The 72,089-nt window shown below is 37.2% G+C and overlaps 1 protein-coding gene across 1 annotated transcript; it reads right to left on the bottom strand.

The window, feature by feature from the left end:
- Window positions 1–21,894: 21,894 nt before the first annotated feature.
- Window positions 21,895–66,944, bottom strand: EMC2 (ER membrane protein complex subunit 2). The gene is made up of 11 exons (XM_062570552.1): window positions 66,863–66,944; window positions 59,504–59,617; window positions 56,597–56,661; window positions 51,391–51,476; window positions 48,535–48,592; window positions 35,624–35,709; window positions 35,402–35,461; window positions 32,821–32,902; window positions 31,554–31,664; window positions 29,489–29,593; window positions 21,895–23,174 (listed from the first exon to the last, which is right to left on the bottom strand). Exons 1-11 carry the CDS (start codon window positions 66,900–66,902, stop codon window positions 23,088–23,090), a joined length of 894 nt encoding a protein of 297 aa, XP_062426536.1. The 5' UTR covers window positions 66,903–66,944; the 3' UTR covers window positions 21,895–23,087.
- Window positions 66,945–72,089: the final 5,145 nt, after the last annotated feature.

Genomic DNA, 72,089 nt, shown 5'->3' with positions numbered 1-72,089 from the left:
AAATGAGAGGAGAATGCCAAATGATAAACCAATATTTATAGGGGATTGTTTCCAAGAATTTATTACATTGTTTTTCCATTTAATTACATTGAACTAGTCCTATAGAAATACTATAAAGAATACAGATGTGCTCTTCTTTTAACCAAATAGCAGATTCCTGTTTAAAGTGAGCTAATTAGTCTTACTAAATACATTTGAGATTTTCTGTGAAATCCCAAGGCTTAGTCTGCTTTCAGAATAATCACCTTAGCTGACATCTCTCAGTGGAAAACTCCAACCTTTATGGGGCACTGGGAAAGACGATCTCATATATTATTCCAACATTCACAAATCTCTAAGGCAGCTGAATCCATTTTTAGAATAAAAATAATACATATTGTATGATTTGTGTTTCATTAGTAGCACTGAAGAAATTTATTGTGCTTTTGTAAAAGGAAGAAAGCAGCAAGAAAACTATTTACCATAAATTTTTTTTTTAAGTGATCTTTTTCTCAAAGAAACCTTTAGAAGCAACCTGGTTTTGGTTTCTGTTTTTTTTTTTTTTTTTTTTTTTTTTTTTTTCTTCCTAGCAGTGTTCAGAATTAAATAGGGACAAATATGTCCCTTTACCTCTCAGGTATATCCTTGAACCAGATCTGTTCTGATTTTCTTTAACTTACAAAATGCATTTTAGGAAATTGCTGGGAGCAACCGTTTCTTTGTAATCAAAAAGAGTAGTCAAGAATTTTAAATAGGCCAGGCCAATAGAAGTGTAACAGTAGGTATGAAAAAAGACCAACACTGTGAGGCAGCAGAAGATAGGGTATATTTCTTACAGAAAGAAATAGTCTCAGGCATTTTTCCAAGTGCCATTATTTTTTAAAAACAATTTGCATTACAACAACACCTAAGAGTTTTACTCCTAGATCAGAGTCTCATTTCAAACAAAAATATGGTCCCTCCTTCAAAAGAAATTAAACACGAATTCACAAGAAATATTGAAATACATAGGTCCTATTAAAAGTCAGAGGAGCAGAAGCTGGAACGTATTTGGGAACCTCAGCTTTTCAATCAGACTTAAAAGACAGCAGCTAGATGTAGATATGCCGGACAGTATAAACAAATAGTGAGGTAGCAGTAGTCAGAGGCAAGCAGTGGTCTCAGTGCTCTGTATTTGTCTCATTTTCTATAGGCAGCAGATAAAGCAAAGGTTTTAGCATGACTATGAGGAATGGGGATATGGGCAGGGATTCCTCTGCCACCGGTGGGACAGCAAGGGAGGACAACTTCTGTCTCAAAACCTAAAAAGCCTTAACGGAAGCTGGAGTCAATCCTGTCGCGCTGAATGATAGGCAAGATGCCAATAAATTTTTGACAGGTTTTAACAATGGAGAGAAAGGACCTTGTTTCTGAAGCGACCAAGGGAGCCAGAGAAGGATCGCAAAGAGAAGCATCGTGGTCAGAGGAACAAGGCAGAAGAACGAGCTACGCAGCAATGTGCTCAATCGCAGTGAGCAGGGCAGGATGGCTTTTTACTAGAAACTAGAAAAACTAGGAGAAAAGACTAAAATTAGACCAAAACTAGAAAAAGCGTGTAAAGGAAATCAAGACATGAGCCATGGAAAGCCAGAAGGAGAGCTTTAGCTGTGCGCGTAGGTGGGAAGGGCTGTGTCTTAGGCAGACTTGAACCCCTTTTTCTCCCTGCACTCTCACTCCTTTTTCCCAGTGTGAAAACCTTGAAAGAGATGCAAGTAGAGGATCTGCAGTTTTATGAGGAGTGATAGATGCATGCTGCAGCTATCTGCAATAAGGAAGGCAAAGGGGAGGGTTTGGAGAGGTTGGGAGTCTGGTAGACCATTTTTTCTAGCGTAAAGGGAACAAGGTATTTTGGCTGTTATACAGAGTTTGAGCAAATAGAACCAGCCTACAATTAGAGACTAATTTTTTGTCTGACCTTCACCAGACACACCTGGCTGTGTCTATTTTAGTAAATAAAATGGGCCAGACTGTTTTCTGACTTTGCACAGCATGTCCACACAACCACAGCCTCCCTCTCCCTCCTCCGAGGGCCTCGTCTGCGCTGGCAGACGGGAGAGTCCCTCGCTGGCCCCATTCCCCAAACTGCTGGGGAAGCTCTTCCACGTGCTGTCTGGAGAAACACTAGTTGTCCCAGACAAAACCATGTCAGAAGGTCTGGTATCATAAACAGTATCACTGACTGCCCGGCTATGCCATGCCTTGTTTAGTTTACTAGACAAAGTCAAGACTAATTTAGCTTGCTAGGCTACCGTGACTTTAGTAGACCCAGCCTGAAATTATCCCAGTTACTGGGAGGAGAGAGAGTGGGAAATGGGTAGAGGTAAAAATTAGCAGTCAAACCCCAACCTTAACTAACTCATACAACATCTAGAAACAACATTACCAAAAGCCTTCCCACAGCATATTTACTACCAGTCAGAAAAAAAATTTTAAGGGGCAATTTTCTGAATTAAGCTGGGGACTTGGCCTTCCAACCAGTGCTGGTTATGGGGCCAATCAGATCAATTTTAGCTGCTATATAGCACGCCGTACATATTAATCAATAATTCTAGCACTGGGGAGATGCAAACAAGCACACTGCTCCTGTTTACAGAGAAAATCAGGGCCAGATTGTTTTATGAAGCTGTATGCCATTGCAAAATCACACCTTAAAACTCTCCTGATTATTACTATTTATCACCTGCACTGCAGCAGAGCCTGTGCACCCTGAGCCTCAGCTGTACGAGGTGCAATATATAAAACCAGAACAAAAAGATGTTCCCATGCTCCAATGAGCTTTACTCTGATCTGGCTGCTTAGCAATATTGAAATGTTTTGTTGAATATTAAGATTGAATAAACAGACAAGGCATGTGGCTTGTACTCAAATATTTTTTAATGAAAATTTCTGACCCAAATGACCCTTGAAAGGTAGAAGCTGTCATTCTGAGAAATGCGTAGGGGCAGGCATCATCTTTTACGATGCAGAATCTGACACGCTTTTAAAGCACTGGCACCAAAAGCAAGACAGACCTGGGGACAACTTTTTGGCATAAATGTTAAGGAAAACTGTCTTACAAACACTGGAAGAAACTGAAAAGCTTACATCTTTTTGTAAGTTTAAACTACCCCCTATAGGTCTTCCGGTTATTTTCCTTTAGAATGAATATTCTGTCTTAAACATACGATTCATACAGCAGAGATACCATTTTTGATATAGAAAAAGAGCCTTTATGATACGAACTCTGCTCACTGCACTTGTGTGAACATTCTTCATATTGAATCCAATAGGCCAACTTACGAAAAGTAAAGAGAAGAAAATTCGGTCCATTATGTGGCTATCAGATTTAATTTACACCAATAACTAAGATGCATGGGGTATCAGTGACAGGAGTACTGGACCTAGAGTGTATGATTACTCAATTACTCCAATGTCTGTTGGATGCTTAAAGGCTAAAACAATTTTGGGTTCCTTCCAGTCAGTGCATATCACTGTCAGCCCTTCAGATAGTTCACCTTTCCCAAGAAGCTTTTGCTTACCTTATCACCTTCCCCGATCTGCTGCCTGCATTCTCCAATTACTGCATTTAACTGCAAACCACGTTACATATACTTTACACTTCATCTTTATCTGTTCCATTTTGGTGATGTGATATTATGCAAACATCTTAAACTTACAGCACTGGGCTCTAAGTCACAGACATCTTAGATTTATTTCCCCCAAAGCTTTCAGTTTTAGCAGGAGCTCAAATGGAGCATTGAGAAAGCGGTGCAGGGAGCTTTCGTGCTTGTGCACGAGTATGAAGAGACTATTGGCAAAGGCAATAAATGCAAGGTAGAAAGGAGCAAAATCTGTAATACTCTGTGCAGCTCTGAGCAGATTCACAGATATCACGAACTGAAAAGATGAAACAGAAGAAAATCTAAATCAAAAAGGAAAAAACATGTGAACCAAGGGGCCTAATTAACTGAGGTTAAAAGAGACTTTAAAAGAACGTATTGGCTGGAAATATTTCTTATTGTTATTTCTACTAAAAATAGCTTAGCAAAGAAAATCAGCTTGTCATAGAGTGAGCCGTAAATAGGTGTTTCCTCCATTAAATGCTTTTATCAGACCAGGGTTTATCCCTCAGCACCACCACTTGAAGTTTAATAGATCATTCAGGGAAATAACAACCAACCTGTAGATTGCTCATAAAAGAAATGTGGTTACTATTTAATATCCCAAATCAAATTTGTTAATAAGTTCTAATTTTTCACATGAGCCCTAATCTTGTTTCTATTCCCTAATAAAATGAAACCATAACCAAGTGGTTTCTAAGTCCATTGATTACACATTGAGCTACGGTCATCACTTGGTACAAACACTCACTAGTATTTTTCTCAATTTACTATTTTTCTGGACAACTTCTGCTCGAAAACTAAAGGAACAGTTAAGTAACAAATACAAAATTTCAAAGACAAGTGAGACAAATTTATCATAGCTATTATATACAGAAAACTCATAAAGAATATTTGGAAGACAATCAACAAGGGCTATAAAATAACCAAACTATAAAAAGCTGCTTTTCTAATACTAAATTTTATTTTAAAATACTGTTGTAATATGAGAAAGTAATGGGTACATTGAAAATATTGGCTAAAGAAAGTGAGGCTTTCAGCAGAACCCTATAATATTTCTAACGTGTGTGCTTTCAGGGTAAGAGCTCAGGTCCACAAAGCTATTCAAGAGGAGCTAGAAAACCTAAATACTTCTTCAGATCTAGGCTCACGTTCAGAACAAGGTCTCTGAAAGAGACTTTTAGAGACACTGAATGCACTGATTTAAATCTCTCTTTGAATTAGCAACATGACTTCAGAGGAATATCCGTCTTCAGGGAAGTATCTAAGCATGGGCCCAGCTCTAAGCAAATGCTTAACCCCTGCTGACCAAAATACTATGCTTAGGTACTTTCTTGAGAGGCGTCCACGGGAACGGTGGGTTGCTTAGCAGCTCTGCGAATCATACGATTACTGCAGGTGAACCTATTTAAGCATATAGACATGAAATTTTAAAATATCAGGGCCAAGTCACACATATTTATCTCACCCATCTATACAAAAAGCTAAATCACATAAATTCATGGAGTGATTTGCTCAATAAGTTACAAAGGCCATCTAAATGCACTCTATTATCCACAATTAAAAAAAGTACATTCTCTAGATAGTTCTATTAATCACTGATTGGAACTTTGCAGACTTTAGAACTAGTAATCTAAAACCTGTCTCAAATTAGAAAAAAATTGATGTGGTAGTAGTTAACGTTAAGGTGGAATTCTTCTGATTGAACTATTTATCTGGTAGTGTTTCAGATAATTAAAGTGAGCTCTGAGTAATATGAAAGGGTATGTTATGGTCAGTTTTTATCTCCTCGCACTGCAGGGCTGTTGGGACTTGAAAATTATATGCAGGCAAGCTTGGAATGGGTCCAAGGTAGACCACACCGGAATAAGTAACATCTGGTGAATAGGGCTTAGATTTTTTTAGTGTGTCTTGACAGCTGTAAAATAGAAATGACATACATCTCTGACTAAAGGCTACATGTAAAGTTAGCAGCAAGATAATTGTATATTATTTCAAAATGCACTAATTTGATTTCAAAGCCAGGTACAACAATTCTAGAATATATTCAAAGAATTCCAATTACACTGTGAAGAATTTATTTTATATCAAGTGAATGAGAAATATATGTAAAAGCCTCATCCTTGATTAGCTTCTCTTCTGCCTTCCCTTCATGTTTAATGAGTTGAAAACCCAAAACTGTTCTAATGCTTTGGTTCGGCCCTGGGAAGTTACAGACATAGACAACGTATAGATGACTTTACAAACTGCTAATGCGGTAAGAAGTGCTGAAATACCTCAATCTAATCACTGCTGAACAGGAGCACTTATATTCGATTACTGAAATTTTTCAAATAAGGCTCTTGAATAAATTATATTGTACATGGAACTTCTCAGAAATTGTTTCCATCTCCTCTTCCACACTAGTGTTACCTGTGAATCTATAAAATCTCCTTGCAGTCTCTCCACGAGTCAACTGGAGCACAGGCAAGGGAAAGAAAAAAAAAAGAGATCATCTTCCAGTCACCCCCCGGAGCCCCTCAAAGCATCTCCCCCGCGACTGCTGCTGCGCGGGGCCCAGCGCGGCGGCTGGCCGGCGGCAGCCTCCCGGCGTCCCCGGGAGCCGCCACAGCCGCAGAGCCTGCGGGCAGCCGGGCGAAGGCAAGAGGTGCTACAGAACATCCCAGCCAGGCAGACTGCCGAAACGCATCTTTGCTCGCTTTCCGAAGACAGAAGAGCTCCCAAGTGATCATAAGCCCTCTTGGAAATACCAGCCCCTTTGGGTTTTTCTCACCGCTTTCCCCTCTCGCCTCCCTCCACACACTCGTTGGGTTTGCCTGTTGCACGCTACCTTAAATAGAAATGCCTCTGGGACGCGTAGCGTGTCATGATGTACACGTACAGAGCCCCTTGGCAATCCAGCGCTTCTGTATTTTACTGCAATGAAAATACGTAGGCGAGAAAGAACATCTTTCCTGGCATACGGAAAATTCCATAAAAGGGCTTGTGTGCAATTGAAAAGAGATGGGGGAGGAAAAAAAGAGAGATGCATCTAAAAAATTAAAGAATAAATGTATTTGACTGTAAGTCAGAACTGGAAATGAAGAAAAATTCACATTTTAATGTAAAAATATTAGCTTTTCATGACTTCAACAAAAGCATGAAAAAAATATTTTCTATTATTTGAAACACAAATTTCTGGTGAAAAAAATTTGGTGGAAAAAAGCTTTTGGCAGAAAAGTAATTGATTTTTTCCTCAAAAAGAAGCAGAAAAGCAATTTTGTCATTAAAACCATAGGCTGTCTTAAAAATGTTATTTACTTGGGTCATTTCAGATACGTGTATGGTCAGTCAGCCTCACTATTCCACAGGGACAGTCATTCATTCAAATTTTCCAGTTGTTCTCAGGAGTCACTACAAAACATACATGGTGGTAAGGAATAGCCAAGAGCTCAGTTACCTCAGGAATTACCATCTTTTCAAGATAACTGCCCCATAGCAGTTACATGTGCTGAAACCTCAGAGAGGACTACTCAGTGGCAGTTTTGTTTTGATAGAGACAGTTGAGATGACTATTAATCAAAATAAAGTCAAAACTGCCTTGTCTGCACGAGGACTGGGATCCTGATCATTCTGGAGTCAAAGAAAAACCATCAGTGGACTCTAAAGATGAAATTCTCACCCCACTTCAGTGCTTAGGCATTTCACCAGATGTGCACAATGTTGCCCCTCAAAGAGTGGGCACAGTTGAACTCGAACTTTCAGGAAGGTGGAAGAAGGTTAATTCAGCTCAGAACATAAGGGCTGTGACTTTTCATTTGAAAAAAAGTAGAAAGAGAAGGAAAAAGCTTCCTTTTAACTGGAATCATCATGGGAATGACACATTTTCTTTTTTAATGAAACTCAGACTTGACTCAAATGGATATCCTAAATGTCTAAGAAATGGTAAGGACAATTACTGATTATTGTAATTTTGGCACCAGTAGTACCTTTGTGCTGACTGAATTATTTAAAACAACTTCTCCTTTGATACTACTAGATTACTCTATCCGCTTACTATGTAATGTTCTCCCTTTCCATCACCTGAAAGGCCCATGGGGTCCTGCTGAGAGCAACCCTCCCCGGGCTACGCGTTGGCCTGGGTGCCCAGCAAGTTCCAGCTCTGGTAATTAAGTGCAGTTAGTTCTTCAGTTAAGATCAGCCTGTGCACATTTAACATGCTGAGTCCTTTGTCCCTGGGGCTGTAGAATCCTTTTTCTTTGGCTTTGCAAGAAATACAACTGTTAATTTTTTTTCAAGAAAATCACTGCATGCTGTCACTTACTGCAGTCACCAGCCGGCAAGGCAAAGAGCTGAGCTGGACAGTCTGGGTGACATCCAAGAGAGGGCAGCTGTACACCTGCACACCAGCAACCACAGCTGCCCACTTAAGCACCAGTGGTGGCTGTCTGGAAGCCAGTTTATGAAGGTCTGTGACCTGCTGTTTTCACAAATAGTCAAATTGTAAAATTGCGAGAGACACCTCAGGACAAAGCACCTGCAAAATACACTTACTCTAGAAATACTTTTTTCATTTAACAGCATCTGAAACCATTAAGTCAGCAAATAGTAGTGTTCCTGAAAGTGGAAAAAAATAAGCCAAACCATTTTACTTCCAAAGCCTGAAACATAATTCCTAGGCTGCAAACATCGCCAATTTTTATCCCGCAATTACATTTTTACTGGTTTTAAATCTAAATATATTGGAAACTGCAAGCTAGCTTTTGCCGTGTATCAACACCGTATTTAAAACTCAGTCACAAATTCCAGTATAGAAGATTTCTTACAATATGCAAAATGGATCTTTGACATCTTATATTATAAAACAGTTAAGGAATTCTTTGAAATAGGAATTCCCATTGCAACGTTCACATAGGAAGAAGTTAAAATGCCGGAGGTAGAAACACTACGATTTCTTTTCACTGCACAGAGCTGCCTGTGCAAATACTCTATTGCTCAGCAAAACTTTGGAAGTGTCCAGGATATATGATGAACCAGACCTTCACGATCAAGAAATGAGACTTTGCAACAGATGGAGCAGATTCTGAAATGCCAGCCAAGAGGCACCACTTTCTGCCTACAGTCTACCATAAAGAAAAACCAAAGAGATAGATATAAGTGAAAGGCTGAAAGTCCAGGCACACAAAACTTAGTGTACAGCAGTGCCACTTCAGGTTTTCTCTTCAATATTCTACCTCATTTACTTTAAGCAACATTCCTGCTTTATGAAATTGTTACAGCTATTTCAGGGTAGAAGATGTATTAACATCAGGCCATGTAGAAACATGAGCATGCTGAGCAGCAGATTGTTAACATTACGCTCTTGCTTCACCATCTTTCACTGCACACTTACCAGGATACTCTAAATTCAGTCCCTCAAATCAAAATCCTCTTTGCCTTTAGGCAAAACTAGCTACATAAAACTGTCTCAGAGCTGCCACATGTGTGTTTCTGCACTGTTAGTGCCATAAGCTGCTTCCCTCGAAGCTCCCTTTGTGCTAGGATCTTACCTGGGGGGAGATAAAACCCCCTCCTTCGAGCTCCCCAATATATGCCATCTTTTAGAAAGTCGGGCTTTAAAATACTAACAGCTTATTACTTTCACTACTTTTTCACCTCTACATGGAAAATACTATTACTTGCAAAGTATTTGCAGATTTTCTTCTCCATATGAAAATATTATTCCTGATTTGAATTATAGAGAGCGTGGAAAAGAAGGCCTGCTTACCACCTACAGACCAGCTCCTAAGTAATACCACAACCAGGGGTAGTCTTATACTGATCTGTAATTCAAAAAAAGTTTCATCAAATTTTCATAAGGTGCAAATCCTACATGAATGCAAGAAGGGAGACAGGGCATATTTAGAGGATCAAAAAAAGGGGGCAAACATACTTTCTGTAATAAATTTTTGAAAGGAATAAAAATAATGATGCAAAACCACATCACTGATTGACCTATAAGTGGATTCACTTGGGAGGTTACAGCTCCCAAGATACACGCCTGTAACACTGAACTGAGATAAGGGTAACCTCTAGAAAAGAGCTACAGGAGGCCTATTTCTACAGAGCGTTTCCAAGGCAGGCTTGAATCCGGTCACAAATCTAGGCTTGCCTCCCCTCCATGCTAGTAGACATGAGCAAGCCCATCCTCAAAGACTTGTAGCGATTCTCTTCTCAGAATGAATGTTAGGAGAGAAAATGGGGGTTTTCAGTAGCATGGATCAGTCCATACGTCAGTATGTACCAGCTGCACATGAACACAGCATTATGAACTGACAATTTTTAAGCGTTTTCGGGATCATTCCTTATCAATAGTTAAGGATATTTCAGAGCATGTCTATAACCAGCTCACATGGAGTAAATGTTCCCATGTCTTGGTATCACTTTGAGCCATTGTTCTGACACTATTTTCCATCCCAGTGCCTCTACTGCCTTCTTCCGCCACGTTGCTGCACAAAGCACAATGTCAAATCCAGTCCTTCTGGCTCACTACATGGCCAAAGCAGTGGCAGCTCTCTTAGGACAACGTACCAGTCCCCCCCACAGTGGTGGAGCGCTGCCGCTCACTCAGGGGACTGAGGCTCTGCTGCAGAAGTTAAGGCAGGATGATTTTAGTCCTACTATAACCACATTGGTGGGGCAGAGGGAGCACTAGAGGTCATGCTGTGAGGCATTTGCTCCTTCCTGAAAGACAGGAGTTGCTTATTGCTGCTTTATATAGGAAGATTTGTAAATTATGTTCATATGTAAGAACTCAAGCCATTTCTGAACCAATAACCAATCCAATGCATATCTCAATCACACTTGCTCTGTTTTCTTAACCAAAGCCTGTTTCAAGTCAATGAAAACAAAACCGAAATCCACACAATAGTTTACCCAGTGTAATTACAGTGGATTAGGTTTAATTTCCCATTTAGTTTACACTGGTGAAAATTCAGCCATGCCAGCATAATCTCCATCCATGAATGAAGCACTCACTAGTAGTTCTTTGCCCAGCACAGTTGTTCTTGTGCAGAGCTGGAGTCAGTGATTTCCTTGGCCAAACCGGTTACTACACAAACAATTTTACCATGTTATCAGGATAAGCTAATTTCATTTCCATCTTTCTCAACATCTGTATAAATGGTTGTTAATAAATATAATTAAAGACCAGCATATGAGTTTTCAAAAAGTTTTACTCTATGCAAACTTGAATGCTGTATTTTCAAACTAGTCACATGGGAAAACCACACAGCAGGTGACACAAGGACCCAGTAATGTCTTGGAATGGCTTTTGCAAAAAGATTCTCCTTAGCCCTGAATCCTGCTATTCATTTCATGCTAAATCAATATGCCCAGTAAAAAATCACCAGGGAGGAGGAGGAAGGTAATACAGCACCAGAAATAATGCAGAAGTATGCAGTTGCAGCCAGAATTGTACAACCTTCATGTCAAGTAGGTGATGATGCTTTCTGCTACACCTACGCCGGGCCCCTACCAGTACTTAGTCAGTTCTCAAGATACCATGAAAACGCACAGAGGAGGAAACCTCTTCAGCCCAGCATGCAGTTTACGGGCCACTTTGTGTCCCATGTCCTCTGCTGGGCAGCTCTGGGGCACGTCCTCATCGACTAGCCTTTGAATGTGGCAGAAAGCTGGCATTCAAAAACATTCAAACCCTGGGGTCTCACAGCTTTATAAGCTCAAGTGAGATTTGCCCCCAAGACAGAGATCGAGACAAGGCTGTTGCAGTACCGCCACAATGAACAAGGTCGGCAAGTTCTGATGTGCTGTACTTCATCAAGTAGATGTTTATCAGGACTTAAACCTCACCATACCTCATAAATGTCCCTTAAAAGAGCCACTCAAACTGGAAACAACACATCCTGCATGGGGAAAGTGTGGCCTACAGTTAACTTACTTATTCGCATCTAACACACTACAGACGTCCTGATTTTTACAGCATTATATGTTTTGAACCTTTTCAGTTAAGTGGAGGTTTCTCATTTCAGCCTAACTGCTGTTAATCTGTTCCAAATGTTAACATTGCAAATAAGGTCTGGTTACCGTCTCTGCCCCAAGTCGATAATAGGAACAGAGTTGATCGGCATCTGGTTTAGTTCAGAGTACAACTTGCTGCCTAATACTGCAGAATTTGGGCTGGAAGATTGTTGTATTTCATGAACACCGCAAAAAAAAATTAAACTAACAACATTCATATACAGTCATGTGTCATTATTTATTGCTCTATAGGCTTGCTAAAGATGCAATATCACATTACTAATTTTGGCAAATTCCAGCACACATAAACAGGCCAAAATCTCTTAACATAAATTATACCAGAGCGGCCTAATGATAATTAAAAAAATTCAGCTGCTTACTTTCCAGACTTAAGATGGAAAAAATGGTTTAAAAATAAGAAATTTTTAAATCAGTTTCTTATTTTGTCATGCACTGTAATACTTGAATTGTTACGTATCTGATTCATGGTAAGGTACCTGGCAATACTGCACTTTCAGTATAGGGAACTATGGCTATAATTGAAGATAGTCTAAAATATAAAATAAAAAATAGTATTTTAAGGGAATCGAATCATTGCCCTAGAGCTCATAACATTCAGTTCCCCTTTAGATCAGAATGAAAACTCATACTGAGTTGAATCAGAGCTGAACCAGACTCAGCATATACAGAACAACCTATGTAGGGTTAGCTGTGACCCCTCTAATATTCAGAAAAGTATCTCCTTTTTTCCTTCAAGCATTTTTTTTATATTTTACTCCAAAATCCTTTACTGTGTAATCATGTTGTAGCTGACTGTATAAAAACTTTGCATACAACATATTTCAACCACATTTCTTTTGTTAAAGTAGATGGCAGAGTGTCCTTTATAAACTCAATTAAGACTGCAGGATCAGAAGTTCTTGACACATATAGGAAATAAACAGTGAATAATTAATGGAAGTTCTGGGTTAGTAAGACATGCTAACTTAAACCATCAACTATTCATAATAAAGTAGAGTTTGAGCAAAAATATTAATAACCACCTCAAATATTAAAAGATCATTTTTCATCAAATCCATAGAATATTTAAAACATCTGGAGTCTGCATAAAATGTACATGAATTCTGCCAAATTTACCCTACATTTTCCTGTCACTCCAAGTACTGACTGCAGTGACCCACATGACATAAATTTCTTGTTACCTGTGAGAAATGGCTGAACACAGAAATTACTTCTTTCCCCAGACCGATGTATCTGGTTGGTCAGTCAACCAGTAATATAATATTCATGATAGTAAGCAAAATAAAATAAATAAGTGCTGTATTAATTTCATGGCAACACCTACAAGCAGCAACTGTGTGTGCACAACAGATTCTATTAATTCTATTTCACACTGGAGATATCTGAAGCAGAAAAAGCCTAAATACTAAATTGCTTTTAATTGCAGAGCTAAGTCAACTACACAACTCGCAAAGCAACAGGCTTCTTCCATGCTAATTGCAAAACTATATTGTCTCCCACATGTTAGCAGGATTTCTCTCATCCTAACAGGATGAATAACTTCCCTTCTGCAAGGCGGAAAAAAACAATTAACTGACAATTATTTCTAGCAAATTTACCTGCATACAAATATCAAAGAGATTTTAAACTACTTCGGGGGAAAAAGGTCACTATCCTGCAGGCTGAATGGCTCCAGAGATGATGCATTTTAATAACACAAAATTTTGCATTTATAAATGTCTTTTTCAGAAAGATCAGCATAACAGAGAAACCAACCTACCCTACTCAGTTAAAATCATATATATAAAAAAGAAAAGATTGATTTCAAGCAGGTAAGAAAAATAATTTAGTTTTTTTAAGAGGTGTCATTGATGACACCGTGTGCATCTTCCTTATCAGCACCAGCTTCCTACCTTTGCCCTCTCAGCCAAGTGAGTATATAAAAAGATAAAAGCAACCTGTTTCCAGGCTTCCATTGCTTTGCAATGCCCTGTACCTGACCTGAAGCCTACCCTGCAAGCATCTACATGCATATTGACTTTTTTGGGTGACCATCAGTGGATTAAAGCTAGGATCTGGGCTCTGCAGAGATGGCAGCAGAGATGGCAGGAGTTTCATGAGCAGGTTTGCCTGCACTTGTGGAAGCCTGGCTGAAGCTGATCACTGCAAGGAGATCAGCCAGAAGGTGCTTCACTCATGTCTCCACCTCTCTTCCATCACCTGACACTGGGACCAGCTGTACAAGAGCTCCCTCTCCCCTGACCAAGAGCCACTGTGTTCAGAGCAGCCACCTGCCTCTACCTCACATCTATTTAGAGAAAAGTAGGAATGTTGCTCCTCAACCCTCCAGAGAGCAGCCTGAACCCGGAGAGCTGCTCCCAAGCTGCTGGAAAAAGCTGCCCCTGAAGCACGTGAGAGCTCCCCAATCCCACATGCAAATCCTGATCCTTCCTTTGCTACCAGTGCAGGTAGAAATGCATGCACAGAGGCTGCTCAGGATAAAACAGCTCATCGTTGTCTTCTCAGGCAAGGTCTGCAAAATGTTCTGCGCTGGGCAGCTGCTTGCTCTCCCCGCTGATCTGAGCTGCCTCTCAGTTCAGTGGGACCAGACACATGCATGCAGCACAAAGTGCATGAGCAAGCACAGATAGATTTCTCAGTTTTCCTTTCTCTATAAATTTGATTTGTTAGCAGAAAAAGAAGCAAGTTATGGGATCATTTTTTAATGCCTCAGAGCCTCTGTATATTTAATAAATGGAAAACTCAACATCCTGATTGTGAAAGATCACAATTAATATTAAAGTCGTTACAACTCATGAAATCCAGATGCTTTTCATAGAAATGCATCTATTTCACTGGAGCTTTCTCAGAGTTTATTTTAGGGAAGGTACTAACCCAACCTACAAGAGTTAACAGGCCAATCTCTCCTATTCAGTTCTCCCATTTTTCCAAGTTTCAGTGGGCCAGAGACTGACTCAGCAACATGCTGGTTAGGTCACTTGCTGGGAATAAGAGAAGTTCAAGTTCAAAGTCTCTCTCTCAATCAGGTAGACAGCTAACTTAAATTTGGATTGCCTACAACCCAGGGAAATGACTCAGTCATTAGGTTACTGGTAATCCAATGTGGATTTAAACCTTGTGGATATGATTTTTTTTTTTTTTTTAAGCACTGAAAAGGTTTCTGTTTTGTTCTAATATGGAACAAAAACAGAAGTCAAACCTTAGTTTTACTGTATAACAAAATTCTTGCTTTCTAGCCAGTCCTCTGTAATATCATTTCCCATTTAAATAGTGTTCTTCATTCAGAGATTTCAAAGTGAGACTATCATCCCCTCCGTTGCCCCCGTTACAAAACGGAGAGTTGGTTCCGCAACTTCCTTTGGGTTGCGGGAACCTGAGAGCAGAGGAGCATCCTCCCGACACCGGCTACCCCTCCACTTCGTTTACTCGAGGTGATCAGAAATAGGTGAAGACAGCCCACATCAGGCAACCATCCGATATTTTTTGTTCACTGCTAAAGAACACACCTGCAATTCTCACCCTCCGTTGAAAAGGAAACAGGGCAAAGCTACCAAAAAGCTGTCTCTCCACAGTGGCTACATGTCACCTCTCTGCTCTCACCTTTGTCGTGCACGGCCACAGCACAAGGACAGAAACTCTGCCCCAAAGAGCCGCAGCACAAGCTGGTAACAGGGAAAAGGGTGCAGGAATGGAAGGGGCATGAAGAAAAAAATATCCAGCACCCAGCAGAGCTCAGGACTTGTTTTATTTTCTCTATTTTATGTAGACCTCTTACCTCCCTTACTTCTGTTTCCCGAACTCTGCAGCATTAATTTGGTTCAAAGTGTTGTTCTGACCGCATTAGCCACCAATCACAGCTGTTGCTTTCTTCCTATGTTCAACACAAGGATAACCATATATGAAAAGGCATTTTTCAGTTGCTTACTTGCTTACAAATACATAACCAAGAGTGATTTGGAAAACTATTCTTCTTCTCTAAAAGAGAAGAGAAAGTTTGTGCCTAAAGTTAAGAACTAAATCTGAATATAAGCATTTTAATATGTGGTCTGATATTCAAAAAAAGGCGGGGGGGGGGGGGGAGTATTTAAGAACTGCCAGCAATGCCAAAGGAGAACTGATGGATTCAGAACGATTTGGAGCATATAACCCCTTATTTTGGTGTCTAAATAGTAATTCAAGAACACAACCTAAGAGCTCATTAAAAAAAAAAAAAAAAAACTTGTATGTATACTGGCTAGAGCTGAGAGCATAAATCAGATCATTGACCCCCCCCCCCCCCCCGAAATGGCAAAAACCTTGAATTTAAAAAAACACTTATTGTATTATAATGGCATTTGGAAGTTTGAATACTACGGAGTTTGGCACTGAAATGACATGAAGGAAGTTGTTCCTGTCCTAAAGATGCGTGCTACAGCAGTGATAGGTCCTGTGACTTTGGTACAGAAGGTCCATATCACTCTCATCCTGAAACCCAGGTAAAAAACTGTTCCTTGCACTAACATCAGTCTCTCATCAGCCTGTAAGACTGATACTCGTCAAAATTCACTTTCTGTTAAGTAATTAAATAGCTGAAACACAGATGTAAGCTGACCTAAATGGACTTTCTTTGCAAAGGGCTTTTTATTCAGTATACGTTACAGAAAGGGGGCCCAAGGAAGAAAAAACATAAATCTCTTACTAGGCTTCTTCATCCAATCCTCTCCAAAAGCAATGGTATCATGTATCTATTTGCTCTCAAGTTTTGTTCCCAAACGACTGCATCTCCATCTCTGCTTTATTGAGGAGATGGTTTATACGTGGAAAAGCTCCTGATGCTCCTTCAGACTACTCTGATAATAGGTGTAGCTGTTCTTTCCATATGGCTAATCAGGCTTAAAATTACCTGAAAATGGGAGCTTCCCAAGAGGAGCAGAATACCTACATTAGCAAACAGCTTCTTCCTCGATCTGGGCAGTGCCTATACTTAACTAAATCAAAGTTTATTTAAAAGCTTATTACAGCTTTTGGCTCCATACAGACATCACATTTCTGGGAAGTTTTGATCAAAAAGCTTGGCATGGCTACAATTACAATATTGTTACACAGTTCACTAAATGTTATTGATATGTTTAAAACAAAAATTCTATGTTCATTTTATATACAATATATCTTGATCTCAGTCAGCAAGACCAAGGTGTTTATAGGTTTTTCAGAATTTTCATTCTCCCTTTAAATCTTCCAAATGTATTTCCAGCTTACAATAAAACTAGCTAAACAAATAATTCTCATGCAACTCAAATAATAAACTGTTCAGTGGGGAAAAAAAGTAGAGGAATAGCAATGTTGATTACAGAATTAATTAAAAGGACACTGCAGCGATTGACTTTCAATAGATCTATTAATAATTTTTCATGGTTTTCATTCTTGATTCTAAGTTAAACAGAACAAACTGTAACAGCTGTCCAGGGAAAGGAGATACTGTTCTACTGGGTAGTTTTCATATGCTGCTGCCCACATTTTGATTTATCCACATTTACATGATTTCCAAAGTCTAAACTGAAACAAACATTCTCAGACTGCCAGTGACAGCTTTGAGTGTCGTATCTGTATTTAATGGAACAAAAAACACAAACCAACTTGTCAGGCACACCACTGTGTCAAGCTCAATTACCTAAATAAACAGAAGCAATGGTTAATTTTGCTTGCTGCTCCCTTTTTCTAAAACAGCCTCAGTGTTGATTTTTGCAGTCTTTTCCCTGGAGGACTACATCTGCTTGGTTTAAAGTTTCAGTTCCAAACAAAACATCCAAAACCTAAAAGCTTGCTATAGAAAACTTGTATAAATTTGGGATTTTTTTTTTTTTTTTTTTTTGGGGGGGGGGTGGTGGAAATTAGCCTCAATCCTAAGAGGAACCTTATTCAAGGAAGTAATGTCTACGGGGCAAGCAAACCTTCTGATGCCCATGCAGAAGGGTCAGTGCCGTGACACCAGGAGTCGTTGTTCCAGTACGGCGCTCGCTGCTGCTAGCTCTGAGGCAGACGCCTACATGTTACCCGAATTGCATGACAAACCCTAACATCAGCAAGGTCACACTGAGAACTGTTAAAATACGTAGGGATGAGGAGAAAAGCGTTTTTGCACTGTAGTTGCTGGGGTTTTTTTTCTGTTTTTCTTCTGTTTGTTTTATACATAACCTTATGTCTCTCATTATTTACACAATGCAAAAACACAGCATACTCGGTCATCTATAGGGAAGAGAATGGCTGGACCTTCGCTGACCCACCCAGGCTGAAAACACAGCTCTTCTGTAGCTATCCCTCTAAGCCTGGGTAACGGGCTTCCCATTTGCAAATTTTTTCCCTATGTTTTTTTTCACTCCGAGCCCCTTGAATATTTATAACGTTTTAATAAAAAAATCATTCCACAAACATCAACATGCACAAAGAAAGTCCCAGTAGATGACAGACCTAAACACAGCCACTGTGATACCATGAATAACAGATCCTTCCACCTCTGCAGGTCGTTCAGCATGGATAAAATCCACCTGCTCACATTCCCTGTCAAGCGCCCACGAACGCAGCAGCCCTCAGATATGCAATAGGGCAGGTCTGTGGGCTAATGACCTTTCAGTCTAAGGCCAACGCTCATTCCCTGACCTTTAGATGTGCACTAGTAATTGAGTGAAGTTAAGAAGGCGCAAAGCCTTCACAGATGCAGAAGCAATCCAGCAGACCAATCTCTAGGCACTCTTACCCCTGCACGCAGCCCCCTGAACCAGCAGGGCTCTGCACAGGCACGGATCTGCCTGCAAGAATCCCACCGCGGATGCCAGAGGCGAAGGAAAACATGGCACAGGCTGGGGCAGGCAAAGAGCCCCTGAAGGCAGGCCCATGCCTATGCAGAACCTGCCAAACACCTGCTGCAGGCTCTGGGCAGTACCAGCTGGGTCTTATTCAGCCCTTCTATGGTGGAAACATGGGCTGCACAGCAGCAATGCTCACTCAAGGGAGCCTTTTTTTTTTTTTTTTTTTTTTTTGGACTTACTATAGAAAGGCCTTCTACAATGGCGTATGGGTTGAACAGGTGATTTCCACTGCTCTCCAGCCTTTCTTCATACTGGAGGGGCATGAAAACCCTTGTACTGCTTTTTACAGGACAGGATTTCCTCAGAACAGAACAAACTTACCTACAAAGTGCACTGATAAAGGTTTCACATTTCACATCCAGCACCTGAAAAACAATTTTCTCTATCAGATCTTTTTTTGTGCTCTAAGAGGCAGGTAGATTAATGACCATTAATTTCTGAAAATTAGTCTCTGGGTTAAATCCAACTTCCAGCTGGTGCCTATCAAGGGAATACAGATCTTAAAGGGTGCAGAGTCATTCCAGATAAGACTAACCACTAATTCCAAGCACTTCACTCTCCATGTAGCTTCAAATATCTGTAGTGAAACAACAGTTGGTCCTAAAATTCTCTTCAGGCACTGGATAATACAAGTAATAAGCAGTGTTTCCAGGTGTCTTAAGCAAAATCAGTTTTCTAGATAAAAATAAATCAGTATCACGGAACCATTCTAACACTCCTCCACTTTGATACCAATCTGAGTGAGGGTAGGAGAACTGCCCTTTCCTCGTATACCAGGGTAAGTACACATTGCATAGCACTGTTTAACTGGAATCTATACGTTTATATTTTAATAGAGTGTTCGTTTTACAACTGAATATATAGAAGTTCTTGAGTTACAAGAAGAGTTATTATTGCAAACCTGACTGCAGCTCTAGTTGGTGTTCTTGGAAGATGAGGGTGCAAGTAACAAGAAGCTAACAAATTCATGCCAGTAAGTCAAGTTTAATTTGCTTTCCTTTTCCCCTCCCTTCTAAAGCTGGCGGACGTACAAGTTCCACTGTAAGTGCAGTGACTAGCAAACACGGATGCCATCACAAATAGAGCACTGCCAAGAGGAAGTCCTCCGTTGACTAATAACAGAGTTTCCAATAGCAACTGCAAGATATTCTGGGCACTGAACTGAAGAGATTTAGGGATATATTCTAACCAAGATGTGCTTTTTGCAACTAGAAAATATGAATTGTGTAACTTCTGGACAAAAGATTTTTGAAAAGTCATCAGTAGCTTGTTTTATAAAAGCAGAATCAGAGATTTTACTGGCTTTTCAATGATCTTCACTTCAACAGATGACACCAAACGCTCCCTAACAAGCCTGTTATCAAGAGACAGCTGCCCAAAACAGGCATAAGTCATTGCTACAGTTTGGCATTGCAAAGGTCTCAGATCTTTGCTATCAGTGTAACAATCTGAAATGACAGTCTTTTATTATTCAAAGAGGAGACTGCATGCTTGATAACAATATTTTTATGTAGCATTTGTCACTACTGGAGCACAATGCAGAATGTAATCCAGTTTGTTAACTAAATAACCCTCTTCGAAGCCTGTTCTTTAATCCAAGACATCAGCAATACATTACAAATCATTTATTAAAATTAAAAAATCCATTTTATAAAAATCATGTTGCATCTCAGCTTCTCTTCTGTTCCCTTTGCTTTCTGAAATTGCAAGGCATTTCACACAGTCATTTCCCCTGCAGATGCAGGATTTCAAGTTTTTTTTCATTTGAATATAGGGAAAACAACCCTCAGTTCCCACTGAGGAAGTCAATAGTTTATTCAAAAACTGCCCATGCACTGTCATAGAAGTAATTCATTTTACCCTTCAAGTAAATATGAATTTATCAGAAATATTTGCTAGGCCAGCTCAATATAAGCTCGATAGTGCTAAATAGTAGGTTTCAAAAAAAAAAAAAAAAAAAGTTAAGCAGTTAAAAAAAAAGTAGGAGGTTCTAAGTGGTCAATGAGATGAAATTTGTCATTAGATCTCTGCAATCAATAGAACAGATTACAGAGAAACAGATACACTGCATGTATAAGCCTGACCTTTAAATTCCTTGTCCTGTCAAAAGTTGCCTCTGAATAAAACATCACATGTGACACTTTCAAGAAGCAGAGCTGCCTGCTGTACAAGCATACGGCACTGCTGATTTGTGAATGCCTTGGAGGTAAAACATTACACAGCTCAGCTGCATAATTGAAGTTCATTATATAACTGATTAAATATAGTGTAGGGGAGTTTTCATTATTACAAACTACACACAGTAAAATGTTTAAGCAGTGTGAATAGCTGTCTATAAATCAACCTGATAAATTTATGATATTGAAGTAAAGAGAATAAAGTAACTCAGCAAGGTGAAATTTTACAATATGCATCTTCTACCCTACTACAACTCAGAAGCTAACCTACTTTGGTCTCTTTGGGCTTGCTATAGTATCTTTTAACTAGGCTACTTCTTCCAGTAAAACACACAGCAGCTATACTCTTCCTAAAGGTAAATCTATGAGGCAAAGAAAATATTCTACTGTACAGAATGAAGTTGGATTACTGAACTGCTCTTTAATCTGAGTAATTTTAGTCTACAGTAGAGCTTTCCACTATTTTGTTTTCAGAATAAGACCAAGCTTTTTGAGGTGCAGGTAAAATAAAAGACTAATGAAGATTTAAAACTCTAGATGGCACACTCATACAATGAAAGACTGTAAATCTGAACAGAAATAAATAGGTTCAACTATGAGATTAACTTGTCTTCCCACCTGAAACATAAATCATCTATCCGCAAATAGTGTTTTGAGGCCAGTTTGTGAATTAGTTAATATAATAAAAGATCTGCAGTATTTATGATCTCCAGAGGTCCCTTCCAACCTTACTGATTCTATGATTTTATGATTGGGTGATTCAACACAATATTTTATTTTATATATATACACATATATATATATAAAATATAGTTAGATAAATGTATTTATATATATTATATATATAAAAACTTTTAACAGTTTTCCATTTCAGCAATATTCAATTAATATTCTACATACAATTCATTCTCATACCATAGCATCCATCCTCTCATGGCATCACACTTTCTGCTTGTGACAACCTATTTCACAGACAAGGGGAATGAGATCCTATGTTTCTTCAAGGTATTGTTTCATGCAACCACCAGTTATACACAATTTCAAGCTTTAAACTCATGGGGAAGTTTTTGTTGCTGCTTTGGTTTTAGCAAGAGTGCAGCTCTGTTTTGTTATATCAGGTCTGGGGTCATAAAAAGGATATCTTAAAACATAGCCTTTAGCTTGTCCCTTTACACAGAGTAGGAAGTATAAAATTTGAAACTCAATTATTCTGGATAGTAATAACAATCATCAAAATCACAGTGCAATATTTTATTATAACCTGTCAAGTATGTTTTGTTGTTGTTAAGGGCTCTAACTGGAGCTCCAATAAAAAGCTATACCTGCACAACCGAATTGTCAGCGTATACATACGAACAAATGTCAAAGCAATCAGAACTGCAAAATCCATGAATTAGGGTGTCTGACTAATTATCCAGATACATAAACAGGTTCCTAAAAGACAAGTATGGTAGGGGTTTACAATTTGCTAGATACATCATGCCAATGGCTGCATGCACACTTTGATCCTCCAGTAAGTACAAGGTTGTAGAATGAACTGCCTCAAACTTATCCCTCAATAACACTGTTACTGTGAAGAAACTAATATACCATAGCTTACCCCACAGCGAGGAGGTAGCCAGACTTCAGGCAAAAAATTAGCACAGACCAACTTGCAGCCATGTTTTCAAAAGGTCTTCAAACCCTCGATGTGAAGCATATGAACAACAAAGGACGGACAGAAGGAATTAAAAGTGCATATATGTATACCAATTGGAGAACTAAGTGGGCATGCAGGCATTTGCCTACAGAAGCCACAGAAAGGAATGTCTTTGGCCTTAAGCCAGTACAAAAGCCCCACTGGAGCCAAGTATACAAATAGGTTTTCTCAATTTCTGTAATATCAGGTAACAATACCTTATTGAAACTATTAACCTTTTTCTCTAATAAAGTATATTCATGCACAACAATCACATCATGTTGCATGATAATACTGGCCAGAAAGTATACACTTGTAGCACACTAACTCTTAAATATACAAGTAAGATAAAGTTCCATCATACAGTATTCATCTACGTATATAAATTTGTAACTTTGACTAGCAGACTCAAGAAATCACTATTTTTTAAATCATTTAACAGGTTTATTTCTACAAATTATGGCTTAAAATTAGGTACTGTATATACAAAGTCTAAAGAGACTAATGTGCAACATATTTAATTTCTTTAAGCTGTCTTCCTGGGATAAGTTATTCATTTCAGTGGGTATTTACCATATTTCTCATAGCAGCAATAAATAGGCATTTTACTTTTCATAAAAACATTATTTCAGACAGCCATATTAATCAATACAAAATTAATTTTAAACAGCACTACAGAAACTTAAATCATAGGTCATTAAAGGTTGATCACTGAACTGAAAAATTTAATCTTGGATCTCTTTGTGCCAATCTAAGATTGAGTGATTTGCAGGGTCTCCAACATGTCTTCCACTGCCTTCAGGGAGTATTTAGTCTCCTTCTTACTGCGGCCTGCAAACTTAAAAAAAAAAAAAAAAGTCATTTGTTGTATATCAGAAATTCTACAGCAGAAAGACTCTAAAAGGCATTAACTCTACTACAAACTCGAAAGCAGTCTCTTTTATGTTTCACTAAGATTTATCATTTTTACTAGAATACAAGCTATACCAGTCTTCTTCTAATAAGTTATGAAAAAAATCAGCAAAACAGAATTCCTTAATTTCACTCATTTGCTCTGAACTTGAAGATTAACAAATATACTACTTTGAAATTTAACATTTATCTAAACATAGAAAAAAATCTTAGTGCTGCTTTGTTCTGAGACTTATAATACGGATTTTATTGCAGACCTGAGTTTTTTGATGTGATTTAAATTAGATTATATTCATAACTTAAATAGTGGCAAGTCTTGGACCTGATATAAAAGCTAATCAGATTATATTTTTATTATAGCAAGAGAGAGAAGAACAAGCTACTTATCAAAACATCTATAATGCAGTCATCATATAATTACATTTCATGATTCAAAGTAACCGTGAGTAATGACCTTTTACTTGACTGTAATCTATTACAACTGCAATTTCAGAGTACTTGAGATAAAGCCTTTGTTGATAACAGAGGAAAATATAGCTTGATAAATACTACTTTTCAATAGCATAGCTTTAGATTTGCTGTATTACACGCAGCCAAGATTGGGAGAGGAGGGAGGAGACATCTAGGAGTTGCTGAATACCACATGCTGATCTCAAGAGGAGTTTAACTAAAATGACAATTCCATCACTCATCAGCCATATTTAACAAAGATTTATGGACTAGGCTGGTGCTTCAGTCAAATGAAACTCTCAATCATTTTTAATATACCTGCAGTAAAACGGTTTTGCATTTTGGGCTGGAGAGGTTGGTAAAGAAAATCCAGAAGCAGTGAATATAATTTGCCATTAATAAAACAGCCTATTCTCTATCTATATATTAACATCTAAACACGCAATACTTTTTGAATTTAATGGTTTTTATTTCAAATACCACTGCTGTCTTGCACAGTTAGTCCTTGAATTATAGTGTGCCCCTTCTCTCTTGCAATTAACTTAATTTAGCAAACTCTTCATGACCTGTTAGGAAAGATTAAGTGATCAGACCCAGGTAATATCACCCCACCTAAAAGCTGCAGGACCTGTTAACCTGTTAAAAATCTAACACTGGGATTCTCAATCAGTACCTAGTCCTTAAAGAAACAGTTTTGGTAGCAAATGAATGCCATTTTAGATAAAATACTTATGAAAATAAAATCTTGTTATGATGACAAGGCTTTATATAGTTAAAGGAGATAGTGAAAACACCTTATTTACTTATTTCTTATTTCTAGAATATGACTGACTGTCCCATGGTTTGATTCTAGTAGTAATTATAAATCTATTCTTTAAGTTGTAGAGATTTCAGAATGATCTGCAATGATCAACTTCAGAAAAAAATCAGAGAATTCTGAATACTAACCTAGCTGACAAAAGGAACTTTTGCTAGGGTTGAACTTAATATAGTATTCTTTTTCTTCACACTGAGCAAGAATATTCCTAAGCATATAGTTTGGGAGATCCAAATCTTTTGATGAAAACAAACAGATAATTTCACCTCCCCCCCCCCCGAAAAACCCCCAAAATTCTTGATTGAAAAAATTGTTTCAAACGAGCATTTCCGAGACTTTCGATAAAAAGCACAGAAGCCTGAATACACTGCGGTCATAAAGCTGTGTGGCAAGACACCCAGCAAGCCTGCAGAGGAATGTTTCAAAGTAAAAAGAATTGTACTTGTTTTTACTTCTCCCTCAGGACCCCGAAAGCAAAGCTGACCTAAGACACGTGTTTAAGAATGTTATTTGTTAGCTTCAAGAGTGGTCGCCTTAACGGTACCGACGTGTACTTCAGGCTGAACAAATAAAACCAAACTCTGCGTCATAACAAACAGCAGTGAACTTGGAAATCTAATCACTTCAAATTTGCCTTGACGAACAATTATTTTGTCTATTCTGCCATTACGCTGCAATTTGACTGATTGAACCGGAATCCATTTCTTAAAATCATGATTTAATTTTCTTTTTCCCAAATGGTTTGTAACAAAATCACCTCTCCAGCCATAAATAATATGTGGACTGCTAACACAGAAGAATTTAGCAGTGTACCCAAGAAGCATGTATCTGGAAAATTACTATGACTAGGATCATATTAAAGATTTTTGTGAGTATTAATCAAACTTGCCTGCCTCTGCTGAAACACTGCTACCCAGAGGACATGCTAAACCAATTATCTAATTGGAGAGCCCCAGGTAGCCATAGTTTGTTTCGATGTTAAAGTAACTACGTGACTCATGTCTACACTTAGAACAGCTATATGTTCCTTCACAGAATCCACACTGATAGAATAGCCAGAGTTTTCCAGTGATAAAATAATGCAAAACTAGGCTTAAACTTACAACAATTCTTTCAATAATTAGTACTTCTGTAAGGTCTTTCAAATAGAAGTTTGGGGCTTTTTTATCCAATCAAATTTAAGTGGCCTAGAGAATATTGACATTTTTAAGAGCATGTGTTAGGAGCTAGGAATTCAAGCTCCAAGTAGCAACCTTGGATACAAAGCCTTGCTCACTTTCTTCGTAAGTTTATATTTCTCCTCGATTAAGCACAGATAAAAAGAAGTTATCAGCAGTGATGGTTACATATTCAACATCAAAATAAGAATATTAACCAGATGGAGCAAATATCCGTACTTTTCCAAAAACTATTTAATTCTGCTGTTCTTTATCACTATATTTTCCTTTAAAGAAACTGCTCCACAGTCTAACAGGTGTTTTTAAAAGTAAGGTAGGGTATTTTAATGCTCAAAGATTTTTTTTTAAATGACAATAAACATAAAGTTCTTTAGATTTCAAACTGGAATGCACAGGACAAAACAAAAATGAAATGCCAAAACACACCACTTGAATGAGAGAATAAACAGAAAGACGACCAGTAAAAACATTTCAAGTAAACTGTAAGAAAAATAAAAATTCAACTACAGCCAGACCTGAATTTGAAAAAATAAGGGATATTTTTCCAAAATTACTGAGCAAATTGGTGGTAATTCCAAGTTCAAAATCCAGATTGAGACTGAGAAAGATCTCATTGTAAGACAATTGCTCGAGAGCAATTTTTCCCAATTAATAACATCATATTTAAAAGCTAGAAATTAATATAATTTAACTGGGCATCCAAGTTAAGACTGCTAATAGATCTTACTCTCTGGGACATGACTACAGATCAAATTGCATTTAAGAGTATCAGAATGTCCAACTAAAAAAATAAGTCAATGCCAAACTCAGCAAGCTCCTAAGGCTCTCATTTCACTTTACAAAGAGCTTTGCCTAATGCAAGGGAAGTGGGAAGGATTTACAAAGATAATGTAGGTATCTAGCTTATAACCTGGCTAGAAAATCCCTTTCTCCTCCTCTAATGGAGGAAGGCCACAAGGGCTTCTGCTGACACAAGTGATCAAGGTTTCATCCTTAAGTCCCAAAGATTTCAATTTTTAACTGTTCAACACTCTACAGGAGCAACAAATCACAGGGAAAATTGCCACCCACAACCTCACCAAACACCACCTGCCATAGCAGCTGGATGTTTTAAGGATTTGATGGAAACACTGGAGTGGCCAAACCCTTCTACAGTCCCTAACAAGCTCAGCAGGGCTGAGCTGGGGACTGTCCTGTCCAGCTGAGGTCACTAGAGCTTCTTGTAGTACTTTTCTGAAGGGGAAGGGGTGTTTGCACTGGTTGTTCACTGAAGACTAGTCTGAACAGTTACTCTTTCTGCATGGTTAAATTCCTCCAGTAATTCCAGTCAGGTATGTTATTCATCACTTTATGTTCAAAACAGTTTTTTTAAAAAAAAACCTGCTGAAGTATCACTAAAGCATGAAGTCACCAAGAATCACAGAATGAGTAAGGTTGGAAGGGACCTCTGGAGATCATCTAGTCCAACCTCCCTGCTCGGCAGGGTCACCTAGAGCATGGTAGACAGGGTTGCATCCAGGCGGGCCTTGAAGATCTCCAGAGGAGGAGACTCCACAACCTCTCTGGGCAGCCTGTGCCAGGGCTCCGTCACTCTCACAGGGAAGAAATTCCCCCTCACGCTCAGGCAGAACTTCCTGTGCTTCAATTTCTGCCCATTCCCTCCTGTCCTGTCACATGGGACAACTGAAAAGAGTTTGTCCCCGTCCCCTTGACAAGCTCCCTTCAGGTATTTGTACACATTTATAAGATCCCCCCTCAGAAGCTATGACATTTGTTTTAAATATATGTTAGTTGTGTTAACGTGATCTGTTCTGGTAAGCATCAATCAAAAATGCTTAACCTAGGTTCCAAAATACAATGGAATCATACTTTTCAGTAAGAAAATACAGCCACCAGAATAAAAGCCTTATTTTCTCAGAGATTTTCATTTTCCCCAGAGAGCGCTGCTAACAAAAAGCCACATTAAAAAAAGCAAACAGCTGGCTGTGAAACAAATAAATACAAACTGTCATAACTAAACTTTCATTAAACTCTTCATCATATTTAAAACCTAAAAAAAATAAATAAATTTCTAGATATTAATCTTGGTATGCCATCAATCTACAGAGAATATTGGTTTTATACTGCCATGTGCCTTGAAGGGGGCTGTTTCCCAGAAGTGCTAATGGGTGTCTACTGGTGCTTTGAACTGGAGACCTCATTCATAATGTTCACTTAAAAACATGTTCCAAGCCTGTCTACATCTAAGCATTTCATTTTATTAAGGTTTAAATGATGCAATAGTAGTTTTATCTCAAATTCACATATTTTTAAAACCTGTCTTGTTTAAAATCTATCAATGGTAAATCTATTCTGTGCTTTGCTCTTCAAGGTTTTTTTGATAAATCCTACAGTACTTGGATTTTCCATCAATATTGTGCTTATATGAATGTCTGGCATACTGAAGTAAAAAAGTCCTTATTTGTGTGGAATCAGTCATACCACATCACACTTTTTGTCATGAACAAGCTAGATGATTTATGAACAAACAGCAGGGAATCATTTAAACAGTAAAACAGAAAAAGAAACTTTTAGGTTTGCAAGTATAAAGTACTTAATTACGTCCTCAAGGATGATACAGTATACTTCCTACAAAACTGTTTCTAATGAGATAATCTCCACTGTACCATACAGTCAGAAACTATGTGGCTAATCAAGGAAAGTGGAAACTTCTTCAAACTTGTAAGGTGTCTACAACACTTGTCGGTCAGAAGAAGCTGCACTCTTGACAATAGCTAACACCTAATACGTTAAGAAAACTATTGTTCATAAATAATTCCATAATAGATGAAGATGGTCAAAAAATCATTTGTTAGTATTTAGCTTTGAAATAGCAGTTTAAAAAAAGAAAAAAAAAGAGAGGGGATTCTGATACTGAAATATTAAGAGATAAGAGAGCGTTACATGAACGTAAATGTAAACTCTTCACATTTAAAACCATTTAAAACCAACAATTTTGCTCATAAATAGAGTTACAGAGAGAATGAGACAGTCTGTTGTTCATGTTCAAGCTTACTTATACATACACTTTTATTGCTAGATCATTAAAAATAGCAGTAAGGCAGTCAAATAGACATACTAAGTCCAGGATGCAAGGACAGAAGAATCTGAGTTAAAATCTGTTTCCTATTTATAGTTAGGTTAAGCAAAGCAAGTACAGTGGCTCATATAGAGCTTTTTAAATTGCTGAAAAGACTCCATTGACTTTAATGAGCTTTGACTGTGGCCCATCAAATCTACATTTTCACAATTTTACAGAAGTTTTTATATGAAATTATGCAAAGGCAGCCTCAGTCACAGTTCCAAAATTAGTTATTAAGAACACTGTTAAATATGCTTTTAAAAGATGAGAATAAACTGAAGGAAACTAAATTTCAGAATTTTCATTTGTTTCCTAGTAAATAGCTGAAGCAGATTTCCAAGTTGTTCTAAGAATTAGCATATACCAAGCTTTACTAAAATACTTAAAGATAGCTATAAACCAAAGTCTTGGTGGTCAATATTATACTGCATTGTACATTTAATTTTAATATCCAAAAAAGTGTTCAAAGCTAGTGAGTACATAATAACTGTAAAATTTCAACTTCAGGTGTATTAATTTAAGACATTCAAGAAAATGAACATAAGCAGTATATAATACAAATAAATAATGCTGATTTACATTAACTGTCATATCTAACTTTTGAACAGCAGTTGACAAAAATGCAGAAAAGAACACAGCATGTAAAGTGAAGGGTAGAACAATTATGCACTAACCTGGTACGCTCTATTTATTTGGTTAGCTGCCCAACTGGCATATTTCATATTATCTTTTTTCATTTTTGCACTTGCTTTTGGGTTGGAGGCAATATGGCTGGCAGACTAGGAACACAAAAAGAAAAACAGCATAACTGCAAAATATACACACATGAAATAAACAGATGGACACCTCTGCTTACAGAGCCCCAGGTTTAGCGTTCCAGGTGTGTGTGTGGGGGGGGGAATCATCTGACCAGTAAACAGCATCCAATTAAGAACCAGCTAAACCTTTTAAACAATTATTTGTTCTAATTAAAACTAGACTTAAGTTTGGTTGTGTACTGGTTAGCAACAGAACTTGGACATAATCAGCTAATCCAATTTCTTTTTCCCAAAGAGTTATAAATCAGTTTTTCCAATTCAATTCATCATCAGAGAAAATATGTAACACATTACTTTGGAGCCCACACTGCCATTAAAAACATACTATTTTTCCATGTGACATCAGATACCAAGTTTTAAAGGTAGGTGAGACCTTATACAAAAGTTTCCTCAGCAGGTAAGGCTGGAAGCCTCTACGAAGCATGTGCACCTTCTTCAGGGACTACAAGCACTTGGCATGTCTGTCATGTACAAAAGTAGCAGCCACTGTAAGAACAGATCTCAAATCCTGGCAACAAGGTTACAGAGAAGTTAGGAGCCAAAGGGTAGATGCACAAAGGTGGAAAGCTGCACTTGCAAAAATCACCTAATGAAATCTGACAGCCAACCACCTGAGTGAAACTGAAGAAACTAAGACATGCCCTTTTTGCAGTAGTTTGCGCTATGCAAATCCAGATTTCTGTGTATCACTTTCAGGCACCACCAAAACAAACTTCTCATCAGTAACAGGCTAAGAATCTACTTGACAGACTGAAAACAACAGGTAGAAGGTAAGATCCGACAGAGGACGAGCCAAGAGTGGCCATCATAAATCCTTATGGCTGGTCTGTATGCATACACACCTAAAGATCAACTAATGCTAATAAGCAGATTAATTTATACAGTATGAAAGGCTTTCTCCAAAAACTTATTTCTTAAAAGCTAAATCACCGAAGGAACAGCAAGGAGCTATCCTTTTCTTTCTTGAACCATGATGGGCAAGGAAGATTAGCTCAGTCTCGTGTCTTAAACATGACGTCTAAGAAAAAGTGATCTTTGACAGGAAGTTCCTATTAATATTGTCTGGTATTTTTAGGAAGCCTTAAAGCTATCTGCCTGCCCTCTCCTCGCAAACACCTCCCAAAAGGAAAAAAGTTTTGATACTAAAAAGATCATTTAAAAGATCTAAGAATATGGGGATTTACAGCCATCCAAAACAGTTGGAGATGCATTAGGTTATGCCATGTATCAGTATGAGGTCCATGAAACCTCTGGAAGTACTGAGGTCCCCAGAAGAACTTAAGATAAAGGGAAATTCTTACAGATAATAAAGATGGCCAATAAAATACATGAAAATGAATTCATCATAGATCACAAACTTGAGAGAACGAGGCAACAACATGATCAACATGATTTGTAAGCAAAAATGAGAAAGCTCAAAGTATTTGGATAGTTGGCAAAATTTGAGACACGAACAAATACTGCACATTTCATCAGTGTATGTCCACCAAAATATACGAGCACCCCAATAGGGAACATCAAGTCAAAAAAGATTTTGTTTGGATTTACATATGGGCAAGCACATAAAGGAAAAGCCTTGCTTCCTCAGAAAAACATTTAAAAGCAAGTGAACATTATAGTTTGAACGTTTCAGTAAAACACTTTGATGTCGGGTTTAATAAAGTATTACTAGCCCACTTGGAATAGGGGAACCAGAATATACATATTGGAACATACTGGAACACAAAATCTAGATTTGACTTCTTTTAACCATTTTTAACCACTGGCATAACATTGTTCATATCCAATATTTAATAACATTGTCAATAATCTGAAATGTTAAGTTAAAGCAAAAGAAAAAAACTCATAAAATTATAAAGGATAATAATACATGCATACTAGCACATGCAAAATGATAACAAAAATATATAATTAACCTCACCATGTAAAGTCCAAACAAAGCTCTCATATTTCTGTTGTTCAGCTTCAGTGCTTGTGCAAAATACTTTCTTGATAATTCAAGGTTTTCAAGCCCCCCTTGAGTATATTTAACCTGTAAAAATGACAGGCTCCTGAAACTTGCACATAGCATTAGACATTCACGCTTGAATCAAAGATACTCTGAAATATCTCTTCAGATTTGTATTTCACATTTCAAATCAAGTCTTGTCAAAGGCAAGATAATGGACTAGGAGAAATCTGAACTCTTTTCAATAAAGAAATTCTTTAAAAAAATATTTAACTACAGGGAAAAGGCCAACACTAATTTAGATATCAGTTGCTATAATAAAAGAGTGATTATTTTGAGCGTATTCACAAATTACTTACAATTTTAGAATGGTCTCCTGTGAAAATAACAAACTTCAGACTTAAAGCTAAATTCGGACTGTTACAAATGCACACTAACTCCATAATCCTTCAGCTTAACATTAATTAACACAAGTACACGAAACAATATAATGTCTTTTATTATCTATTCAAATGCAAAATAACGTGCAAAGTTTAAAGATTACTCCCATTACTGACCTATTCCTTTTGCCTATTATTAAATCAAAACGAAAGGGGATAAATATTAGGAGACGTTTCACAGAATTTCTACCACAAAGGTATTCAAGACTTTCAGTTTTTAATGTTAATCCAATGTTATCCCTGTTAGCAAAATAAATTAAATCCTTTCCCAGAAATTAACAGTATAATTTAGAGGAAAAAAAATAGATATATCTGAAAAATTATTATAAACTGCTAAAAACCTTTTAAAAATCTTTTAAGGGTCCTCTCTCTACCTTGTGCTCTTGCAGGCAAAATTTCCTACATGAAGAGTTCCAAGATCTGGCTCCATACTTGCAGGCAGTATGTAACTTCCTAGACATCATTATTATGAAAAAGTTTAACTTCTCATACACTTAATTTGAAAAGTGCATAAATCCTTCAACAAGAACAGGTCATTTTAGAAGGAAATTTTATCTACAATAATTTCTGCCCATACTCTTATTATAGTTTAGTTACAGTATTGTATTAAGTAACAAAACACAGTTTTCTGAACACATTAAGCTCTGTGAGATGTTTTAAACTAGTATGTTCTCTGTGTACTCTCTTAAAACTCCTAGGTGAACATTAAAAGAAACCATTTTTATTCTATTTTCACCACTTAAGTAATATAAAAACAGAATACATATATGAACACAATAGATTTTTCTGAAAATACTTACTTCAGCATATTGCTGACAATATAAGTGGTTGTGTGGATTAGTCATCATAAGTTCCTCTAAGCAGAAGGCTGCCTTTGCATAGCTAAGGAATATAAAAGTGACATACAAAAATGAAAATGTATACAGCTCTTTGCTTCAGTTTCTTTATAGTATAGTAAAAGAAGCCTTAATTTTCTTTCATAACTTCATATTACTTATGATGAAAAGAAACATTCCATTTTTAAATGATATTTGAAACCACAAATTATTATTTTACATTGTAGATTGTGAAATCTTTACTAAATGTAATGGTGCTGGTATACACTGAACAGCTCATGAAAAACTTAAATTACCCATTTCTTATTAATAAATGATGAGAAGAAACAGGATAAGCAAATTTTGTTATGAGAAGTTACTTTAGTTCAGGCTACCAAGTTTCCCTCCACATAAAATTCAACTACATGATGATTCATATATCAAACCATAGATTAAAGTACTAATCTCTCAGTTAATGTTATCCACTCACAGTTAACCACAAAGGTGATATCTAAAAACCATAACAAGAACAGCTCTAAAATCAGAAAGTCCAAATGTCTATACGAAAGTAGCAGTAAGCCAGTCAAACTGGGCCACAACTTAGCACAGCAAAAGAAAAGGCTTGCCCTTGATCTTTTAATTAAACCTTTCAGCAAGAATTAAGATAAGCTTAAAATGCTATTTTATTTGCATTAATTATAAAAATCCTAACTTCCCAATTTCTCAGTTAATATGGCTTCCTGTAGAAGTTGCAACTACAACAGATACACGTTAGCATTGTTCAGAAAAGTTTGCATGGTAGGATTTCATAAACCAGAGACAAAAGGTTTGTAACACAAGCACTGACAAATATTTAATATTAGAGCAAAAGCAATTTAGCAATGATGAAACAGTACTAAACTATATAGTTTGTATTATCCTTTTTCTTAAAATAAGCATACTGTGATTTTCCTCTGTGCACACTACGAAAATCAGGAAACATGGAGAGAAAAGCATAGTCACCTCACTCACCAAAAGTAGTAGATCAGAAGGAAACCACAGCCCTCAATGAAACAGAATGTAGAACTGGGGACTACACAAACCTCGTAAATCTAAATGTTTTCATGAGTAATGGTAGCAGCATTGCAATTTCACCATCAAGACTAAATTCAGAATACTGACAGACCAGAAAAGCTGACAAATTATTTCCTTTAATGAAAAATTAACTTTTAGCTGCTTTTTAGCACAGATTCCAATTTTCTTTCCTATTTAATCTTAAAATAATAATAATGCTCAGAACAGTACGCTAAGCACAGTCATTTTTTTAATTGACCTGGAGAAAATTCTGCATACTATTTTTATTGGAATTACAGACCAACATAAGTACAAGTAAAAGCAATTTATTTCTCAAGTTCCACTACAGTATTTTTAACGAAGATTATAGCCAAATGAAGCAAAAAAAAAAAAAAAAAAAGAAAACAAACAGTAAAAATAAGTACGTTTGCTCCACTCTATCATTCATTTTTGTACTGATAGATCTGACAATGTTAAATACATTTTTATACATTGGAGTACAGTTCACATTTTAAAATAGCTATTTTCTTGGAAAAGTTGCTGATGAATTTTCCAAAACAAATGGAAGTCTGGATATCAAAACCCTAGATTATTCTTTAAGTCAGCATTTGAAAGAGCTTAATTATTTTTGGTGAGAATGGAGGAGGAGAGGGGATGGGGGAACAATTTTTTCCTAACAAGAAGAATGGCTATTTTTTCTTTGAGTATTGGATTCTTTTACTACTCTCTAGAAAGCAGGAAGCAAACAATGTGATATAATTCAGGCCAAACTGAAGAACTAAAGGCGGGGGAGGTATACGCCTTTGGGTTGAGGTTAGAATTAATGCTGTGATATTAGAAAACTTGCACTAAAGGCTTTGAGCTAATCCTCTCACACTGGGATTTCCTCCTGTCACTACAGCAATAAAAAAAAGCTAACAAAAACATTAAATATCCAATAAGCAAGTTACTACAACAGTCAACATTCTTGATTGCACTAGCTTTTGTGCCCAGGCAACCAAATGCTCTGGATCCATGTTTTTTGTGTGGGGGTGAGGGGTTTGTGTGTGTGTGTGTGTTTGTTGGGGAGGAGCGGTAGGTTTAGAAGTATGCCCTGCAAGTTCCTGCAAAGGTAACATAGTAGAAAAGCAGAATATTACATCTAGTTAGTGTAATTAGTTGTTTTTAGAGGTACAAAATTTAAAATCTATTACTAGTAAAAACATTACTTGAATGAGAAATTAGGGTTAAAGTGTGCCGTTCTCTACTGCACTTGTAACACTTTTTTATATCAGTTTTTTTAATGTAACATATAGACAATTTAGTAAGTTGATTCTTTTAAAATCAAAAGCCTTATTAAACCATTTAGTAGTCAGATAAAGTTGTTCATTATTACCTGATGATGCTTGCTATATCGGAAATGAGACTGTACGCTTCATAACACTGGTCCGTCAAAACAATCACTGATGTCTTTGACTTACATGGAGTAGATTTCAATTTAACAGCTTTTATGTGGACTTAGCAAACAACTTACTCATGTTCATTGATGTAAAGTTCTGCAAGTTCATGCCAAGCTTCCTGGTCTCCAACAAATCTGTATACAGAGAGCAAGGGAGGAAAAAGAAAAAGAATGTGTGGAGGGATCTGTAAATGACCAGCATGGAAGCAAAGGTGTAAATCAAATGCAAATTCCATTTTAATTAAAAAGATTTATCAGAATAACAAAACACAATCTGTATTCTTGTAAGACACTCACTGTTCCAGATACTCATTCAGCTCTCGGATGGCCTCAAGATTTTTCCCCTGGGCTTTTCGAATGGCAATCTTACGCTTTCTTGCTGCCTATGGGTTGACATTAATAAAGGATTAGGGTCTCATAATTCCCTGGGTTTTTGTATAGAAAGCAATTTGACTGTGCAAATTATTATCTCAATACCAGTGGAATTCCACTGCAAAGCAACTGCTAGGCTGCAGTTTATAAACATACCCCATGACATCCCACTGAGAGACTGAAAACCTCCTCTTTCAATCACATTATGTATGCTTTTCTTTGGAGGCACAAACTGTATGCATTATTTCATTCAAGCAAATGACTGTCCAGATTCTGATAACTACAAAACAGCAGGAGAGGCTAATCTTCAGCCAGTCCAAAGACCCCTACCATCTCATTCAACAAGATCCATGATTATAGTGACCAAGTTTTAGAGAATCACACAGATGCATCTGAGTTGCCACTGTATAAATATGGCTTTCAGTCATTTTTAAAGATTTCTGTCAAAGTGCTGAATGCCACTTTTAATTACTTTTGAATATATACCAACTTTACAAACAAATTCTTAGAGCACAAAGTAGAGCTTTCAATGCAAAGGCAATATAAAATAGCCTCTTCAATAGCAAAACCAATCAGTACTTCAATATGTGGGTGGAAAATGTATTTCAGTATAAACAACATAAAAAATGAAGATTTAAGTATTATACTGTAATAACACTTGGAACTCTATAAAAGTTATTACAGACCACCAACAAAAAAGATACGCAGCATTTTAATAGTTGATTATTCTGAATTCCAATCTGATACTCCAACTTTTGAAGTATGTAGGCTACAGTTCTCTAAAAGCAGTCTTCTAACCTCGAGGAATTTTGAACCAAAGTGTACTTATGTCATAATTCAAAAAAAACAGGCATCTTCCCAGCAGTTTGACAGAGTTTGGAGCAAATAGTAATACACCTCAGCCAGCCTGAAAGTCATCAGATCTGGAATCTGACAAAGTAACAGTAAAAACAAATTCCAATATAACATGCCTCAAAAAACAAACAAACAAACAAAACCAAAAAACATCAACAACAAAAAAAAACCCTATCAGCCCACTCCCTTGCATGCAAACTCTGTTCTCCTGGGCCATCAAAACTGTTGTGGTCAAACATATGAAGACAGATGTTTTGCATGGTATATCTGTATGTGTAAATATGCACACTTACATGCTATTTCTTTATGAGATAATATTCATGAAAAGTTAGTACACTTTTTTTAGGTAGCACAATCTTACTGTTTGTTCCCCTCATAACTATCATTCTACTTCATTTTTTTAAAAAGATGTTACACAGTTTGGATATAATCTTATAGAATCCTTGACTGCATAGGAATACACAATTCTTCAATGAAAACTTTGAAGTTTTTGATCTTAGCATTTGAGAGAGTTTTGAAATTTGTTTCTTCATGACAGATATTTTTAAGATCTCAGTCACATATAATGTGAAAAAGTTTTTGTATTTTTAACAGTATTTTAACTATTCTCTTACTTAATCTCTTATCTTTTAATCATCATTTGACCAATTTAATTTCTCCTAGAAGAGCAGCCTGTATCGTTTCAGCAAGTTAGTTTTAGTTCAAGATGACAACACAAACAAGTGACCTCACCATAGCTAGAAATACATTCAACTCCCCACAAATATACAGTCAATGCACATTCAGTGAAAATAGTTCAAGTGAAGAAAAAAAAATTGCTCTTCTGCTTAAGTGCAATGCACAGATAGAGAGAAAATTCACTGCAATCATCAGGACACAAATCTGGATAAAGACAGCATGGGAGGTTTACTCAGAGTCACGTTGTTAACCACTGTTTCTTTGCCAAATTGCAACCTGTGAAACTGCGTTCATCTTTCTAGTTTTACTGTGAGACATTTCGCTAAATCTTTAACCGACTCTGGAAATTGCAATTGTTGACTATCTCTTAATCACTATAATAACAATACATAGTGTTTATTTTCCTGAGTTTTTCAAATAAAAATAACAGTATAATTAAGCCTTTTTAATTTTCAAATATAAAAAGAGTTGTATCCCGTTTACCACATAGCAACTATTATTAAAACAAAAAGATCCCTCACTTTTTATGAAGCGATCTCAAAGCATTATATAAAGCAGATTAGTACCCTTGCTATGGCGGAAACACGGAGGCACAGCGTTAAACTCACTCAGGGCCACACAGTGGCACAGGCACAAACTAAACCAGATTTTCTGATGCATGCTCCACTTGCACATCAGGCCACAATACGTTTGGTAACAACTTGAAATTTGCACCCCAAAAAAGGAAATGCAAAGGCAGAGATAATTACTGAGGTAGTCTGAAGGCTGATGGCGTACAGAGAGCAACGATCTGTTCACTGAGCAGGGCAACGGAGAGAAGGGAAAGTGGTAACAGCACAGGCACCCAAAGGAGCACAGCACCCAATTCCAACTTACAAAGAGAGAAATCTTTTTGCAGGTGAGGAGCTTAATGAAATCTATTTTTTAATCTAAATGCTACATTTGAAAGAATACAGTTTTCAAAATTTAAAGAAAATGCAATCAAGAGACTGCTTAACAACTGAAATGTGCTGTTTAATATATAAAAAAGATCAATGCATCTGACAATTTAATTTGCAAAGACAGACTGTTCAGAACAGTCTACGTAAGTCACACTTCTTTCTTGTTTCTAATGAAAGTCCTTCGGTTGCATGCAAGCAAGCACTCCAAAACAGCCTGAAAAGAGGCACTCTCAGTGGTAGCTGTATTTCTAAATCACAGCACTCAAGTAACATAAATCACTCTAACCTCAAGACATTTGTTTTTGAAAAGTTATAACTATTTCCAGTCACAAACAAACTGATGTTTGTCTATAACAAGCACTTCATCCAATGTAACCAAATAATGACAAAAACATTATGTCTAATTAACAGGTACTGAAAGCAGCAGTCAGGAGTGAAATGAAGTATGTATACATACTGTTCTGTACTTCACCTTCCTGCTCCAAACCTCACAACATTTCTGCAAAATCACACTTTTTGTTTCATATTCGAGAATAACAGTATTTAAAATTTCCTTTTCCATTTACCTTCCACACCAAAGGTAAAATAGCATCTGGGCTTGAAATTTAACCAACTGAGCTAAACCTGCCCCCATCAGCACTCTCCTACCCTCAAACACATCTCCAAAAATGTTGGGGTAAGTTAGCTTATTTACAGAGAACTCTTAGTTCAAAAAAAGAGGCACAAACATTCAAAATAGTGCTGACATTTTTTCAAACAAAAAACCTAGCACCTGGATGAACCAAATGTTTTATGGCAGAGAATTTCTGAAAGTCAGCATTTTGCTTAACCTATTAAAAACTGCCGAGAAGTAGTCAATCAGGATCTGTGTTTTGTTTTTAAACAAGTTGCTAACATTTTTCAATTATACAAATAAAATTAAAAATATTCTGCACATATTGCCAAGAGATATGTACTTATGCATTTGGTAGCAGTGATATGAAACATTCAGATTTATGATCCCTAAAAGTCCTAAGACGGACTAAAAAATAAATAAATGAAAACAAAACAGCATTGGTTTTATCTGTATTCACATACCATGCTTTCATTCTAGCTTTTCTTTAGACCACAAGGACTATCAGTTATTTTTCAAATGAAGATTAAAATTCAGTATGATTGCAGCACTAAATGCTTCAAGAAAAAATATTAATGAAAAGGTTTGCATTAAAGTCAGGACCTCGACAAGTTTGTGTGTTGCAAGCTTTTACTCCTTACCCTGATATTTATACTGTCTCTGAGCCTTTATCTAGGTCTCTGGATGCGTTTCCTTCTCTGAATTGGGAACGACTCACCTCATCATGCTCATGGGTGCCTAACGAGCATCCCCAGGAGAACGGAATATGTAATGACAATTTAGACACTTAGCACCAGTTTTTATTTGCATCAAATTAAGTTTTAACTGTGCAACATCACCTCTACCAATAACCACCTTACCAGACAAAAACTCATTACTCTTGCAAGAAAAGGTAGCATGTCACTAATACTACAGAAGATTTACTTAGCATTTATATTTCATACATCCAACTTAGCACCTTTTTCATTATCAGCTGATAAAAGTCATATTTTATTATGTTTCAGCCCTTCATTTAGTGAAAAACTCACATTTCAAAATGTTAATTAATTTTTAGTACAACCACTGCAAGACACCAAAAAACTGCAGAATACAGAGTAGGAATCCATTCAAAATCATTACTTTCAAGTCCAGCAAAAATTATCATGAGCAATCTACTTTTAACTACAAGATCTGTGATTATTATGAAATCCATGAAGCATACTAAAATAGCCATAACAATTATGCTAACAAAGATAGAAAAATAAGGTTCCCTTAGCATTTCATTTGAATTCTCTGTATTACAAGAATAAGATTTATAATAACAATTCTAATACACAAAGAAACTCACTCTACTTTTCCCTTCCACCTTAAATGAAAAAGGAAAAGAAAAATTTTTATGCTGCAACAAAATATGCACTGTTTGACCACGTAGAACCTATGACACAGAATTCCCCCTATCAATTTTCCAGAGTTTAAAACAAAACACCGGAATGGCTGGTTCTGTAAATTCAGCATTCTTAATGGAAAGATATATGTCATCTTAAAGAAACACTTATACCATAATCAGTATCATATGCAGTAAGGTGCTTTAGTATGTCACATATTTATTAAACAGTGAACCTTTCTAAGCTATTTCTTTTAAAAACTAATAATCCCTGATCTGGCACAAGAACTAATCCTCCATTTGTCATGATTCTTTTTAATTAGCATTAAGTACACTCAAAATGAAGCGAGGATTTGAACATTTATCAACTTCTGCATTTGATTAGTAAAATATACCAACAGAGAGTCTAAAATCGTTCTGAATTTCATGGTTGTAAAGAAAGTATAGCCCGGATAGGCTTTTCAGTTACTGGCTATTTAAAGAAAGGAACCATTTCCTATCTGGGTAACTACTGCAATGTTAAACACATTATATTTTGTGACTTTACAAAATTCTTCAAAATAAATTATTTCTATTTGTTTTTATGTAGATTTAACATATTACAAAAGGTGCATTTGGTCTAAAAGTTTGACTGATTAAAATAATTTCTTTCAAATTGCAACATAAAGATCAAAGCAGAAGTGTAAATAGCTATAACAAAGATAAAGGGAAGGAAGCACATGAAAGTTATTATTTTGCACATGAATGCAATCACAGTAATGAATACACTGTTACCAGATTTAGGGTTTTTTTTCCAGGTGAACCAAGGAAGACAGTTACACCAGATCAAATCTTGCAAATTAATCTATGCAGGCACAGAGCTGCTGACCTGAAGCAGCTACCTTAGGGATAATGTCAAAGTACAAGTAGCAAATATGAACATATTTTTTTAAAAGGTTCCAAAGGGGAATCCAGCGAACAGACAGTAAAGCCTGGTATCAGCAGACAGCAAATTGGTGGAAACTATACGAAAGACTGGAATTTGAAAACATGAAAAATATAATATATGCACAAAGAGTAGGAACAATTTTCACAGAAGAAAGTAAGGCTTCACTGATATATTGGCGTTCTCTGAAGAAGTCACTGAGCGTGGATGAATAAAGAGCCATTTAATACAGTCTCCTTTGATTTTAGAAAGATTTTCAACAGGATTTCTTTCTGCCATAGTATAACAGGGGAAGGTCTTCAAATGAATGAAAAACTAGCTAAAATATTTAAAACAGGAGAAAGTAATTCCTGCCTACTACTGACTTCCCCCTACTGAAAATCCTACAGTCATCTGTAAAAACTACTGTTCAGTATATTTATAGGTGTTCTAATATGGGAATTAACAGCGATGTGACAAAGTTAACTGATGATAGTAAGTTTTCAAGTATAAAAAATAAAACTCAATTGCAAAGACTAGCATTCACAACAGTGAATAACGGTATAATAAAATGGCCCATTAAATTTAATCTGGATACACAAAGGCTAAAACAATACTAATTTAATGCACATAGCAACACTCTGAGTCCACCAAGTTAGGAAGATGATGTTGGAATTACACTAAAAAGTTCTACAAACTGTTAGTTCAGTGTTTAGAAGTGCTCTTAAAAAAAAACACCCACAACACTATGATGCTGGAATTATCAGAAAAGAATATAGACCAGAATGTATTATTTTGCCATTGTATAAATCCATAATGCTCTTGCATTTTGAATACTAACTGCACTTCTGTGCTCTCCTACCTTGTCTAAAAAGTAGAGCAACAACAGAAAAGGTCCTCGGAATAGCAACAGGGTTACAGGGCACAGAATGGCAATGAAAACTGCTAGACAAGTTAGGATTGAATGAAAGATCTATAGAATCATGAGCAAAAATTAATACAGTGAACAGAAAATAAATATTGCCTATAAGAGAAAAGTTAAGGTTATCAAATAAAATTGCTGGGTGGAAGGCCCAAAATAAATTAAAAGACATTTGGCCAAAGCATAAGTAAGTGATGGAAATTCACTGCCAAATGATGTTATAGAAACACATACACACACAGAAATTTAGAGGATTCAGAAAGCAGTTCAAAAAATAAATGCAGAAATTCCATGAATTACCATACAGTCTGTACCATACCAGTTGGTACCATACCATCTAGTACCATATCATGACCAGGTAATTGTACCAGTTACCATACAGCAGTTACCATACAGGCTTTACAGTCTGTTGTTCACTGGATTCTCCTTTGGAACCTTTTAAAAAAATATGTTCCTATTTGCTACTTGTGCTTTGACATTATCCCTAAGCAGCTGGCATAGGAAATCCATTGCCTGAAGATTAATAGAAGTTGGGAGACTAGAGCAGAGCATACTGTGTGTTTGCCCTGTTCTTACTTCCCCTGGTATCTGCTAATGGTCACTGTCAAAAACAGTACAATGAGCTAAATGGACTTTGGACATGACTTCAGGATAGCTGTTCTTTTATTTTCAAGTACTTAGTTTCAAGGGGCAAAATCATTATCAACATTTTAAAATGTTACACCCTCAGAAGTCAAACACGTGACAAATGCTGGAATGCACTCTAACTTCACCAGTCACGATTCAACAAAAAAGCCAAAAAAAAAAAAAAAAAAAAAAAAGCTTGTGAAGGTAAATGACATTCCAACTGCCAAATCAAGAGAACATTTCTTCGGGATCCATATACGCATCCCCAACTTAATCATCAGTCCTCCTTGGGGACCATGTGAAGCAGCAGCTGCAGCTCCTCATACCTCTCACCAACTCCAGCCTGTATCAGACACAGTGCCAGACAATCCTTTTCAATTCCCTTTAAAATTTCCACCCTACAAACTTCAGTTTAGGATTAGTCATGTCTTTCCCGTCAGTGCTAGCAACGTATTTTATGAAATATACACATATCACCTCAAAACAACCCCTCTACTAGCAGATACTCATTTAGCAAGCAATTTCCCTTTTGAAACTTCAAGCATCCTGTAGATTGTACAGTAGATTGTACAGATCTGCAAGAACTTTGCAGGAGATCTCTCGTGGTTTAAAATGAATATAGAGCTACTGCAGGAGTTTTAAAGAGTTATCACTATGAAAATGATAAATGCTTGTACTTTAAGATAAGGAATTGGATGAAACTAAGTTACCTATATAGTCAAGATGATATTAATACATAGTGACAAAAGGAGACACCAGGAAGAGCTAAGAAATAATACATAATTCCTGCCTATGTAAGTGATACACAGCCCTCTTATTTTACTCGGATATTTTTTTATAGTGCCTGGATTCCCACAGGTCTTCCAACTATCTCTAGTGCCTCTTCTGGAACATGTCCAGCTTGGCTAGGGAAAAAAAAACACTCAAAACAGTACAGAAAAGATGTAAATTCCTGCAACCAAATCCATATACTTTTTCCTGTTCATTTCCACAAAATTATTAGCGAAGATCATTTTAAGAATGCTGAAAGATAACGGCTTTTATCACCAGCTTGTCATTAAAATTTTACTTCAAATTCTTCATTATTTTAAATTCTTCGTTCAGTGAGCCACAATTATACTACTAGACCCATGAAGTTAATAGGATTAACCATATGTCCTAAGCCAAGCAAGTGCACACAATGTCTTCCTGAATTAGAAGCTTAGCTGAAGAAAGGGCAAGAGAAACAGCAGAATTAGTATCCCAATAAAAACATCAGATTTTCCATGGATTAGAATTAAGCCAGAACCATGTGTCTTATTTCATTTTCCCTTGTTTCTGACTCCATGTTCTGGCACTCTTGGCAGATGAGTTGAAGAATAAGGGGAAACCATAGCTGGAGTAGGACAATAGTGCATTAATTTAGACACCAACCTAAATCTTGGACATGCGAACTCATTTCCTTTCTCATCATCTGTGTTCTTTGTACTCCTGGAGTCATCTCGATCAGGGTCCAATTCACAAAAATATTGAGGTATCTTAATTAAAATAAATTGGGTTCATTCAAATTGCTCCCCAAAACCAGAAACCTCTGTTAGTATAAAATCATGCAAAAAGGCAATCAACCTGACACAGAGACATATAGTTTAAAATGTACTCATTTGACATATATTGAAATCAGTAACTAAATCAGAGAGCCAACTACCTACTTAAGAACTGTGTCCTAAATAACTTGAGACACCTGGGTTTTAATTTCTCTGCATATCTGCTCTCCATATGTAAAATGTCTGTACTGTTTCATCTCACATGGGTGTTATGGGACAAATGAGAGAGGAGGAGGGGAAAAAAAAAATTTAAGAGTCATTCCTGTAGCAGCAGTCATTCATTCAAGGAGTAAAGAGTCCTATCCCCAGAAAAAAGTGCTTAGAGGATCAAATAGAGAATATGAATAAATCAATTCCAAGCAAGTTTGCTATTAAATCCTGCACAAGCAATTCAGCCAAAATACAAATGCTAATGTAGTATCCAGCCCAGTAATAAAGATACTGAAGACATGATGAAGTATTATTCTTAGAAGATCAGCTTATGATTTAAAAATGCTTAGAATTTGAATCTGACATTAAATTTCATATTATAAAGTTATATCAAATTCTAGCCTTTGTATTATCTTAATTTACTATGGATACAGCTAAATAACTAAACTCACTCCAAAAGTCAACTTAAGATTTTACATATCGTGCCATTTTTTTTAAGTAGCATGCTTCACCAGTCAGCCTTATCTTCAAAGGTGTGAAGTTTGGCTGTATTTGTTTTAAGGAAAGAACAGAAATTCCATTTTGCAGAAACATAACTTAGTTTATCTGCAACATCCAAACGGTATATGCCTTTACAATTAGAGCTAATGCAGTTACTGACAGAACTAATACAGACCAGGTACTAAAGGGAGTAAGAGAAACATTTCATCAGCAAGTCTTAAAGCTATACATTGACAGGAGAAAATACAGTGCCTCTAGGCAAAATGAGATTTTTTTAAACAAGCGCCCAAGACTTAAGTGTTAATACATACTCCTCTGTTCTGATCTCCTACTCACCCCTCAAGCCATCTGTCCCCCTACTTCTGACCTGTCTTCTGACAGCTATCTAGCCTTCCATCACCTTTCCCCCCACTTCGGCCCTAACAATTCTGCTTCCTTCCCACATCACTCAGTTCCTTCTAGGCCTTTTTTCCCTCTCCTCCTCACCACTTGGATGCAACTCAGGAAAGAAAGGAGTCTCCCTACTTTCTGCCCCTTTCCATAGCACTACAGCCACAAGGAACAACTGAAGGAAGTCCTGCTTAGACTCTCCAGCCTGAGATCAATCACGCTCAGTAAAAATGGAATTTTTAGATGTATTTACTAAAAATTCTAGCAGTGTCTATTGAGCACATGAAATGAAGATGTTACAATGAAGAAGTTACAAATGTCTGTGACTTAGTCAGTTTGAACATTCTTCTCACAGTATAATAAAAGTTCTGTTCTACCAAGAGCTCTTTTTCTGTTGGTATCCAAGGTTTTGCTCTAAAGTGAAGGATCACAGACATTTCTCAAGGAAACACATTAACAACAATCAAAAAAAATCCTTTCAAAATTGCTAAAAAGCAATGCCTCCCTTATTTTGTTCTCAGAAACAGACTAAGCACTTTTTCTAATGATCTACAAACAACTTGGCCACTGTCTGCCATCAGCGTAAAGATTTTCAACTAGACACTGTATTATTTTTTAAATAATTCTATTGTAGAATCTTTTGTATATGTTACGCAAAGTTAATTAGAGGGTAATCTGCCAGCTACAGTTCTAATACTCCTGCATTTCATTTGAAATGGTCTAGAAAGAAAAAGGTTCCCATTCTTATCCTATTAAAATCCACACAAGTTGTGCTTTTCACAGGAGTCAGATTTCATTCATTAAGGGTAACCTCTTCGGGGAGGGGGCAGACTCTGACTCAATGCCTACATGCTCTGAACAAGGAAACAGGATCTCTCAAGTGACAACATTAACATTGCTCCACTGTCAAATGAGTCATCTTTTTCAGCAACTAAGCTTAAAGTGAGATAAAACATTGAGAGATGGTCATCTTGTTGTAACAAAGAGTACTTCAAATTCTGTCTTAAGAAATGAGATAAAATAATTACTATGATCTTAATTTCATAATTTTGCATCTAAAAAAAAACTCATACAAAAGTGTGACTGTCCATTATATAAGTGGAGTTCAAAGTTCAGCTTCTATAATGGAAAAGTCTGCTGTGCCTTAAAAATAAATGATTTTAAAAAATAAAACTTTTCCCATGCTTCTCTCTATTTGAAACTGTCAGCCAACACAAAGCACAATTTTTACATGATTTGTGTGAACAATGTTCATGTTCCACTTCCAGCACTTGCCAAAACTTTTAATATATATAAGCAACTCCATGTGTCAGCACACTATAAGAAATTGCTGTAAGGTAAGGTGAGCGCCAAGACAAACTCAGCAACGATTTCTTTTATAAAATCTTGAAATATTTATTTTCCTACAGCAGCCATATGTGTGCATGGAAATAATTAGCAGGTAAAGACGCAAAGAATTCTAACATATGACAATTTATCAAAACTTTCTATTTAACTTTCATTCTTCACATGCAAGATTGTTAAATACAGAGGAAAGATTCTTTGTCATATAACTATAGAATAGGTTTGCTCAATCTCTTCACTTCTGTTCTCAGATTTAAAGAAATCCAATACATCATGCAGCTGCTCTAATATTTACATCTTATGCTTCTAAGTATTAACATTTTATGTACCTTTATGATTTTCTAAAGGAGGAAATCCAAATTAGGTAATTGCCATGCATGTTACGTATTTAAATATATTATTTTGTTTTATAAAACTATCCAACAAACCACTTACTCAGATGACGTTAGCCATGTTGAGACAGCTGAAGAATAAAACTGCCAAAAATTTGTACTTCAAAGTTCTGTGGTCTACAGAAGTCATGGCAATATGGTGCTCCATTTTCCACCGTCTTCAGCAGGTCATAAAATGTGCACCTAGGTGACCTACTCTTATGGCTGCACTGTAGATGGTTTCCATCTTGTTTTAGCGTGACTCTGAAGATACTGTCTCTAAAGCTCTTTGAGCCAAGTATTGCTAAAATCCATCAAAATTTACTGCAGACAATGATGCACCTTGTAGTCAAACTCCTACTCAGAAATACTACATACTTCCAAAGGACAACTGCAGACCACTTACATTTGTCTTGCAGAACACAGATCAAGTACCACTTCAGGGAGAGGGAAAAAAAAACCTGAAGAATTTAAAGAGTTCTTTTTACCCTTGCACAAACATCTGTTGAATTAAATCACTGCAAAAAGACACAGATTTTAATCTAACACGGTTGTTTGAGTGCTTAACTTGGTATTTACATTTTAAAATGTGTTCTCTTAAAAATAATTTTTTGTCTTTTCTTATAATTTACTTTAAGTGATGGCATATTTTCTAGAGTCAGTTTTGGCATACCCTGCACAGTTATCCAAGTTTCTGTAGGTTATTAATTCCTGAACAGCAGACCACACCAAATAAGACTGCAGAAAGGTAGCAGTTCAAAACGCACTGATGAAGATTTACATGAGACCGTCAAAACATCTAGAAGAGCCAAAGCATTCTATTTGCATAGAATAAGCCCAATAAAGAGACCTAGTTCTTTAAAACCAAATAGGACAGACAAACATGGGCAATGATCAATAATAATTGTTAACTAAAATTGCACTATGTGATATAACAATATGAAAATCCATGGTTTCTTCATGTTTCCAGCTTTACCTTTACTGAAAAAAAAATTATGAATACATTGCTACAAGTTTTTTTAAACTTTCATTTTGGCATCTAGTATCTCAAGGAATCTTATACAACTAGTATTCAAAAAATCCCTAAAAAAAAGTATAGCTTCTCTCAGGTTTTGTTTTGTACGGTTAGCAAGCCTTACCGCATTTTGATTCAAAAGCTGATAAAGTGTCCCAGATAATAAATTGAAATAACTAGGTAATTCAAGCACTACCCGAGCATACTCATATTTGTAAGTAAGATTAAGCACTAGGAAGACAGATGACACGTGGCAGACTATATTGATCCTTTAATACTAAATGTTCAGGGGAAACAGCAAAGCTGAAAGGTCCAATCCAAACCCTATTGAGATCACTAGAAAGGTTACAAGTTATAACAATACATTTTCTAAATTCAATGTTGAAGCAAACATTAAATCACACTTGCTCTTTATGACAAGAATCTCATTTGTTCTAAGGAAAGTAATGTACAAAGTTAAAGGAAACAAATTCAATAGTTATACAGCCAAAAAGGTTTTTTCCACACTGAAACCCACAAAACGTTAGCAAAATGTCAAACAATGTAGCACTGCAGTTCAGAAAAATCTTTTAAACTTACTGTGTTTGTGGAATCTTCTTGTAAAATCCTGTCATATAACTGGATAGCATCATCATACCTGTTGAAAGAAATCAGTCGCTTTTATTTCTGCTAAGGCAGAACTCCTTACTTTCCTACTATCCTTCCAATACAGTTAATAACATTGCCGCACTTTTCATACTCTTTTGTATGTATTTAACAAAATTCTTCCTAAACGAGTGCTGAAGATGAACTGCAGTATTTCATGCCACAAGGTTTTAAAAAAAAAATAAATTTCAATTCCTTCATGGAATACTATTTCAGCAAGAGCTTACATATTTTGTACGTAGTTCGTTTCACTCCTTTGCCTGTTCTCTCTTCTTCTGTACCTAACAGGTACAACCCACTTTCCAACTCTCCTCTTCGCCAAAGGAACAGAAACTCAAAAACTTGAAAGGACATCCAAAAAAATAGACTTTTCAATTTTTTCAGCTAAGTTTCTTTTGTTATGACTTTTATAAAGTATAAGCAGCAAAGTATAATAAAATACAAGGTGCATACAAAACAGTCCAACCCCTACACTACCATAAATCATGAAAGAAAACCTTTTCCATCATCACTATATAGGCTTTAATAATTAATTCTGCTACTTGAAATATGCTAAGAATAGTTTACTGCAGCTGCTATAAACACTTAAAATCTTCTGGGAAACAGATTTGTGCATTTAGCCACCCATATGAAGAACCCAGACTGGACAAATAAAACAATTCAGTTCAAAACATATTTGGTTATACAGCTACTGAGCTATCACCACATAGCTGGGGCGTACTTTCTCTCTCAATATACAGTCTGACAAGGAATTTTCCAGAGATACTGTTGACCAAACTTGTCACTACCCGTTCCCTTCTCGCCTTGGACACCCATTTACATACTCAAACTGTTTCCTAAGCTGTACTGTGAAATTCAGCTGTTCAGTCCAGATCACCGTAAGACATAGAAACAAATGGGAAACAAAGCACAAAAGCAGAACTGAATAGGCAGTGACAGCTACAGACAACTGAAGCAGAAGTATTGCAAAATGCTGTGCTCATGATCTCTTAGTTGCTATTTATCCAAAATAATTTACAGGCCCGAACATGATGGCCATGATCTCAGCTTTACTGCATAAAGTTCCAGAAAACTCTATTCTTTCTGCTAGTAAGTGATGTCCTCAGTCTGCAAAGCTGTTGTTCACTGTTTCATCTTCCTCCTGAGGAAGGCAGGATCTTATCAGCTCCCGGGAGTCACTCAGACTTTAGCATAGAAGCACTTCTTCAGCAGAACGTGTCATCACTTCAGCCTAGCAGTTCTCCCTAGGCTTCATTATAGTCATTGGAAAGACAGACCTCACAGAGTTCCTGTACCAGAATAGGTTCCTGCACAAGATAACCCAGACACAAAGCTTCTCTTCCACCTCTGAATTCTGGAGAAAACCTATGGAGATGAAACCTCAGCTTTTGTCAGTACCCCTGCTCCCCTGATGTTCCGCTCTCCAGGAACTAACCTTATAGAGATAAAGACAAGCATTTTTATGTACACTTTTGTAAAACTGCAGTTTAATCTGACTTTGTTGCTGAAACAGCACATAATGTCTGTGTAGCAGTCATCTACCACAAATATCTCTTCATGTGCAGTAACACATTTAATGTAGTCACACAAGCCTGAACTGAATTATGATCTTTTGCACTTGTGGATATGTGTTGGGGAGGGGGAAATCTGCTGCCAATCTCACATCATCTTTCTGCCCTGTATCAAAAGAAGACAGAAAGCAAGCTAAGTTTAATGGAAATTCTTCAGGAATATATATATATTTTATACAAAGTGAGTGTGGAATGTCAAAATTTTAGTTTCCCTCAGGCTGAGCTGGTGATAGTGAAGTCCAGTTATTTGGATCTAAACAATGGACATTCACTGATGACTGACACCAAATTACATTTTCAGTATTCATTTTGCAAGGAAATGGATGAAAAATATCTGCTAAATAGAAAAAAAACATTTATGGGCTGACCTCTAAATTCCAGTTCCTTCATATCAAGACAGCTCAAAAGCTCCAAATCTCAACAATTAGAAGCGCAGCATAGAACAGATCTGCTAGCGTTCAAAGTTAGCAGAAACTAGAAGTCCTTCATAAAGTTTTAACTGTTCTCTGCCATATCCAAGATAAGTGTATTAGAAAGGAATACTGACAAAAAGAATATGTCTCAAGAAGAAAGTCAGACAATGAAGGTCAACATCAGGCCCTGAAGTTGTTCCTCTTGAAAAGCCATAAAGTCCTCAGCTATTCATTATTTTAACTATTCCTCCTAAATTTAGTAAGTTATAACTCTTCTATTCAGAAAAGTCAGTCTGCCTTTTAGATTCTGCTACCCTGTCCTGTATGGCTTTTGATTAATTTCTATAAAGAATCCTATAGATTTAATCCTTACTAAATTCTACTAGACCTACCATACTCAGAAAACAAGGGAAAAGATGTTCCCGGCTAATTAGCAGCACAGGAGAACAACGAGAACAAAAAGGCTCTCAGTGAATTACAAATGCTGCTCTAGGTCTGCGACATTAAATGCATCACTTATAGACTTTGCCAAAAAAGCACCTAGTGTTTTACTGCATAATGACTTATGCTGGCAAGTAACAGATCCTTTTTATCTGTAAAGTCTGATGGGAAGACTGGAAAAACTAACACTGTAGAGTACAAGCAAAAATGCAATAAAAATGTCTAAGTATTATAAGATCATCACGAACGCAGTTACTTTCTACAAGGAAACTGCACAGTTCTGCTCTTATTGTGTCTGAACTCCTTTTTAAGAAATAACAAGTACCATTTCCAGATAGGAATTACATTTTAAGTTCAGCTTTTACCTTTCCATAGCTTCAAATCTCATTCCAGTTAATCTCTTAACCCTGTGGCTCCCAGGAAATTGTCGCCTTAGTTCTTGAAGACAAAACTATACAAATAAACAAAATCAAAAATATTATTGTGAATATAATTATCCACACAGAAACTGGGAAAAAAATGAGGTTTTTTTTAAAGAATATGAATGCAAATACTAATTTTGAAATAATAAGCAAAATGTATTAATAAAGAGAAGTTCACAAACTGAAACTTCTTAGTCTTAAAAGACTAATTCTAAGAAATATTTTCCATACAAGTCACTAGATTGCCAGGCTTCTTGGAAATAGTTATTAATCTAGAAAATTAAACTCATCTACCAAAAGATTTCTGATACTATTAAAACATAAATTCTACTTAGTTGCCTCATAGTAATACAAAACAGTAAAACCCAAAACAAAGATGGTAAGAGCTTACATGATACTTCTTTAATAAATAGATCTCTTAAAATGGAAGAAACTATGCTAATACTATGCACTGTGTTTATTTTTAAAATAAAACTTTGAAATCCAAAGAAAACGTTTGTCACTGGCTTAAACCAAGCCTGCTGGCAGAGGAGGCAAAACGTTTAACTGCTGATATCAAAGAGAAACCTGGGCTGGATAAAACAAATTAATCACAGGCAGATTTCACTGGATTAGAAAAAAAGGATGTTTCGTAGAGGAACTGAGTCAGAACTTCCCCAAAGCAACCTAACTCTAACCATATCATGAATGTGGACAGATAGCAGTGCAATGTTTGTAGCTGATCCATTACTCTACAGTGGAAGGCAGGATGGGCTCCAGGCTCTCCAAAAGAGCAGTGGTATCAATCACTGCACAATCACAATCATTAAAAGCTGCATACAGAATCCTCCTTTTCAAGGTATTTATTTACACAACTCAATTTTAAACCTGTTCTTCAGTTCTAAGGGTTTGGTGGAGGCTTAACTACATAGTCTGTTCTATTGCATCACATTCACTGGTCACAGAAAATATATGGACAGATAAGCAAATTTGTAAAAATTATCAAGTTCCCTCTCTGTTTCTGCAGATGAAATAGGAAGCAATGTTTAGACTCAAGTAAGCACAGGATATTTCTCACCATGATCATCTTGTTAGCATCAACCAACCAAGATCTCAACACTGCAACTTAACTCAACAGAAGACCCAGATTTAATACTGAAACAGTTTATTGGCACTTTGAGTGATGGTCAGGTCAAATGCTGCTGCTCTGAACTGCAAATTGTTATAGAAAAATGTATGAACTTAGCAGCACATTACATAATCTGAACCAACCTGTGAATATTTTTAAGAGACAGGAAAACTTACATAAAACTCCAGAGAAGTAGTTTCACTTTACCTCCCACAACACAAATGTAATCCTCAATTTTTTAAAAGAATTTTTGTAGATCATAAATCCACTATGTGGTTAAATAATCTGGCTGTCCTGAAGGACAGTAACTTTCAGAATAAAAGTATGCTCTGGTTTTCTCCAATGAACTTTTTAAAACATCAAAAATTGTAATATAGAGACTAAGCCCCACAAACTGCAGATGGACAGCTGCTTCCATAGAAACCCCATCATCTTTTTCTGTGATGTCGATGAAGTAGCACTTGAGTGCAGAAGTACTTTGAGATCAGAAACGTTTATGTACAGAACTGACTAAATGATCATAATCAAACTGAACACAGCAACCATGAGGCCAAAACAAACTCCAAGAGCTTAAGTCATCAGGCACAATTAAGTGACATGGAAAGGTGTGAAAAAGTCATAAACAATCCATTGTAACACTTTCAAAAACAAAAGAAGCCCTCTGCAGAAATAAAATAAATTAGGTGCATCTTCAAAGTGTTCTGGACTCAGTAGCAGCTAATGTCATCTCTTTTTTTATTTAATTTTTATTTAATTTTTGATTAAATTCCTGTAACTGTTTAAGGTAACATTTGAAATGTTGTACTTGTTAACAATAAATTCCATCAGTTCCTACAGTGAGGATCGGTTCTGTATTACGTCAATAACATACTTTGGAGATTCTCTCAGAAACGCAGAAGTTAAAATAGCAAATCTAATTTATATGTACGAGTTTAAGTATTGTTAATTTGCTTTCTGATTTTTTACTAAAAAACTTTTAGCTTTAAAAGTCTAACTTAAATTCTACAACAACAAAAAAGCACAAACCTGGATTTCAGCGTGTAAGACACCAGTAGTGCAGATGTCTGCCAAAAGCAGGTGATTTCACTTCAACATGTGTGTGAAAGATAGAACTGGCTAACTGCAGTGGTTGCATGCATTATGCACGATCATTTTGTGCGAGACAGAGGAAAGCAGTAATAAAAAAAGAAGAAAAAAAAAGAAAAAAGAAAAGCCAGATGAATGATTCTGTGGACACCATCTCAGTCTTCTCATGTGGAGCAGATGAGACTTATTCCCTTAAGCAAAATGCATCACAGCTGTGAAAAGCTCATTGCTAAAAAACAGAAGTTCCAGAGCTGTTTGTCTACTTTGGGGCTACAGCTGTAGCCAAAAAAAAAAAAAAAAAAAGATACGATGTTGGCTTACTTGAATTAACTATTTATTTTAAATCAATCAAATTAAATATATGTATGTTTCCCTCTAGGTTTTTAGCCTACTTTGAGATGCACAAAATGTTGCACTCTCTCATCTCAAGCAATATCCTTTAGAGGGCACAGAAACTCAAATTCACAATCCCTGCCAGGGTTAGTAAAAACAAATAGTGTTTCACAAATCTTTCAACAACTCATGCGTCTTCCTAAAAGACCCTCAGAATAAAGATCAAAAATGTTTTTGATATAAATCAGCACACAGAAATATATTTATTTAAATAGTAAGTCTATTTGTTTTTGTTTAAGCAGACAGCTATACTAAAACAGTATTTTCTTTTGAGGAACGTAAGAATTATCAAAAAAGGGAATCTCACTGTGTTCACAAGTTCAGTATTTTGTGCTGTATTTTTCAGTGCACTCCATTTTACCATATACATACAGAATTTGCAAACCTTCTAGTTCCGTCTACTTTCATATTGCCCTTCTCCCAGTTACCTCCCCCAGTCTCTTGTGTATCGCAGGTCATTGAGTTTTGCCCAAACAACACAACATGAGGCTCAAAGACCATGTAGTGTCTTGCCATCTGTAGGAGAATACAATACTGGGAGAGCATTTCTCATAAATGACTTGAATTCTATAAAGTATCTTATTTATTTGGAATAAGCCCAAGATTGTTGACTTTCAGGACACAATTCAACCTCCTGTTTTTTCCCAGCCTTTTGTGAAGGACAGATGAAAAGTTCATTAAAATGTGGGTACAAAACAGTCTTTTGCCTTCTTCAGTTCCTGCTTGCAGAGGAGTAGCCAAGTTCGTGTTTTACACTTTTAATCTAGTGCAAAGATGTTACAGCTTTATATTAGCTCATTTTATTTAAATTTTTATTTGCATATATGCAATAAAAATAATATATATTGACTATAACTGAATATCCATAAACAATATTTACATTTATAAAATCACAGAACAATTTAGAGTAGCAGGGACTTTTGGAGGTCACCTGGGCCCAATCACTCAAAACAAAGCCAGCTTCAAAGTTAGTGCTGGAGGCACAGGGCCATATGCTAATCAAGTTCTGACTCCCTCCAAGGATGGAGGAGATTTCAGTGTCTCTCTGGAAAACTTGTGCCAAAGGATTTACTATCCTCCTTGCTAAAATAGCTTTCCAATATCTAATTGAAATTTCTTTTTGTGCAGCCTGTGTCTGCTCCTCTTGTCTTTAGCTTCATCTTTGTATGCTCCCACTAGTACGTAATTGAAGACAGCAAGCAGATCCCTTCCTTAGCCCTCTCAAAACTTAACAAACCCAGATTTCACAACCTTTCCATATTATGCACTCCAGCTCCTTAATCATCTTGGTGGTTGTCCACTGGACTTGCTCCAATATGTCAATGTATTTCTTGTGTTGAGAAGCTCAGAACTGCTACACAGTACTCCAGGGCCAAATAGAAAGGAATTACCATTTCCCTCAACCTGCTGACTATGTTGTTACTAACAAATGTTCTCTCTTCAAATATAACATGGAGGGAAAAAAAAGAAAAAGAAAATAAGCTCACTAGCAATACAATAAGGTTAAGGAATCACCAGTTAACACTCACAGCATTTATTTGACATTCTTTACCTAACAAGTAAAAGCATATGCTTTAAAAAGGAAACTTTTCTGGCTAACTTGCAAGAGTGAAATTCAAATATAAGAAATTCAAATAACAGGTAGGCCTAACAAGAAAACTATATCCTACTTTAACTCCTTTCAATAGAATTCACCTTAAGCATTGATCTGCTCAGAGAGCGCAGCATTAAATACAGCACTTCTTGCAGAAAAGTTATTCCCTTGACAATCAGTTCCCATGTTTGAAATGAACTATCTTAAAAAAGTTAACAGTAAGATGTTTCTGCCTTTAGGAATCAGATGTGATTTAAAGGCCAGGAGAAAAAGAATTTCATTGATCTTAACATCTTTAGGCCCCTTTTTTGGCTCACAATTTAAAGAGACAAAAAGTTAGAAACAGCTGTGCCACTTCCTCTTCAGGTGATGAGGAAGATTAAGTGAAAAACTAAAACCAGGTAGCTAACAAAAAACAGAACAGCCTTAAGTTTCTAGTGTGGTCTTGACATTTTAGTAAGAGTAAAAATGGTACAACCACACTTTTTTCCATTACTACTCATTCGTAAGGCTATAGCATTTGGAATTACATATATTGGCTTTTACGATGTACCATACATGCACAGAACTGGATGACTCCTTGTCAGCGATGATAGCCAACGTGACAAATAATACAGTATGCATGACATGAATTTTACCCCCAAACATTCAAGAAAACCAGTATAATTCGAGAGGTCTTCAATAAACAAACATTCTCTGTACCATATGGCAACTTTAGTATTATTCTTGACATTTAGCCCATACCAGAGTAGCTGTAAATATTTTCATGGCTATTGGAAGAGACGTGATCTGTCTAAACAGAAGTTACACATTAGAGAAGGTGGGTGGAGGCGGTTTCTTCCCCGCAGCGTATTTCTCGATATTCTCAAAGTCCAAGATATGAAGTTTGGAATATCCTATAACTATCTGGAAGAGATTCCTAGGAAGAAAATTTAAGGTTTGAGGGAAAAGTCAACTTGGAAACTTACCAATGCCAAATCATCTCGACTGCAGTCCAGGGCAGCAATCATCACCTGTTCATATATTATCCAAACTGGACACAAAAGAGATATTAAATGCAGATAATTGATTTTTTAAGATAATGGGAAACACCTAAAATGTAAACAAGATTAATGAATTCTGTCTTTGTATATTTTTCCACTCCTGTGGATCATTACTGAAAAAAGGGGCATTTTAACAAACTGCTGGAATTAATTAAAAATATATATAAGCAGTTTTATTGTTTTTAGTAACATAAAGTACCTTGTGACATCTTGAAAGGTAAAAAGCTCTAATCCTCTGTTTTTCCTAACACTGTATCTACAGTTTTCTAAACAGATCTCCACTAGGACCTGCTCTCTGATCAGACCTGGAGAAAAGCCATTTGGGCTAGAAAAAAAAACAAATTTCCTTAACTGTTTCACCGCCAAAACTCCTACAAATACTGCTTTCTTCCTGGACTTGGACAATTTCTCTAAATCAATGACAGATTATGTTACTCCTATTTTAACTCTACTGAGTTATTGAATGTAAGGAACTCAGAAGTGTAGCTACATGGGTTACAGAAAAGATGAGTTATGGAAAAAGGAGACATATAACATGAGTGCTGCAAGTACCAAGTGTTCTCAACTCCCTTAAGTCAAACTGGGACACTCAATACATCACAGAACCAAATCAGAAGTAAATATCTTCCAAAATAAAGAGAGCAAATAACAAAGGCCCTCCCAAATTTTTTTAAAATATACATTCTATTATATGAATTTCCACTATTTTTAACAAGAGAATATTATTTATTTCTAAATATATACAAGAACTGACACATGCCTTAATTTGTCTGTTCTCTTACCTTTTTTCCCCACTGAACAATTTGGGTGTACTCTATTTTTATATTATAATTTATATAATTTTTTAACAAACATGAAAGTACATGCATCAGGTACAAAATACAGATAACATACATAAATATACAAGGCAAGTTACAGAGCTATCCAAATGATCTACTCTATTCCATTCATTATTTTCCCTTCTACACACATTCTGAAGCTAATCATTACAACATCTAGATATTTTCTGAAAGCACATTAAGCAACAAGATTAACACCCATCATATATGATGACTCGTTTACCTTTCATGGCTACCCAACAATTTAGGCACACTGTATCTTTCTTTTTTGTAAATGCCATATGGTTTACATTCCTGATGCTTCTTTTTCAAAAATTAAAAGGAACACAAATATTTAAATAAATTTCAGATACTTTTCTGAATTTTCTAAGAAGCTTAGGAACACTACAGCCAATTTATCTAATAAGTCCTAAATGTCAACTTTATGAAAGAATGTGATACATGTATTTTGAAAAGGACAAAGACAACACTGACAAGAAGGGAACGAAAAGGACCGACTCAGGCTGAGTTACTGAGGACGCTGTTTTAGAAGGGCATTGGCAAGAGCTGAGAGGAACATCAAGCTCCTAGAGCATTTCATACAAAAATAAAACTCTTATAAATTCCTAATAATATTGAAATAATAAAGTAAAATCAAAGTTAGCTTTCAGAGTTTTTGTAAAGCAGGGAGAAAACTGTAATAATTCTTTTGCAGGGTGCTGTTTTTAAAACTATCTAGACAGTCCAAAAACAAGTACTTTTGTCACAGTTTAAATGCGAGATCCCCAATATCTACTTCAGGTACTGAATCTCCGTATCTACTTCACAACTCACTGCTATGCACAGAAGCATCTATGACATAATGTAATTTGGGTAGATTATCAACACATTTATATCCCCAAAACATAATATTTGTAGTGACCAATGTCAAAAGTTCCCTAGCACAAAAGTACTCCAAAACAGACTTACAGTGCAAAGGTGCAAGACAGAACCACAATAAAATATCACTATAATCTTATCTACAGAACCTGAAATTAAATACTAAAAGATTGCTCATCTGATAACAACATGAAGCAAAGTATACTTCTGCTACAATTACACGGATTTTAATTCCTGGAACACTGTATGAAGTACTTAAAATTAACTTACCAAATCTGAACAAACAGTCACACAGTATATTGTAACTTACATTTGTAAATACAATGCATTACTGTGGCTGCTGGTGATTACATAATAGCTGTTATCCAAATTATAAAAGAAGGAAACATGAAGAAAGAGGAACGAGTGTTCTAAAAAAAATTGCCTGTGTGACACTAATATGCAAATTTACAATTACCCTCTTGACAGAGTATTTTGTTATACTATATATTTTATTTCATGCTTACAGAAAAGTATGCTATGGTATTGTTCTGACATGTTTCTACGCAATTCTCTTTTCATATGAAACATTACATGCCAAGTTTCTGTCCACTAAGAATTAATACAACATAGTTAAAATCCCCTGAAAATAATAATTTTATGCAGAGCAGAAACCTAGACTTACATTCAAATACAGTATCACAAATGTAATGCTGTAAGAAAAACAGCCTTAATATTAATTCTTGCAGTACGTATGACTTCAACTAAAGAAACAGCTTTCTCTCTTATAAAAAGATACTTTTCAACTTTCGCCATGCAGTTGAAGAACATGAAATCAGTCGAATGACAGCTAGGTAACAGATTAATGCCAAGTTTTCACATAATGGTCTAACTACTAACTTGCCAAACTAAGAGTTCAAAAAGGTAACTTTTCCATCTATTTTCACTGCACCCCATATTCAGGAAAGATATCAAGGCTGGGAATTCAGGCAGCCTATTAAACTAATGAAGCAACACATATTTAATCAACATCAGGAGATAGAGAAAAGCTACACAAAAGTATCATAGGCAGGACAAAAGAAAACAGAACAAACAAAATCAGATACACACAATAAAAGCTAAAATGATGGAAATTTTAAAAATAATGTGTACTTACTGTCATCTCCAAGCTTAGATGCATATTCATTAATTAACTCTTCTCCTACATCCACTATCTGTTCACTGTTTCGATAGTTTTCTTCCCTCCATTTCCTCATTTTATCACGCATATCTAGGGAGAGAGGGTGTCAAAAGAAAATATTGAGATTTCCAGAGATAATGTAATTTGAATTTTATGTCTGGAGAATAAGTATCTGAAGAACAGTTTCAGAGAGGGCAGTATATCTAAGAAAATGATTTCCATTAATACTAAAAATCTACCTGCAGACAGATAGATGCACCTGGCTTCTGAAACTGCAACAAACCTTGCCTTTGCACATATATACACATACATATATATACACACACATACATTTATTTATATATAAAATCAATTGGGCTTCTGATAAGCAGAAACCCCTGATTTCTCTTTGGCCAATAAATACTAAAATTTAACAGACATTACCCATTGTTAGGTAAACAGGCTTCAAGAGTTCAAGAAGTTTTACACTTATATTTGCAAACCGTATCAAAATTGCTTTATCTTTTCCAGATGAATAAATTCTCACTCAAAGAAACTATCAGAAAAACTATGAGAATCTTCTGACTCTCATTTCTATCAGTGTAAAGAAAATGCAAAATTCCACCCTAGAAAGAAACAGCACTCTCCTATGGAAAGGAGCACCATGAAAGACAGGCATGGCAGCAAAGACTTTCATCAGGGGAAGCCCCAAAGGCATAAAGACCATCTTTCTGATCTAGTTAAGATAGGAGGGGAAAGCTTATTTTTGCATGGGGACGTCTGTTTGCTTTCAATTTTAGGAGTACATTTACTATGAACCAGGTCTCCTGAACTGGGAAAGCAGGGCATACTCATCTAGAGAGCACTGGACTAGGTTTTATCTATCTCCTGAAATGCAAAATTATTAGGAATATAATTTTGTATCAGTTCTACATACTGGAACAAAAGATTGGTGGAACATAAAAAGAATACTTTTCAACATTATATAGTGTTTTTACTAACATGAAGGTACCACGAAAACTGTTGCCAATTCTTTTTTACTTTACAACAGCTGAAAAAACAAATACAAATGTAGATCTAAACACTGTCAGTTTTTCTTGCACTTCAAAATGCACAGTTTAACAAAACTGACAGTTAAAAATTATGCTACAACTTTCTTCCATCCACTTGAAGTAATCTCAGCTCACTCATAAAACTGTTACTGTGCTATATTTTGTATTTTGAAATTCAACCAAAACCACCACAGAGTTGTGTTTCATACGCATGAGTAAAGTCAAATGCTTCTAGACACATGATGATCGCTGGAAATTCAAAGTTAGACAGCAAGAATGTGAGAGAACACTTGCAAACACTCACAAAAACTGACCAGCTACATACATAAAAAATAAAGTCATCTGATTTCTACCTACTCATTTACTTGGAAATGACCAACACCTGCATTCTAGTGCAATTCCAAACAAAACTGTGACTAAATTATTAATAGAATGCAGATCTACCATTCATCTTCTAACTACAGAATTTACAGTAATGGCAAAAAAAAAAAAAAAAAAAAAAAAAACAGCAGGACAGGTATAGCACATCAATTGATGACTGAAAAGCAGAAAATAAAAATAAATATTCTCATTCAGATGCACCTGTCAAAAGGCGTGTTAGTTTTACAAATACTGAATTCTCTATAACAGGCAGAAGAAAATGTAAAAATTACAGTAAAAATGTAGTAACTTTTGAAAAGATTTTTTTACAATGTTCTCAATTCAATTAATTTTTATAAAGAAACCTTTCACAAGAGTCAGTCAATAAAAATTCAAGTCTTAGAGACAAACCTACATGTAATATGTAATACAAAGTTGGGCAACAGCAAGCTGGGATTTCAGAAAAAAAATAAAGAATTGACTAGCTTTAATCACAAATACACCTCTGTCATATACATATAAGTGGATCTTGAGCAACTGACACATTTATTTCAGTCTTGGATTCTTTTATAAAAGCAAGCTATGCATAAATAAATCAAAGTGTTATAAGCTCAAAGGAACAGGCACACTTGCCAAGATATTTGTTGGTCCCTAAAAACATGCAAATAATGTGGAGGAAGCCAAAAGAAATAACCTGTATTTTGTTTTTGTTTCTGCTTAAGTTTCAGTTAATTTGGCCTGAGCAACTAGACAGTAAGCAACTTTTATAATTATTTCTATTTTCTTTGTTTGTTTAGATGAAATACAGTTTTCAAGTCCTTAATATCAAAAGCCACCTCACAAAACGAAATCAAGGTAGTTGAGGCATAAATTACATACTTCAAAACATTACCCTGACATATGACAACCATTACCATGGTCAGAAAGGCAGGGATGCAATAACCAGCACATTTCTAGAGCTCATTTTTAAGTTATTCTTCAACAGCAGACACCCAGTCTTCCACCACATCTCAGTTCTACCCACTTCCCATCTTACAAAAGGGGAAATAAATGAATATAAAAGCCCCACCAAGCCACCAATTCAACAAGCTGACCTGAGCCCACGCTGTGTGTTCTGGCCAGGCTACGGCTCGCTTCAGACCTCCAGCCTTCTGTCTCCATCCAAACACCTGGCCAGAAACTTGCAAGCATAGCAAGAGGCAACAAAAATCCAGCTGGACAACACTGATGCTGCCTCTAGCTATAACCAGATGGCCTGAGCTAAAATTTCAGGATCTAACCTTTGCCTGTTGTAATCATATTACTACATATTTAAAATCTGTAGTAAACTGATCTGTCCTCAGTTATAACAAAAATTAGGAATATACAGAAGCAAGTAGACACAGTATGGAATACAATAAATACTCTTCATTAACATTTAAGTGTATACAAGTTATGAAAGACAAAATGTTAGACTCAGTTTTCCACTTAGTGGAGTCTTTTCCTAGAAAGCAAATGTGAATTTAGTTTTTAAGTCATAGGAAGGAAATAATTTGTCATATAAAATGGACTGTAATAACCAAAGACATGATAATTAGAAGTGTTGCTCTTTAAAATTCATTTGGGATTTTCTCTTTGTTATACATGACATTTCCTCATGCACATGTTTGCAAGAAAACGGCCTTGAATACATACTCTTTAATTTGATTTTATTAAATATTTTTATGACATATACATGAATTACAAAGAATCCTATTAAAAAATTCTCATGTGAACATGTAACAAAAACTCCTAAAATTTGCACTACTTAAGTAGTAGCATATTAATCTAAAAAATAGTAACACAAATTTTCTGGACCGGTAAATCAGTATGCTCAAGAATATAGCTATCAAGAGAGCTATCCAAAATCTTGCAAAATAATCTCCTGACTTGCATTCCATTTATGTTAAAAGAAATTTAGTTTAGAGAATATGACATCTCTCTTTTTGGTTTTGATATCCAGTGAAGAATTACTGTTTAGAAAAAGAGTTGCTCTGTCAGCATTCAGAGGTCTCCAGAAAGCATATCTATCATTAACTGAAGGCAGCATTTCATTCTAGCTGCATCTGGCATGTTAACACAACTGTGCTTCTGTGCAAGGAAGAGAAGGAAAAGAAAACTTGGTTTATTTTGTCCAATTCTGAGAAGACATCAGATCAGTTTGACTGTGAAAGCCAACTGTTACTTTATTTAGTTTCAAAAATCATGTTTACTTCTTGTTTGCCAATCAAGCTAATTCTGCATACACAGACCAACTGCTGCGGGAACACATTCAGTTCCTAAAATAACTTAATAGAGATGTCTTATTTTGTATTTCCACTCATGGGCAAAATTCATCTTTAATGTATCACTGAAATCATGTCAAATGTTTATTAACAGCAAGAAAAGTTGGAAACAAAACCAAACAGAAAAATGCATGCCAGTGGTGTTGTGTTACTTAGGTTGACAGTATCTATAAAGTTCTACATGGCTTAAGAGGTTCCTAGAAGAGAGTCTATATCACCAGTTACTGCGGATATGCTAAATTTGCAATACTATGCTTCTTTGCCAGAAAGCAATTCTTGGTTCCCTGTCACTATACAGTTTCTAATTCTTGGAAATATAAAGCAGGCAGCAAATATAAGGCCATTTTCCATGGGATAATAAGCAATAATAATCCCCCAAAATCAATGTACTAGTTCATGCTTAAATAAGCAAGCAGTAAAATATATGATGAATGTCCACATATAAGCACTTATTTTAATACAATTTTACCCTGAAGCCATGTTTCGATTATGTAAGTCCATTGATCAAGATCCTGAAGCTGGATAAGAGATGTTTTCCTGCTCCACTGTTTTCAAAACACAGTTTAAATCTCAAGACACAATAGCAGACAAAGTAAAGAAAGAAAAATAAAAACAGCTTCAACTGCAGAAATTAGTTATTTTCAGATGTCTTTTCTAAGCACCTCCTTTTGCAATGCACCTACCTAGTGTGCAATTTGATCACTGCTAAGCACTCAGATTTGTTATGAAGAATGTGACTGAAAAAAAATCAAGCAAGGTTCAAACTGTATTTCATTTGCCTAGCATTCCCTTACCTTAAGTCTTCTTCCCTTACCTCCAAGCACGGTTTCATCTTTGAGCAATACATAAGAGAAATCCATTCCATCTGAAAAGCACCAGGTCCATAAAGGTTTCATATTCTATGAAACCAGGTAAGTGTTTTAGGTAAATCTGAGATATGCTGCACTCAGTTCCTAGAATCATGCTCAAGTTCTCCATTAGGGACTAGGACACAATACTGCTAGGATCATCACACTAATGATGTGCCTGACTGTACTCGCGATCTGTAAAAGTACATGTGGAGTACAGTGAAAAAGTCTTCTTATCTGAGAAGAGTTTATTGAAGGAATTTGTTCATTTTTTACTCTATTTTGCATTTTTAAAGCATGACAGAAGACTATAATGTTTATTCTCTAAAGCAGAGACAGCTGTGTTATCAAAGCCAATCTTCAAGATTTTCCCTAACTTGCCAACCAACTCTTTCATTTAAAGGAAAACTGGAATATATCAACTTAAAAGTTGGTAAGACAAAACACCCTGACGAGTCCTCAAAAATGTTCACATTCAGTATACCCCTAGGCAAAAACATGCACCTTGCACAGTACCGCAGATGTCAATTAAAACTCTTCAAAATGGAATATTCCCAGAGAGTAGTGAACTCACACAAGCAAAGTTAAAAAGCAAAACACTTTAGCATCTTATCCCTACCTGGTCATAATCTTCAGATTACAAACTAAAGACAGCGACTCTGCAATACTGCCAAAAGAAAGGTGGGCTAAATATACAGAGAATATATCCACAAAATATGCAACTGGTCCTGTAAAAAAATCTTACTTCTCTTCCCAATCATTTAAAAAGCAGCAAAAAAAAAAATAAAAGATGTAATTTTTGTAGCAATTTATATTCAAATAAAGTAAAAATTGAAAGATAAAATCAAACTTATTTAGGCAGTTTGACTTGAATTGCTTATTCCCCCCTGGATCATAAACGCGTACTAATTTCTTTTTCCAAAGAGAATGCATTAGTATTTGGTCTGGTTTTAAGAATTTGTTTTTAATATTTGTAGTAATAAATCAAATAAAAGGCCAAAAGCAGACCATTGTCACCAACAGGCCACTGTCAACTTATCTTTTTCAAAACGATAGCTTTTTTTTCAGCTCAAGCACCACGTTGGCTTCAATGTCTTTTCCCAAAGTACTAGGTTAATCTAATGACATCACTATAACGCAGCTATACATGCTGGCAAGCAAACTTTTTCATGCTTAATCATTCAGTGTTATTTATTTCAATATCAGATGCAATGTTTTTTGATGTTAACACAATTACAGTTGAAAACTTAGTATTTCAAATTCCATTTTGTGCTGCTTTGGAGTCCACTAGAAGAAATTACATGACAGACAGAACAGGCATTATTTCTGATGTGCATGTCACTGACATCTGCCAAAATACCTCCCATGCAATATTCATTCTCTTTCCCCACATTTCAAAACCAAGCCAGCCAATAACAATTTATGTTTAGGAAATCATTCTGCTAGCTCTTTTTCTTCCCCCAATTCCTCAATTATTTCTTCATGGATTAACAGTAAATAAATGAAAACCAAACACCATGCAGCTTCTCTCTGTCAATTCATTGTCTTCCTTACGGTATACTGTCCGTAACATATTGGGCCATTTATCTCTAGGTCCCTCTTTTTTATCTTTAAATCCCTCTTTTATGACCGAAATTACAGACATGCATTAATCTGTTTCTGATATGAGACTCCAGTGGGCTTGAGTACTGTATGAATTAGAATGTGGACAAGGAGGTGTGAGAATGAACTGTTTGTGAAAGAAACTATTCAGAGTTTTGGGTAAACCACAGTAGGTATTACTACAAAAAAAATGCACTAAGATCAAACAGATATACAAAAATTTAAAAAGTAGAATTTCAGAGTTTTTAAAAACTTATGTCACTTCAGAGCTGCTGGGTATTCCTTTGCAAATTCTCATGATTGAGTTTTAGAGAAACATCAGACAACTCGCAGGAACTCCATAAAAACTTTCTTAACAAACCGAAAGGTATCAGCTATGCTGTCCTAAAGGTTGACCTGTTATCCCTCCTCTTTTAAGGCTTTAGCTAAAAGGACTGAGGAACAGCAAACGCACCTATTATTGACACAGCTTATCCCAACAAGAATGTTCTCTTCCAGTAAGGTATATACTAAATTTACAAACAAAGTATTCCGAGAAAAAGGTTGTCTAATCACTCTGCTTTCACGTTAGCATTACACATTCATACCTATCTTCATAGTGATTTTACTTCACCAGAAAATATTTCTACCATGGAATAAACAAGAACTTTGGGGCTATGGAAGCAAACAAAACCCAAAACCCCGCTGCTGCATCTGAAGTCGAACCACGGGCTTCCTCCCCGCTCAGCAACGCTGCCAGAGCGGCAGAAAGGAAAACCGAGGTTTCGGCCGGGCCGCGCCGCCCCTCGGAGCAGGGCCCCGCGCCGCGCTGCCGCCACCAGCTGCAGACGTCGCAGGCCGCAGCTCCTCGAGGGCAGCTGCGGAGGGAGCAACGCAAAAGCCCAGTCGCCACCCGCGGGTCCGCAGTCGGGGGGGAGCACGGGGTTTCTGACCCGCCGTCAGCGGAGAGCAGCGGCCTCGCGAGTAAGTGAACAAGGCAAGGCGGAGGGCTCAGGCCGCGCGTCGGAGCGCCGAGAGCCGGCGCTGGCGCAGCGGCGGGCACCAAGGCCGCGCGCCGCTGCCGGCGACACGCAGCGCCGCGGGGCCGGGCCGCACTCCCCGCACGGCCCCCACACGGGGCTGCTCCGCAGCGGGCCGGGCCGGGCCGGGCCGGGCCGGGCCGGGCGGCGCCCGCCGAAGCCGCCGCGTTACCTTCCCACGTCACGTCGTACATCTCCGAGACCTTCGCCATCTTGCCGGCCGGGCGCGTGACGCGCCGCCGTGACGGGCGCGGCGCCCATTGGCGGGCAGGCCGCGGGGGCGGGGCGCCGGCGGCGCCGCCGGGCGCGCGAAGCCGCCTCCTGCGCGCAGGCGCGGGCAGGGCGGCGGCGGCGGCGGCGGCGGCGGCGGCGGCGGCGGCGGCTCGGTGCTCCCCAGCGCAGCACCGTGCCGCCGATGTGCGGAGCCGCGTCCGCGGGGCTCCGCGTGGGAGGGCGGAGGCGGGAGCTCGGCCGGTGGCCCGCGGCCTGCCCTGCTGCTGCTCCGTGCTGTCGCCGCCGCCGCGCCTCGCGTCCCCGCCACTGCAGGGTGTGGGCCCGGCCGTGCGCGCGGAGGATTTTGTACCACAGAAGGCTCCCAGTGCAACTGCACTATTAAGAAATATGAATCCACTCAGAAGGTGATGTAAACTTAAAAGGTGTTCAGAAATGATAATAGATTTTTAGCTCTTCGGCTGCAGATAGGTTAAAGGAACTGGACTATTTAGAAAATACCACCCAGAAACTCACTTCTCCCACAAACATTCATGACTGGCTGGGTAGTTTGAGGGCAGAGCAGTGGACGTTGTGCACCTTGACTTCAGCAAGGCTTTTGACACTGTCTCCCATAACAGCCTCCTAGGCAAGCTCAGGAAGTGTGGGTTAGATGAGTGGACAGTGAGGTGGATTGAGAACTGGCCGAAAAGCAGAGCTCAGAGGGTCGTCATCAGTGGTGAGGAGTCTAGTTGGAGGCCTGTGGCTAGTGGCAACCCCCAGGGCTCAGTACTGGGTCCCATCCTGTCCAACTTTTTCATCAGTGACCTGGATGAGGCAGAGTGCCTCCTCAGCAAGTTTGCTGATGATCCCAAGCTGGGAGGAGTGGCTGACACACCTGAGGGCTGTGCTGACATTCAGAGAGACCTGTACAGGATGGAGAGCTGGGCAGAGAGGAACCTCATGAGATTCAACAAGGGCAAGTGCAGGGTCCTGCACCTAGGAAGGAATAACTCCATGTGCCAGTACAGGCTGGGGGCTGACCTTCTGGAGAGCAGCTCTGCAGAGAAGGACCTGGGAGTGCTCGTGGATGGCAAGTTGACCATGAGCCAGCAACGTGCCCTTGTGGCCAAGAAGGCCAATGGTCTCCTGGGGTGCATTGGGAAGAGTGTTGCGAGCAGGACAAGGGAGGTGATCCTGCCCCTCTACTCAGCCCTGGGGAGGCCTCATCTCGAGTACTGTGTCCAGTTGTGGGCTTCCCAGTCCAAGAGAGACATGGAGCTACTGGAGAGAGTCCAGCATAGGGCTACAAAGATAATCAGAGGGCTGGAGCACCTGCCCTATGAGGAATGGCTGTGAGAGCTGGGCCTGTTTAGCATGAGGAAGAGAAGACTGAGGGGGGGGGAGATCTTACCAATGTGTACAAGTACTTGAAGGGAGGGTGTCAAGGGGACAGGGACAACCTCTTCTCAGTGGTGCCCAGCTACAGGACTAGAGGCAACAGGCAAAAATGAACCACAGGAAGTTTTCTCTGACCGTGAGGGGGAATTTCTTCCCTGTGAGAGTGACGGAGCACTGGAGCAGGTTGCCCAGAGAGGTTGTGGAGTCTCCTCCTCTGGAGATCTTCAAGGCCCACCTGGATGCAATCCTGTCTAGCATGGTCTAGATGACCCTGCTTGAGCAGGGAGGTTGGACTAGATTATCTCCAGAGGTCCCTTCCAGCTTTACCAATTCTGTGATTCTGTGTGATTCATCTTCAATTCAGACAAGTTCTCCTCTGGGATCTTTCCCAGAACGTTTCAGACTCTATACTCAGAATCAACCCTCTTTTTCTGAGGATATCTCTCTATCGAGAGAGATTTCCGTATGTCTTTTTTTTTTCCTTTGCTCCAAAATAGTTTTTAATCTTCTAAGGCACTGAATTGGAATGACCACTCTTTTCACCTTGTAGAGCAAAGCCATCCTTCCAGCACATTTTAAAATGCTGTGTCTGTATTATCTGAACACTTCAAAAACATTCATGTATTCTCGTAGCAGCCCTATAGTGTAGATAAGTGTTACACCTGTTTTACGGGTAAAGGACTGCATATAGAGTGTTTTAAGGGCCAGATCCATAAAAGGATTTAGTACAATTGCTCTGCACACTGCATTGCAACCTAGAGATAACTGAGGTAGAATGAGAGAGTAGCTTGCACAGAGTTCAGTGCTGCGGCATTGCAGAGCTAGCCCTGATGCCTGATACACAGAGCAGACTAAATGTGAGCATATAAATCCAAAGTTCTGGTCCTTTGAAAAGCCCTATCAGCTGCCACCTAATGCTAAAGGTACTGAAATTTGAGAAATGTGCATTTGAATTGTTTGTGGAGGGGTTCTAACTTTCAGTTATTTTTCTGCTTCTGCACTTGCCCAGAACTTTGTTCCCAGTAGGACTTAGGAACTGGTACCACAGAGGTGCCTGGCCCAGTTACTGTTGTCAGAAATAATCCTGACCTCTGTGCTAGCTAAAGAGCTTCCCAGTTGCTTCCCAAGACATGCAGCCCTCCACGTGCACAGTAAGAGGAGAATGGATCCTCAAGTTATGCATTTTAAGTGTTTTGGATGTAGTCTTGAATGACTTGCCCAAGATCACATACACTGTGTTCTGCCGAGCTGGGAACTGACCTTCCTCTACATTCCTGTGTTCTTACTGCGGAGGAGAAAACCTTCTATGCTCACGTAGAACAGGGAATTATTGTTACAATATCCAGTTATGCCAGACAATATTATAGTTGGAAACAGAGATGTTTTCAGTATTAAGCTTTTTCTTCTCGGAAACTGAAACAGTGATTTTAAAAACTGTTTTCTAATGCCAAGGAGCTGCACCACTTAATTCCAGGCTGAAAGTGTTTTACTAATAAAGTTTCAAATATTCTAAAAAGGCAATTGTCATGTGAAGTCTGTTTTCTGGATCTATCATGTGCTGTTCTTGTGCTACTTCTGCAAGAACCAACAGGCAAGATAGTGATCCAAACTTTATATAATAATTTTAAATGTGAGATGTTTTGAGGTGACTGTTTAAAACTGTAAAAAACTCAGCTTAGGCTTTTTGGTAGATATGGCATCTAATGCTACATCATGCCAAATTAAACTGAAAAAAAATAACATCTTTTTTTGCTGTTTCTTTTAAAAAAATCAGTGTTTCTCTTTTTTTTATGAAACCCATCAGTCAGTTCAATAATAGTGCAGTCAGAATTATAGTTCAGAGAAATGACACATATTAAGAAAATTAAAAAAACAATATAAATTACCACTTACCAATAGAGCAAAGCACAGCAGCCTATGTCCAGTGTATGAGGTATGAAGCACGTAGAGATATATGAGCTCTTTCCCTAACAAGATCTGGAATCTATTTTAGTTTGGTAATGTTGAGGTTAGTTTAATAAGGTAACCATGGTGGTATCCTTGAAGTAGATGAGAGTGAGAAAGAGGAAACAGCTCTGAAACAGCTGTGGTACAGAAAGACTATACAAGTATAGTATCCATGTAAGCTGGAAACGAATAAAGTGCTAACTAACTACTTAGTCTTCTGTTTGAACCAAAGGAAAACTAATTTGCTTGTTCAGATGCATTTTTCCTACTCTTCAAGAGTATGGACAAACTTTATTTTACATGTGGAGCATTTACAGGTATCATTAATTTGCATAGTAATGGTAAGTCCCTAAAGATAAATTAGTGGATGAAAATAGAGGAAATTGAAGATACTTGAAACATATAACTTAAAGACTCTGTGCTATAATGTTGCTTCCTTTCAGCCTGATCCAACCTGGCCTTTATTTGTCTGCCTGGCTGCATCCACCTGGATGCAACCCTGTCTACCATGCTCTAGGTGACCCTGCTGAGCAGGGAGGTTGGACTAGATGATCTCCAGAGGTCCCTTCCAACCTTACTGATTCTGTGATTCTAAGATTTATTTATTAAAGTTCGAGCTTTAGATATCAGCTTACATCTACTTTAAAATTTCTCAACATAAAGGAAAAATTTTTAAGAATTAAATGAATAAATTTTCTATAAGCATATTGCTGTAAGGAGCAATAGAGAGAGGTGAACATTTTAACGTGCTTCCAGGTTTTATCACAGTGTAATCACAGATGAGAAGAAATATCAAGTAAAAATTCTGCCATCTTGAAATTTATTTTTTCCTTACCATTTTCTAAGTTTGACTAGCACAAATTGTTATATACTTGGAAAATATGTAACAAAACATTACCATTTTGAATTTCTAAATCGGCATTAGTATTTACAGTCACTTCAGAATGAATTCCCTTTTTATGACTACCAAACTAAAGGACAAGAGGTGACCATAACTGTGGGAGTTTTTCATGCCTAAAATACAAATCTTCCTAGCTATTGACACTCACAACCAGAGACCACTGCCAGAATTACATCATTCAGCATTCCAGGAAAAGAGGCAAAGAAGAGACATTTTAGGAAAGCTAGGGGAAACAAGAAATATAAATCAACTTGATGAATTGACAGTATTAACAACCCTTAAGCAAGTCGAATAGAACTTCTTCCACCACTTGATACTCCAGACTACATCCTGAAAGCCTCCTGAGATTTATTTTAAAATGACAGTAAACTGAATGTTACAGATCCAAGTTTCTGAGTCCGTATGATAAGGTAACATGTGCTTAATCTTTAACATTTACCAGCGCAGAGAATACAAGAAAAGAAAGAAGAATTTTTGTATAGTCTTAACTAGATCCTGCGGGCATTAATTAAATGTGAGAATCCATTAAAGGTAGTAAGTTGCAGAAGCTTCAGACGGGTGGGCACTGTAGTAGGTTGTTACACAGTTTAAATTAACAAACCTGTAATGATGAGCAGCGCTGGAGGGGGTTTCTGCAAGGCAGGTGGGGAGTGCAGGGAGCGCGGGAGAGGCCGGCGGCCGGCCGGCGCCCAGGCCAGGCTCGGGGCGAGCGCCGCGCGCCGCCTGCCCTAGTTTTCCTCCCGGCGGACGCGGAGGACGGGGCCAGCTGGCCGGGGAGACGGGCAGCGTCCAGGCGGGGAAGGAGCGTCGTGCTCCCGCTACTGGACGACCTCTTGTAACGCCAGAGGGGCGAAAGGGGGAGCAGGAGACAGGTTGGCTCCCGGTTATGGGCTGATTTCTGCTCTGCTCCGAGTGCACTGCTGTCCTTACGCAGGCCTGT

Source organism: Rhea pennata, chromosome 2 (genome assembly GCF_028389875.1).
Source record: "Rhea pennata isolate bPtePen1 chromosome 2, bPtePen1.pri, whole genome shotgun sequence".
Taxonomy (NCBI): domain Eukaryota; kingdom Metazoa; phylum Chordata; class Aves; order Rheiformes; family Rheidae; genus Rhea; species Rhea pennata.
This window is presented reverse-complemented; position numbering and strand designations above follow the sequence as displayed.

Coding starts and splice junctions, on each gene's coding strand:
- EMC2 (XM_062570552.1), bottom strand. CDS start 66,902: ATGGCGAAGGTCTCGGAGATGTACGACGTGACGTGGGAAG. Junction 56,662..59,503: donor ATCTAAGCTTGGAGATGACA/GTAAGTACACAT, acceptor TTTTGTGTCCAG/TTTGGATAATATATGAACAG. Junction 31,665..32,820: donor ATTGTCAGCAATATGCTGAA/GTAAGTATTTTC, acceptor TCATTTTTACAG/GTTAAATATACTCAAGGGGG.